This window comes from Medicago truncatula, chromosome 1 (assembly GCF_003473485.1).
Source record: "Medicago truncatula cultivar Jemalong A17 chromosome 1, MtrunA17r5.0-ANR, whole genome shotgun sequence".
NCBI lineage: Eukaryota > Viridiplantae > Streptophyta > Magnoliopsida > Fabales > Fabaceae > Medicago > Medicago truncatula.
The window spans coordinates 23,895,205-23,967,293 of record NC_053042.1 but is presented as its reverse complement, the minus strand read 5'-3'; the positions used below and the strand labels follow the sequence as shown (position 1 = coordinate 23,967,293).

Sequence of the window (72,089 nt, the reverse complement as noted above, 5' to 3'; positions counted from 1 at the left end):
ACTTGCTTGGTCACATTGGTATAAGATGCTGCTTCAACCCACTTAGTGAAGTAGTCAATTGCCACTAAGATGAAACGATGACCATTTGAAGCCTTCGGTTCAATTCTCCCAATCATGTCGATGCCCCACATTGAGAACGGCCATGGGGATGAAATAACGTTGAGAGCGTGAGGAGGCACATGAATCTTATCAGCATAGATTTGACATTTGTGGCAATCATGCTCCATGGTCATCCAGTAGTAACCTGCCCGTAACAACTTCCTTGACATAGTATGCCCTGTAGCATGGGTCCCGAAGGTACCGTCATGTACATCATGCATCAACTGCTCTGCTTCGTGTTCATCAACACATCATAACAATACCATGTCATAGTTTCTCTTGTACAAAACATCTCCATCTAATAGGAATCTACTAGCCAATCTTCTCAGGGTCTTCTTGTCTTTGTTGGAAGCACCCGACGGATACTCACGGCTTAGCAAGAACTGTTTGATGTCGTAGTACCAGGGTTTATAGTCAACCACGTTTTCACCAGCCTGATCGATCACATCCCCAATAGCGAACACATGCGAAGGTCTTTCAAGAGCATCAGCCAAGAGCATCATTCCAATGGTTTACTCGAAACATGGAGGATAGAGTAGCAAGAGCATCAGCCATTTGGTTCTCATCACGAGGAATATGGTGCAGCTCAACCTTTGTAAAATATGTCAGCAAACGTCTCGCATAATCACGATAAGGAATCAACTTAGCATGGTGGGTCTCCCATTCACCCTTTATCTGATTGATGACGAGCGCAGAATCTCCATAGATGTCGAGGTGTTTGATTCTCATGTCAATTGCTTCCTCGATCCCAAAGATACATGCTTCATACTCAGCCATATTGTTTGTACATTCGAACAGAATCTGGGCGGTAAAAGGAATGTGATGCCCCTGTGGGGATACAATGACTGCCCCAATTCCTTTACCATAAGCATTGACAGCACCATCAAAGACTAAACCCCACTTGCTATTGGGATCTGGGCCTTCATCAATCAACGGTTCTTCGCAGTCTTTTGATTTCAAATACATGATTTCTTCATCGGGGAAATCGAACTCAATTGGTTGATAATCATCAAGAGGTTGGTAAGCAAGATGATCGGCAAGAATGCTACCTTTGATTGCCTTTTGAGTTTTGAACACGATATCATATTCAGACAAAAGCATCTGCCAGCGTGCAATCTTCCCAGTAACAGCAGCTTTCTCAAAGATATACTTTATCGGGTCCATTCTGGATATCAACCACGTTGTATGATTCACCAAATAATGACGCAGGCGTTTAGCGGCCCAGGCCAAAGCACAACAAGTCTTCTCAAGCATTGTATACCGAGTTTCACAATCGGTGAACTTCTTGCTTAGATAGTAGATAGCATGTTCTTTCTTTCCAGTCTCATCTTGTTGACCAAGTACGCATCCCATGGATTCATCAAATACTGCCAAATACATAATCAAAGGCCTTCCTTCCACGGGTGGGACAAGGATAGGTGGTTCCAGCAGGTAATTCTCGATGCTATCAAAAGCTTCTTGGCATTCATTATTCCATACAATAGGCTAATTCTTTCTGAGTAGCTTGAAGATCGGCCCGCAGGTTGCGGTCATGTGAGATATGAATCGGGAGATGTAATTCAATTGTCCGAGATAACCTCTGACTTGCTTCTCGGTCTGCGGAGCTGGCATTTCTCGGATGGCCCGGACTTTATCAGGATCGACTTCAATGCCCTTTTGGCTGACAATGAAGCCTAATAACTTTCCGGATCTGACACCGAATGTACATTTGTTAGGATTCAATCGAAGCTTGTACTTTCTCAACCTTTCGAACATCTTTGTCAAATATTCAACATGTTGCTCCTCATCTGTTGACTTCACAATCATATCATCCACATATACTTCGACTTCTTTGTGAATCATGTCATGAAAGAGAGTAGTCATCCCTCTTTGGTAGGTAGCACCAGCATTTATTAGGCCGAATGGCATCACTTTGTAGCAGAAAGTACCCCATGGAGTGATAAAAGACGTCTTTTCTCTATCTTCCGGAGACATTTTGATCTGATTGTAACCGGAGAAACCATCCATGAAGGAGAACACCTTAGACTGAGCAGTATTATCAACAAGCACATCAATATGAGGTAATGGAAAGTTGTCTTTTGGACTGGCTTTGTTCAGGTCTCTGAAGTCAACACACATCCGGACTTTACCATCCTTCTTTGGCACAGGTACAATATTGGCAACCCACTCAGGGTACTCAACTGTCATGAGGAAACCCGCATCAATCTGTTTTTGAACCTCGCTCTTAATCTTGAGAGCCATATCTGGATGAGTCCTTCTCAATTTCTGCCTGACGGGAGGACATTCAGGCTTTGTGGGGATCCGATGCTCCACAATCTTAGGATCTAGACCTGGCATATCTTCATACGACCATGCAAAAATATCCGGATATTCCCGGAGGAGCTGGATGATCTTCTTTTTAACCCCTTCCTCTAGAGCAGCACCGAGCTTGATTTCTCGCTTGTTCTCCTCGGTACCTATGTTGACAAGCTCAATCTCTTCCTGGTGAGGCTGAATGGCTTTCTTTTCTTGCTCAAGTAGCCGAGTGATCTCGTATGGTATGTCGTCACCTTCCTCATCTTCGGCTTCATACACCGGGAATTCAAAATTCGGAGGGAATGCAGGGTTATTGTGCCCAACGGGTTTATTATAGTTCAATCTGCGTAAAATGGTTGGATGATTTTAGAAAGAGGTTTTTTTTATGCAGATTTTTGAAATTAATAAGAAAATACAGATGTTTTGGTTTTTTCTGGCATTACCATTATTTCCAAGGAAAAAAGCACTAAAAAAAAATAGTAGTCGTGAAAGAAACGACAATTTTTTATTAATCAACGGCAATGCCGAAACAAACGTGCCCTTACAGAAAATATCACTCTTGCTTTGGGCAGAGCGAGAGGATTGTTATTTTGAAAAAAACAAGATACTTAAGCAACAAGGTATATTACTCAGAAACATGCATGATTGAGGGAATGTCAATGGCATCCCAATCTCTCGCAATGCCTCCTGGTGTAACAAATACAGGCCTCAGGCCAAATCCAGTTGCTTCTTCTGTGATTGCGTTGACAAACCCAGCACTGTAGAATGCCCCGGTGGAAACTCCTGAAGTTGGGGAAAAGCCAAGACCTTCCTTATGCTTGTTCTCACGAAGCTGTATTAACCTGCCCCAGCCGGCAGCTTGACCCTCTTGGACGGCTCTCTGTGCATCCTTCAAAGAAGCCATTGCAGTTCCATCCCTCTTGGGCTCCGTACCTTCGACAGTTAAGCCTTGAAAAGCGGTCCCCTTTGCAGACCCTGCTTCTATGCAAGAGAAAGATGATAGCTGGCTAACCAGGTATGCTTCCTCTCCATGAATGGTAACAAGCTTTCCACTTTTTGCAAATTTCAACTTTTGGTGCAAAGTAGAGGTCACCGCTCCCGCGTCATGTATCCATGGTCTCCCCAAGAGACAGCTGTAAGAGGCATTAATATCCATGACCTGGAACGTGATTAGAAAGGTTTCGGGGCCAATAGTTATTGGCAAGTCTATCTCCCCGAGAACGCTCTTGCGGGTTCCATCAAAGGCTTTGACCAAAAAGGTGCTCCTCCTCAAAGAAGTTCCCCGGTAACTCAGCTGATCCAGCGTTGACTTGGGCATCACGTTCAAAGATGAGCCAGTGTCTACTAACACATTTGAGAGCATGTCGGACTTGCAATTCATGGAGATATGCAAGGCCAGATTATGATGCTTTCCTGCTTCAGGCAATTCATCTTCACTGAACCACAGGTTGCTGCAGGCGGTAATGTTCCCCACTATGCTACCAAAGTGATCCACCGTGACTTCATGATCCACATAAGCCTGCTCCAATACTTTCAAAAGGGTATCTCTGTGGGCAGCGGAACTAAGGAGTAGAGACAAAATGGATATCTTCGACGGAGTTTGCAGCAGCTGATCTACAATCTTATAATCACTTCTTTTGATCAACCTCAAAATCTCGTCCAGATTAGAATCCTCTATAGACCGGCCTGGTTGGCTCGCGTCTCTGTTAACGGGAGAAACATCAGTCGGGGTTGTCTTGTCAATGGGTGGCACGGTAGGCGTAGCTGCCTTCTTTTGAAACAACGGTGGACGGACTCTTCCGCTTCTTAGGGCTGCTGAAGTTCCTTCGGCGGTATTGTTCATCACAGCCAAGGACACCAGAGGCACTTCTACTCCATTTTCAATTATGGTAGCATTATATTTGTACGGGATAGCCCTATCTGAAGTATACGGTACCGGTCCGGGCAACCTTATCACCAGAGGCTCAGCATTCTCCTTCAAAGGCATACTCCTGACAGGCGGATCGTGAAAAACTGGCACAATCACGCAGACATCACTGACAGTTAAAAAATTATCATTCATCAAGCTTTGGATGTCATCTTGAACAGTAAAGCAACCCAAAGGATTACGAAGGCATCCTAGGCACTTGGCATGATCATGGCTGAACAGAGAAGCTTTGCACAACTTGATGTGTAGAGGCACCAGAGGAGTTGCGACGTTACGGACATCAAGTCTAGGAGCTTCCTCACATACTTCGATCATATTTACAGCGGCATGATTTGGAAGAGGATTGTCGAGGACATGCGGGACATTATTCTCAAAAGTCAGCTTTCCTTGATCAATGAGCTTTTTCACGATATACTTCAAAGCATAGCACCCCTCGACATCATGACCCAGGGCGCCTTGATGGAAATCACATTTGAGATCGGACCTGAACCTGGGAGGCAACGGATCAGGTGGGGGCTTGCCCTGTCTGGTTGTACAATGCCCTCTATGGAGTAAAGTCGGAAGCAACTCAGCATACAACATCGGTATCGGAGGGAAAGTAGGTCTAGCTTGTTGATGTTGTTGTTGAACCGGCAGCTGTTGTTTCATCTGTTGAGCAATTGCATTAACGGGTACCTGAGGTTGACCCGGTGGCAAGGGATACTGATGATAGAATGGCGGAAAGAAAGGATGCTGAGAGTACGGCGCATATGGGTACGACGGAGGCATTTGGGCAGCATTGATAGGAGCAACAGTAGCCATGGATTGACCGGCTCCGGCAGACACCATCCCTACTTCCGTTTCTTTCTTCTTGTGGTGTCCGTTACCATACCTCTTTGATGCATTCACAGAGGATTCAGCTTTTTCGAACACAATGATTCCTTCTCTGACGGCTTCTTCCAGACGAGTTCCCATGGTGACCATCTCCGAGAAGTTATTCGGGGCAGCAATGATCATTCTCTCAACATAATCCTTTTTCAAGGTCTTTAGGAATGTCTGGGTCATTTCTTCTTCATCAAGGGCGGGAGTAATGCGGGCAGCTGCCCCCCTCCATCTCTGTGCGTATTCACGGAAGCTTTCCTCCTTCTTTTGGGAGAGAGATCTGAGGAACTCCCTGTTCGGCTTCAATCTGGTGTTAAACCCATAGTGGCTTTTGAAAGCAGCGGCTAATTCATCAAAGGTATGGATGTCATTTTTGCTCAAACTAGTATACCACTCTGCAGCATCTTCCATCAAGCTATCTTGGAAGCAGTGAATCATGAGTGAATCATTGTCTTTGTAGTTACCCATCTTTCGGACATACTTGATGATGTGGTTCTAGGGGCAAGTTAGCCCATTGTATCGGTCGAAATCCGGGATCTTGAACTTCTTAGGGACATCCACCTTTGGTACCAAGCAGAGATCCTGAGTCTTGAAAGAGTCTGCATTCCCTCGATTAGCTTTGATTTCATGACGGAGTTCTTTAGCAAGTTCCTCCATCCTTTCTTCCATGGTTTTGATCACGGGGATGTTTCCGTGCTGTGTGTTGATGTTAACACTTTGAGGTATGGCATGCACAAGAGGCTCAGTGACAGCTGCCGTTGTTTGTGGCAAAGTAGTATTGATGGAGACAACATTTGTTGCAGGAATCGGACCATTGTTAGCAGTACCAGAAGTGCCCGCTGCAGTACTAGGAGTAAAAAACGGTGGAAGCCCATACGGGAACCCAGTTGGCATAGCGAAGCGAGCGTTAGTAGATGCAGTTGGAATCACACTTGTAGTTACAGGTATAGCTGTGGCTATAGGGATAGCTGTGGCTGATTGTTCCTGAGCGGCTAGCAGAGCTGTCATGGTATCATTGGCCTTAGCCAATTCTTCCCTCAGAGTAGCTAACTCGGTACGGAGCTGAGCATTTTCTTCTTCCATAGCTACCGAATTCTTTTTTTTTGTAAAGTCTAGTCCGATGTATTCTGTTAGGTTCGTAGACTTTCCGAGCACGAGCCACCTTTCAATCTCTGTGGCAGAAGAACCAGGAGGCAATGAGCACTTGGAAACCTTTTGTGACTTGATGAATGATGCACATGATGCATGATATGTACAAATGCAAATGCAAAAGTTTTTTTTTTGGACATCGAAGGATTTTTAGACAGATTAGGAGCTTTGTAAACAATATCTAAACAAGCAAAGCAAAACGAAGTGTTTACAAGACGAATCCCTTTGAAATACTAAGCCAAGGGAAGACTTTGAAATATAAACAAAAAAAACTCTCAAGCATAGGAAGTGGTGGGATGATCCTCAGACTCAGACTCCGAATTCGAACCGCAGTATCTAGCATAGAAGTTGCGTCGTCCTCTAGCTCTCTTGGAGTCCCGCATAAGTAACTCATCCTTTTCTTCAAGTTCCCTTCGGACCTTAACCAGTTCCTTCTTCAACATCAGGTTCTCATGAGTCTTCTGCTCATCCTTACCATCCAAAGTCGTGATTAGATTCTCAGCTTCATTGTATCGGGCTTTCCACATCTGTTTCTCACGACTCTCCATAGCTAGATGCTCCTGATACATTCCCTGAGTTGTGGGAGGTAGAGGTAACGGTATAGATGGAGCAGACGCAGACACATATCTCATAGTAGGGTATGGCATACCAATCTCTTCAGCTCGGTTTATTACCCACTGAGTATAGGCCTCATGAGCAATACCAGATCTCACACCCAAATGCTTCACACTCTTCCTACGGACCTTAGACCAAGCCCCTATGAAAGCCTCCCTTTGTCCGGTGGGGGCGTTCGAATAGTAGAAGAACTCTGGAGATGTAGCAAGATTGATGGGCTTTGCCTTCATTGGGAACCCAAACTGTCTCATAGCAAGCTCAGGATTGTAGTTGATTCCCCCACGGGTACCAAGAAGAGGTACATTGAGAAAATCTCCACAACCAGTGATAATTTCCTTAACCTGAGAGGCGGGAGTGATCCAGACCACCTCGTTAGGAGAGAGAGCCATCATCCGTTGTGAGTAGGACCAATCCTCCGAGTTGTCATGGAAGGAGCTCGGAAGGTGAGAAATAAACCACCTATATAGGAGAGGCACGCACAAAGGATATACCCACGACCTTTGAGAGTCCGGTCATGGATAGCATGATATGTGTCAGCTAGCAAGGTAGGAACCGGATTCCTAGAATGGAAGATCTCAATAGCATTCATATCCACAAAGTTGTCGAGATTCGGGAAGAGAATGAGCCCATAGATAAGCAATGCGAGAATAGCCTCGAGTGTGTCCTGACAAGTAGTTTTGAGATTAGCTTGCTCAAGTAGATACTTTGAAGTGAACCCTCGGATGTGAGACTTAGTAGTAAGATGCTTGGAGACATCAGAAGTCTTGAGATAGAGATCCTTAGCAATAACCAAAGGAGTAAGGGAAGTCCCGGGACCGGTGAAAGGCGTCTTCTCGGCTATAGGTGAATCCAATAAGTGGGAATAAGCCTCAAGAGTAGGGACCAACTGGAAATCTGGGAAAGTGAAGCAACGGAAACTCGGGTCATAGAATTGCACTAGAGTGTGCACTAGCTTCTCTTCAACATTAGTCCGGAGAATAGTAAGCAAACCACCATATCGGAGTCGGAAACCTGTTTGATTCTTAACCTTGAGTGCCAAATCTCTCAAACTAACCAAATCAACCTCCTTGAACTTGTAGGACTTAGTCTTCTTCATACCTGTAATGTTTACAAAGTTTTTAATTTGTCCAATCCTTCGATGAATGCATGAATGCATGTATGCATGATTTTTTTTTTCAATTACAGAGAAAACATGGAGGGTTGAGATTAAAGTCGAGGAGCCACGGGCGGACACGGTGCCCGGTAAACTAAGGCTTAGGATAATAGTAACCAAGGTTCTAATCAAGTTCCCAAACTGTAACCTCTCTTACGTATATCATGGTAGCACGGGACAACGTCCGTTCCATGTTTATTCGCAAGAAGGTCTAGTTTGAGTGTAGTATCGCGTGACGACTAAAACTCGAGACAACACTCGGTTTAGCCACCGCACTACGTCCTAAAAAAAGGCCAGGGATGGGTTTGGTAACTACGGTCCATAACATCGTCGAACAATTGAAAGCAAAGTGCCTAAGCATGACAACACACGCCGACAATATTACTTCCAAAATGCCTCAGCTATGTGAGATTGATCGCATAACCCAATACACGAGGCAACCCTCGGATCAAATTGTCGATTATATCTCTACCTATTCATAAGTTCACTAAGCCCGGGTATAGGACTTTTGATATTCTCACCCCACACGTCAAATGAAAATAAACAAGTATTCACATATGTAAGCAATAAAACAAAGCGTAAATATAAACTAAGGAAAACTAGGCGTGACCCGCTTAAAGAAATATCCCCAGTGAAGTCGCCATTTCTGTTATCGCGATTTTCGGGTGTCAAGTCATTAATTAGGCTTGAACCTTTCAATCTTTGATATTCTCTATTTTTTCTTGGGAAGGGCAAAATTGAGAAAAAACCCTTAGATTCTAAGTTCGGGGGTCGTTTTCACTACGGGAAGGTGTTAGGCACCCGCGGTGACTATAGTACTCTATAGGAGCCGTTTTCTTAGTTTATATCTACGCTTTATTTTTTAATGCTATTTACGAAAAAGGAAATTTATTTATGTTAAGAATGGGGGGAGAAAGTGTTTGAAGTTTTATTTTAGTGGACTTGGAGAGGTTTTGACCTCATGCCTACATACCCATTTAAGGGATCAAACTCCATGTAGTTCTCTTTCAAAAAATGTTTTTTGTGTGTTTGGTTGATTTTAGTTTTTGTTGGAAAATGGTTTTGAAGAAGAGAAAGAGGCCTTAAAGGCATAAGAGAAGAAAATGGTGAATGGTTGGTTCAATTGTTATTAAAAAAGTCTAAGTAGGAATTAGGATTCATTTGGATTTGGTTAAGAAAATAAAGGAAAAAAAAATCAATGGAGTTTTGACTCCAAGGTTTGTTTGGAAAAAATTGAGTGATGGAATTTATTATTATTTTTTGGAAAATTGGCATTTGTCTAAAAATCGCGTTTCCTAAGCATACATCTAAACGGTAAACATGCAACGTGTGTGCGTGTCGGTGCTTGTGTCGGTTTACATCATTAGAGTCCATTGTCCTTTACACTTTGCCCTAGTTTACATGCTATGGTCTTGCGAGTAATTAAAAGAAAGCTAATCTACCTAAAATTATTACAAACCCATTTGATATAGAAATGAATAAAAAAAATGATGCCTAAACTATGGGATGAATGAAATGTGAGATGAAATGGTTAGTATCATAAGGCATAAAAATGGTAAAAAGGTAAACAAAATTGAATAGAATAGCAAGAGAAAAAAAGAGTAATGAAATGAAATAAAATGGCAAAATATACCTAAAATTGGTTATGACACTTAGACATGCACATGACCTATAATCCTCTCATCATAGCAATGTTAAAGGGGTTTGATTTTGAGCTATAATGTGAGAACAAATAGGACACATTCAAGCCAAGAATTATGACACATTTTTAAAGATCTTTTGTACTTTATTTCTTGATAAAAACACACATTACTTGCAAAACAAGAAAGAAATGAAAATCTACATCCACAATCAGCAAAACATACATATGATCAGCAACACATTCACCATGAAATTACACACCAATCATCCACATCACATGCCAACATTTTATGAGAAAATATACCACAAAAATGCACAAACTTAGATCAAACACAAAATTAATCAAGAAAAATAACACACACATTTTTATCATTTTTTAAACCATTGAAAAATATCACAAAAGTATTAAAATGTATTAAGAACATATAACAATTTTTTTAGGAATTTTTAGAGAAAAAATTAAGCACACAGAGGTTCAATTAGCAAAAAAGCAGGGTGCAGATAGCAAGAAAATAGCAAAAACGAAAAAAGCAAAGCCCAAACCAAAACCAAAGGATCCGGATTCACAGGGAGCGTTGGATTGATCCAGGGAAGGAAACCCTAGATCCAACGGCCAGGAACGAAGGGGATTGGACCGGTCTTGGACCGTTCCGGTTCACTGGCTTATATAAAGGATTGAGCACCGGTTTTTTCATTTGTTCCTTGTCTTTCTCTCTCTTCTCTCATTCTAGTGAGAGAAGCTCTCACTTCTCTCTTCTTCCCTCTCGCCGGATTCTGGAAATGAAGATGATCTTCATCTTCTCCGGGGAAACTTGTTCCTCCGGCGTGGTGGCCGGCCGCCACCGGAAGTTGAACAACTTTCTCCGTTTTCAAATTTTTTTACACTTTTGGAAATCCTTTTTCGTTCTAAACACGAATCCGGCACTGGTTTTTTCATGCAAGGCTTAAATCTTTGTAGATCTACACTTTTGTTCACGGTTTTGAAAAAGATTTTTCTTGATTCTTTTTAGTGTTTTGTTGAATGAAAGCTTTGGAACTTTGCAGATCTATATCTGATTCGTGTTTGTTGATATTTTTGAGAAAGAAAGTGGAGTTTTACGTGTTTACCTGTGGTTTCAATTGGAGATTTTGAGCGAAGATCTTCGGAAACACTTGAACTTGATTCTGTTTGTTGATTTTTGGATTTGAATCCGAAAATAAATCGGTTCTTCACTGATTTGATATCTTCTTCTTCTTCACCGGTTCAATCTTCTTCGTTTTCTTTCCCTCTTCTTCTCACGGTTTTCTCTGTGATCGTGCTTGGATTTGTCGCCAAACGGTGACGGATTCGCACTTGAATTGCAGAGAAATCAGTTCGATGATGATGATTCTTCAATGAATCACTGAGAACTGTGACGAATTTGTTGAGATTCCTGATGTGCCTCCAGAGAGAGAAGTTGAGTTTTCTATTGATCTTGTTCCTGGAACGAAGCCGGTCTCGATGGCACCTTATCGTATGTCTGCTTCTGAGTTATCTGAGTTGAAGAAACAGTTGGAAGACTTGCTTGAGAAGAAGTTTGTTAGACCGAGTGTTTCACCTTGGGGAGCGCCGGTTTTGTTAGTAAAGAAGAAAGATGGTAGTATGAGGCTATGTATTGATTATCGACAGTTGAACAAGGTAACTATCAAGAATAGGTATCCATTTCCGAGAATTGATGATTTGATGGATCAGCTAGTGGGTGCACGAGTTTTCAGCAAGATTGATTTGAGGTCAGGTTATCACCAGATTAAAGTAAAGGATGAGGATATGCAGAAGACAGCTTTCAGAACGCGTTATGGTCACTATGAATATAAAGTTATGCCTTTCGGTGTGACCAATGCACCTGGAGTGTTTATGGAGTATATGAATCGCATCTTCCATGCATTTTTGGATCGGTTTGTGGTTGTGTTTATCGACGATATTTTGATTTACTCCAAGACTGAAGAAGAACATGCTGAGCATCTGAAGATTGTTTTGCAAGTGTTGAAAGAGAAGAAGCTTTATGCTAAATTGTCTAAGTGTGAATTCTGGTTGAAAGAAGTGAGTTTTCTAGGCCATGTTATTTCTGGTGATGGTATTGCAGTGGATCCGTCTAAAGTTGAAGCGGTATCACAGTGGGAGACTCCTAAGTCCGTTACAGAGATTAGAAGTTTCTTGGGTTTAGCTGGTTACTATAGAAGGTTTATTGAAGGATTTTCTAAGTTAGCTCTTCCGCTAACGCAGTTGACTTGTAAAGGTAAGACTTTTGTGTGGGACGTCCATTGTGAGAAAAGTTTCGGTGAATTGAAGAAGCGTTTGACGACTGCTCCAGTGTTAATTTTGCCGAAGTCGGATGAACCTTTTGTGGTATATTGTGATGCGTCCAATTTGGGTTTAGGAGGTGTACTTATGCAAGAAGGTAAAGTGGTAGCTTATGCTTCAAGACAGTTGAGAATCCATGAGAAGAATTATCCTACGCATGATCTCGAGTTGGCGGCCGTAGTCTTCGTATTGAAGATATGGAGACATTACTTGTATGGTTCGAGATTTGAGGTGTTTAGTGATCACAAGAGTTTGAAGTATTTGTTCGATCAGAAGGAATTGAATATGAGACAGCGAAGATGGCTCGAATTGTTGAAAGATTATGACTTTGGTTTGAATTATCATCCAGGTAAAGCTAATGTTGTTGCAGATGCCTTGAGTAGGAAGACATTGCATATGTCCGCCATGATGGTCAGAGAGTTCGAATTGCTTGAACAGTTTAGAGATTTGAGTTTGGTTTGTGAATGGTCACCTCAGAGTGTGAAACTGGGTATGCTGAAGATTGATAGTGAATTTCTGAAAAATATCAAGGAAGCACAGAAAGTTGATGTAAAGTTTGTGGACTTGGTGGTTGCTAGAGATCAGACTGAAGACAGTGATTTTAAAATCGACAATCAAGGTGTGTTGAGATTCCGAGGAAGAATTTGTATCCCAGACAATGAAGAGGTTAAGAAGATGATTCTTGAAGAGAGTCATAGAAGTAGCTTGAGTATTCATCCGGGAGCTACGAAGATGTATCATATTTAAAGAAGATTTTCTGGTGGTCTGGTTTGAAACGAGATGTGGCACAGTTTGTGTATTCCTGTTTAGTTTGTCAGAAGTCGAAAGTTGAGCATCACAAACCTGCTGGGATGATGGTACCTTTAGACGTGCCAGAATGGAAATGGGATAGTATATCCATGGATTTTGTGACGAGTTTGCCAAATACTCCCAGAGGGAACGACGCAATTTGGGTTATTGTTGATAGGTTGACGAAGTCAACTCATTTTCTACCTATTAATATTAGTTTCCCTGTTGCCCAGTTGGCAGAGATTTATATCAAGGAGATTGTGAAGTTGCATGGTGTTCCTTCGAGCATCGTGTCAGATAGAGATCCAAGATTTACTTCTAGATTTTGGAAAAGTTTGCAAGAGGCCTTGGGTTCGAAGTTGAGATTGAGTTCGGCGTATCATCCACAGACAGATGGTCAGTCGGAGAGGATAATTCAGTCGCTAGAGGATTTGTTGAGAATTTGTGTTCTTGAGCAAGGAGGAACTTGGGATAGTCATCTTCCGTTGATCGAGTTCACTTATAATAATAGTTATCATTCTAGTATTGGAATGGCACCGTTCGAGGCCTTGTATGGTCGGAGATGCAGAACTCCGTTGTGTTGGTTTGAATCAGGAGAAAGAGTGGTCTTAGGACCAGAGATTGTTCAGCAAACTACTGAGAAAGTTCAGATGATCCAAGAGAAAATGAAGGCGTCGCAGAGTCGACAAAAGAGTTATCATGATAAGCGTAGAAAAGATCTTGAGTTCCAAGAAGGAGACCACGTGTTTTTGAGAGTCACTCCTATGACTGGTGTAGGACGTGCTTTGAAGTCAAAGAAGTTGACCCCGAAGTTCATTGGTCCGTATCAGATATTGGAAAGAGTTGGAACGGTGGCTTACCGAGTGGGTTTACCGCCGCATCTTGCGAATTTGCACAACGTTTTCCATGTGCCGCAACTTCGAAAGTATGTTCCGGATCCATCTCATGTAATCCAAAGTGACGATGTGCAAGTTAGAGACAACCTTACGGTAGAGACTTTACCGGTGAGGATTGATGATCGTAAAGTGAAGACATTGAGAGGCAAGGAGATACCTCTCGTGAGAGTCGTTTGGACGGGAGCGACTGGTGAAAGCTTGACGTGGGAGCTTGAGAGTAAGATGCTGGAGTCTTATCCAGAGTTGTTTGCTTAAGGTAAATTTTCGAGGACGAAAATCTTTTAAGTGGGGGAGAGTTGTAACGCCCACTTTCGTTTAATCGTTATTTAATTGAGTTTAGGCAATTATATTATAATTATATGGTATATGCATGATTTTGTTATGTTTTGGTGATTCACGATGAATTTAGTGATTTGATTGATGACGTGATAAGTTATGAGTTTTGGAGGATTTGATTATGATATGAGATTTATTTTATTGTTAAATAGAATAAAGATTTGAAAATAATATAAAATATTTAGTTGAGGGCTGTTTTGATATTTTAGATAGTTTTGGGGGAGAAAGTGAGATAAGATAAGTTATTAGAAAGAGGTATAAATAGGAGAAGACCTAATATTTTAGAAACTCATTGTACGTGAAAACTTTTGAAAAAGGGAGAAAAGCTTAGAAGGGAGAAGAGCATAGAGAGGGCTGCGATTTCTTCATAACCAGGTAAGGGTGAGACTAATAACTCAGTATTGTTAATTGAATGTGATTCTAATGATTAGTTAACAAGAATTAGGAGTGAATTGGAGAAAACGAAAACTAGGTCAAAACCTTAGAATTGATGATCAAACGGTGATAATTGGTTTAATTGATGTAGAAAGTGTTCCTAGACCTTAGATAATGTTTAGGACGAACTTTGGAATCAAAAACAAGCTTAGAACCATGTGAAACGTCGAGTTTTTGTGAATTTAGGAAGTCTGGCCGTAGCGACATTCATCGCTCGCCACGGCGAGCTATGAATCTCGCCTCGCGAACCCTGTTTCCTCGCCTCGCGAGTTGTACAATGCAGCTCGCCATAGCGAGCGACCTTACTCGCCATAGCGAGCTAAGGCAGAGTGCATGTTAGATTTTGTGTTTCGACCTTTTTAGTTGGACCTTGAATGCCTTAGTGTGCCTGAACATACCTAGTAATGATTAGGAATGAATGTAGGGCAAGATTAGACCCAGAACAACATTAGTTTGGGAGATGAGTGGTACTCGCCATGGCGAGTAAGAACTCTCGCCTCGCGAGTACAACCAGAATGTACTTGTTTGAGTGTTTGTGTGATCTGTGTCGCACATTTTGATCAAGAGCGAACCCCCTTATGATAATAAGACCTAATGATGACGTTAAATGCAGTCTGTAAGCTGTTTAAGATATGTTGATATTGATTGAGTATGATTAAGGTATTGTATATTTATGTAAGATATGGAAGTTTAATTATGAAATAATTGATGTGCTATTGATATAATGATATCATCCTGTTATGTGACTTGATTATGCTGCTGCTGTTATTTAACTAAGTGCATTGTATATATTTATATATGATGAAATGATGACGTTTAGCTCCAAATTGTTGGATGCATGTTGATATGTTGATTACGATGTTTTGTTCATAAGAGTCCATGCATAACATCTCATTGAGCTTAGTCCTCACCGCGTTTATTAGGAGCTTTATCCTCCGCACGATTATTCGGAGCTTTGTCCTCCGCACAATTAAAGTATATTAATACTTATGATGACGATTGGTACCACATGCATATAAGGAGTCTAAGAGCATTGTCACATTGTCATGTCCATAATGCTATGTTGTTGATGACGATTGAATAAGTGAATACGTGATATTTGTTTATTGAATATGAGAATACGTGATACTTGTTATTTGAATATGCAAAGTTATCCAAGAATGATTATGATGTTAATGTTAACTATGATTCGAATTACTTTGATTAGCATTATTTTGTTATGAAATCTCACCCCTTCTGCTTGAAAATGTTGCCCTTCGTATGGGTAACTTGCAGGTGATCGTGCTTAGTGTGCAGTTTGCTTTCGTGAGTTGGCCTTGCCTTCACTGTGTCGTCTAGGTCGCTCTGATACGTAACGGGATGGGGTTATATGCTATAACATGCTTCATTCTTTTACGTGAACTGCTATGACAATTTCTGTTTTGATTAACTCTTTTGAGATATTTATTTGGGGCCTGCGTGCCAAACTGATTTATGGTTTATGAACTAATATTCCGCTGCTATGTTAAGATATTATGTGGAAGTTAAATTATTATTTAACTGTTTTTGGATTACGTTTTTATGTGATATCCCGTTTATGGTTTTTACTCTGATAAATGTTTAAGAAATTTGTATATTGGGAAAACGGGGTGTTACACGTGACTGATTTTTTTTTTTACTTGTGCATTGAATGCGCCTTTTATAGGCTGCCACTTGTATCTGAGACCCAATGGGGCACTGCCACCTGGAATTGGACTTAATTTGGCTCTGCCTTGGACTTTTGACTTTAAGGACCTTTCTGCAAAATGTAAAAAAATGAGGACTGGACTGTAAATAAGAAAAATGGACTAGAAATGTAATTTTGAAAAGTTTTGGACAAAAATGCAATTTTGGAAATCTTTTGAGGGACCAAAATGCAATTAAAAGAAAATTGAATTAAAATTGGTAATTTGAAAAAAAAAGTAAAGTGAAACCTAAAATAAAATCAACAAAAGGACTAAAACGAACCAATTACTGACATGAGGTATTTTAAAATACCTCCCTGCCGAAATTTTGACAGGAAAAGACCAAAATGCCCCTAGGGACTAAACTGACTCAAACTGACTCAGATGCAATTTTTGAAATGATTTTTAAACAAAGACTCAACAATAATTCGCACAGACAGGTTGAAAAGACTCAGAGATAAACACAGGGACTAAAATGGGTTCCACTGCAGGAAATGACCAAAATACCCTTTTGCATGTTTTTTAAAATAAAACGCCAGAAAAGTAATGCGATGTTTCTGAGAGTTCTTAAATGACTCGTAATGCAAGAAAAGACACTTTGAATGATTTTATGCAAGAAAATCGAGCTTGAACGTACTTTGAGACAGAGACAGTAAAATATGCAGATGAAAAGAGAGTAAAGATTCAGAGTAAGACAACAGCGAATTGACAAATATCAGTGTTAAAAAAGAAATTTGAACGAGTATTTTTAGGTCCAAAATCAGGGTACAACAGGTGTATATAAAAATATTTGGATTTTGGGGGGTATATATAGTAAAATTCACTGAAAAGGCCCAAACTTTGATATGATATAGAAATAGGCTGAAATCTGGTAATGTTTTTTTGCCCTTTTAGTGCGATTTTCTATATATATCCCATGCAGCACAAAATTTCTATATACACCCTCCTATAAAATAATTTGGTTTCAAAAATTTATTATCGAAGAAATTGGTGATATTTTTTGGGCCCTTTGTTCCTAATAATGTACTTCACTAATATTAAAAATATCGACAATATTTATTATCCAAGAAATTGGAATAATTTTCATAACAAAGCAAATTCTATTTTAGTTGAAAATGGGGTGCTAAAATTTCAGTCTACTTCGCATGTGCTATTTTTCTCTACTTCTACGATATATTTTTTTTGTGCATATAGAGTATTTAATTTATTTTCAGATGTTGTCTAAAAAATATTTATTTGGTAGTGAAAAGCGAAATAAAGAGCTAAAAAAAACACAACAATGACCAAAAAAAAATTTATGATGTATTTTGTAAGGGCCCTTTTTTCATATTATGCCTAAGGCCCGTAAAACTCTAGGAACGGCCCTGTGCTTGTGAAGATGATTGTGAAGAGGCAGAATTGGCGCGAGCCATAGATTTACCACTTCTCAAATGATACACAAACAGCTTGGTGTTTTTAGCAATCAAGTTACCTGGAAATAGTAACAAAATCCTAAAAAACGGATCTCTCAAGGAGATGAGTTTTGAAAAAAGGTTTTTTATGAAAAAAGTTTTGAAAATCAATAGCACAAACAGGATCCCACTGGGCGTGCCAATTTGTTTAACTGTGTTTTCGGCAAACTACAGGCTAGTTCTGATTATTCCAAGCGGGACCGAACTAGAAATCCCAGGACATGTTGTGCAAAGGTTTTGAGGAAAACAGTTTAAAAAAAGGCCACGAAATGCACTCAGGTTACTTAGAGAGCAAGACAGGTTTTAGAGTAAAAAGGGCACTGTCTCTCGACAGGTTTGAAAATACATGCAGAAAAGATAAAAGTTTAAAACTCATCGCTAGCCGTTGCGAGTACTCTTCCTCGCCTCGTGAGTAAACCCAGTAATCGCTTGCCATTGAGAATGAATCGCTCGCCATAGCAAGTTACCCAGTGAGAAAAATATGATTTTGTGAATTATCGTTTTGTGTCAAGTTTTATATGGTTTTGAGTACCTTGACATGTATAGAAATGATTAGGCAAGTTTTTGGATCAAATTTGGGCATAGGGAAGTTAAAAATAGGATTTATGAGTGAAAAATGTCAAAACTCCCAAGAGCCATCAGTTTTAGCTCGCCACGGCGAGTACCTTGTTCGCCATTGCGAGTAGCCTTTTTGTTGAACTCGCCATAGCGAGTAGAGTGGCACGCCTCGCGAGTTACTCAGTAGTAGTCAGCCTTACTTAGTGTTCTTGCGATCTTTATCGCACGTAATGTTCTGAGTTGGTCATTGGGGTAGGAATGGAAGTTGTTTTTAAATGTATAGTCTTTAAGTGAGTCTGAATTAATATGATTAATGTTGTTGGTTAAATTGAGATAGATATATTATGTGGAAATTGTATGATATAGAAATATTGTTGTTCATATCATTCAAGTTGTTATTATCAGTGTTGTTATGTTGCAAGTTGTTGATGTTGTTGTCTTTGCTGTTGTTGATTATTAATATCATTAAGTTGCAAGTATTGGTCAAAGTCGCTAAGTTGTAAGTTGTTGTTCCAAGATGTTGGAATCGTATAAGTTGTTGAAGTTGTTGGTTGATGAGTCCAAGCATACTCATTTAAGTTGAGGGCTTGATGCCCTGTGAGCCTATTCGCTCTAAATGTTGGGGGCTTGATGCCCTGTGAGCCTCTTTGCTCTATACGTTGGGGGCTTGATGCCCTGTGAGCCTATTCGCTCTAAATGTTGGGGCTTGATGCCCTGGTTGGTACCACGTGCATGATTAAGTTGTTGTAGTTGCATTGTCGAGTTGATGTCGTTGTTGTCGCATTGTCGTTGTTTTTAAGTTGTCAATTATCAATGAGTTGTTAATGAAGAACTATGTGAAGAATTAATATTATTAATTGATGTTGTCTATGTTGTTAAATTCTATTGATGAATTATATGCTTATTATTATGGAATGTGAAATCTCATCTCTTCTGTTTGAATGTTGCCTCTACGTGGGTAACGTGCAGATAACCAGGAATAGTTGTTGAAGTGAGTTGACTCTCTCATGTGTCGTCTTAGGGTCGCTCTGATACGTAACGGGATGGGGATCTTACTTGTTTTCCATGTGTCACGTAATTGCTATGATTTTATGTTGATAAACCATCCAAAATAGAGTTTAATAAGTTGTTTATGTTGAGGTGATGAGTCATTTATTGCCTATTTCTATATGCTTTTTAGTTTAGTTTTAATTAGATTTTATTTTATTTTATATTAGTATTATTTCCTTTTTAGAATATATTACTACAAATTGCATTTTATTTTATTTCAGGAATGAATATTGGATGGATTGAGTCTTGGAGCAAAAGAAAGGGACTTGGAGCTGATTGAATGCGAAAATACGAAGATTGAGAGACAAAAATATGTCTCCCCAAAGTCAGAAGCTTGGCACGGCCCGTGCTAGCATTGGCACGGCCGTGCCACCCTCGAGAGTTACTTTTGCTGCTTTTGCTTAGATTTTAAGCTACTCTATTTTTAGCCCGAATGTAATTGCTTAGATTTTAAGTCAAATGTATGCTATAAATAGAGTAGCCATCCATCACAAATATTCATCTTTACTTGGAATTCAATAAGTGACAATTGGTTTTCTAATTAAAGTTTTTTTCTTTTCCTTTATTTTCTTGTCATTTACCTTTATGCTTTCTCTCTTCTCCCCCATGTCTACGATGAACATGAGTGAGTAGACTTCTCCTTGTCTTGGGATTGTTGGATAAGTCTAAATGACATAATCCTAATCAAACCAAGCTTTAAGCCTTAATCTTATGTAACCCTAATTTCTTATCTAAATTCACCGCTTAAACATGCATCAACCATTATCAAACTGTGGAAACGAAAGTGGAGGGTTTGATAATTGTTTATCCATTATTCCAAATATCAATTCATAAAACGAAAGTGGAGCTTTGATATTCGAACAAGTGAATTTAGACAAGGATTGCAAAGGCAGCGAAATAGTCTTTGCAATCTTTGAGACATATAGTTTCGATCTTCAAGGGAACTAATAATAATCAAGTCAGCGAAATAGGCTTGGTTGTTAGAGGAACCATAATCTAATAGTAATTAAGTCAGCGAAATAGGCTTGGTTGCTAGAGGAACATAAGAGAAACTGTCTTGAGAAATTAGGTCTAACATAACATTATAAGCTTTTAGTTTGGTTTGTGATGGACTTGTTATTTAGATGAAACCAACGATCCCAAGGCTCCTTTTATTATTATTAACTTTCAAACGCTTGAAAACCCCTAACTTGCAATTCTTTTCTTCTCTAATCATTTCCAAAGGTTAATTGAATTAAACCACTCCCTGTCGGAACGATACTCTTTTCATACTACTTCGGTAAGACCGTGCACTTGCGGTTTTATCTCATCATGAGGCCGTTGTGCCATTACGTTGTTTAATTAATGTTTTCCACTGCAATGAGATTTGAATTGATGACATGTGATGTCTTGAATAAATAGTAATTCTACTATATTTATCTTTTAAAGTAGTGTGACATCCTGTTGAGTTGATTACTCTGATTATTTATGTAAAAAAATTCAAGTTGGGAAGACGGGGTGTTACAATTGGTATCAGAGCAGGTCGGTCCGTCCGGCCAAGTAGTTTAGTCGTTTGTTTTGTTTGATAGTTGAATACTGTCGTTGTGTTTTTCTATCTAATAGTTATGTTTTATCATGTGATCATGTTTGACTGACTAACTTTAATGTGATTTTTATGTATTGTTGAAGTTTCTATTTTATTATATAGTTTAAGATATTTATGCGATAACTGAATTCTTTTTCTTTTGTGCTCTGAATTTCGAGGACGAAATTCTTTTAAGGCGGGTAGAGTTGTGACGCCTTATTTTATTATTTATTTATTTTATTGAGTTTAGATGTCTTTTTTATAATTTAGTCGATTTATTTTGATGAGTAATATTTTGTTATGTTGTATGTTGGTATTTTATTAGTATAAGATATATATTATTTGGTGTAGAAATATATATGTTATCTGGCGTAGAAATATATATGTTATTTGGTGTAGAAATATATATGTTATCTGCTGTAGAAATATATTTCTTATTTGGTGTAGAAATATATATGTTATAGAAATATATTTGTATAGAAATATTATATATATATATATATATATATATATATATATATATATTAGAATAGAATATTGAGACTTGGAGGGCAAATTTGGAAATAAGACAAAATAAGTAGGTTAAGGATTTATATAAAAAGGGAGAGTTAGAATTAGAAAATAAGGATTACGTGAAACCTGTTTTTGGAGAAAAAGGGAGAAAGTGAGAAGTCAGAGAAGAGAAGAATCTTGTGAAAAGAGGAGCAATCTTGTAGAGTCCGATCAATCTAAGGTAAGGGTGGGACTAACTTTCTCTAATTCTAAGTGGTATAATTCTGAAAATTGAATTTAACAAGTTGTAGGTTGTTGTTTTGGGAATTTGGGAATTAGATTTAGAAGTTGTAGATTGGTGGATTTAAGAGTAGAAATCTGTTGAATTGATGTAGAAATAGTGTCCAGACCTTAGATTATTCATAGAAAATTGATTAGAATCAGTTTTAAGGTTAGAGTTATGGAATTAGGTGAGTTTTGTTGAAAGTTGCATTCTGCCCGTAGAACTGTCATTCATCGCTCGCCGTTGCGAGTAGTCTTCCTCGCCTCACGAGTAAACCCAGTAATCGCTCGCCATAGCGAGTTACCCAGTGAGAAAAATATGATTTTGTGAATTAACATTTTGGGTCAAGTTTTATATGGTTTTGAGTTCCTTAACATGTATAGAAATGATTAGGCAAGTTTTAGGATCAAATTTGGGCATAGGGAAGTTAAAAATGAGATTTTTGAGTGAAAAATGTCAAAACTCCCAAGAGCCATCAGTTTTAGCTAGCCACGGCGAGTACCTTGTAAGCCATAGCGAGTAGCCTTTTTGTTGAACACGCCATAGCGAGTAGAGTAGCTCGCCTAGCGAGTTACTCAATGGCAGTCAACCTTACTTAGTGTTCTTACTTGTCTGTACAAATCATTGTTGAGTCTTTGTTTAAAAAAAATCATTTCAAAAATTGCATTTGAGTCAGTTTGGGTCAGTTTAGTCCCTGGGGGCATTTTGGTCTTTTCCTGTCAAAATTTCGACAGGGAGGTATTTTAAAATACCTCATGTCAGTAATTGGTTCGTTTTAGTCCTTTTGTTGATTTTATTTTTTGTTTCACTTTACGTTTTTCCAAATTACCAATTTTAATCCAATTTTATTTTAATTTGCATTTTAGTCCAAAACTTTTTAAAATTGCATTTTTAGGTCCTTTTTTAATTGCAGTCCAGTCCTCCGTTTCTCTTATGTTTGCAGGAAAGTCCCTAAGTCCAAAAACAGGTGGCATTGCCCCATTGGTCCAGGAATACACATGGCAGGCTATAAATAACACACAGTGTCAGAAATTCCACACAGATCCATTCATTCCACGCCACATCACCAAAACAGAATCAGTTTTTTCTCTCTCTTGTCAGTTAGATCAAAACTCAGAGAATCACCAAGAACAATCTAAAACCCTAGATTTCTAGATTCATCAAAAGTCATCAAATTCATCATTTCTTTCTGTGATTCTCAGAGATTCTTTGCGAATCTTCATCATCGAATCAATTCCTTCGCAATTCCAGTGCGAATTCATCACCATTGGCGACGAATTCAAGCACGATCACGAAGGATCCGAAAGCTTGAGAAGAAGAGGAAAAGAAGCAGATTCGAACCGGCGAGGAAGAAGAAGAACCTCACCAATTTATTTTCGGTTTCAAAGCCAGAAATCAACAAACAAAAATCAAATTCAAGTGTTTCCGAAGATCTTCGTTCAAAAGATCCAACTGAAAAATCACAGGTAAACTCAAAACTTCATCATTTTCCTTTCAAAACGTCATCGAAGACGAATCGATGTAAATCCTCAAAAGTTTCAAACGATTTCTTTCAAAAATTCGAAAACCTAAAAAACATATTTTCAAAACCGTAACACAAAAATGTAGATCTACATCGATTCAAAGCTTGTATGCAATTTCTGGTGTTAGATTCGTGTTTAGAATGAAGAGACGAGTGGAAAGGCACAAAAAATTTTGAGTTCTGGAAACTAGGTCACCGGAAAGTTCTTAGTCTCGCCGGAGAAGATGAAGTTTCCGGCGGACCTTCAAGGTCTCCGCCGTCACTTCATCCTCACCGGTGGTGAGTTCTAGAGAGAGGTGAGAAGGTTAGAGAGAGAACGAGCAAGTTAGAGAGAGAAAGAAGGAAGGGAAATGAATTGGACCGGAGTCCATGTGCTTTTATAGGCGCTTAGACCGGTCCGGTTCATCTCCGGTTCGCATTCCTTCATCCTGAGCGTTGGATCTAGGGGTTCCCTCCCTGGATCAATCCAACGCTCCCTGTGAGTCCGGATCCTTTGGCTTTGGGTTGGGCCTGTTTCCTTTGGGTTTAGGTGTTTTCTTGCTATGCGCACGTCCTATTTTTGCTATGTGAACCTCCTGTTTGCTCTTATTTTCTCATAAAAATTCCTAAATTTTTTTTATGTATTTCTTGATATGTTTCTGATACTTTGGTGATGCTTTTTACATGTTAAAAAATGATAAAAATATAGGTGTTATTTTCTTGATTAATTTGTTCTTTTTGGCTTAATTTTGTGAATTTCTTGCCATATTTTTCTTCATAAATTTTGGCACATGTTATGAACAATTAGTATGCAATTTTATGTTGAATGTGATGTTGATTTTATGATTGTGCTACTGTTTTGGTATGATTTGTGTGTTTCTTGCATTTCAAGCAACTTTTCTTCTCATTATGTCTTGGTTATTCTCATCATTTCTTTACTATTTCATTTCATATTCAATTGATTGCTTTTCCCTATCACTCATGTTATATTTTTCATCTTGTTTTGCTAACATTGTTGACTCATGTTTCACTCATCTCATAGCATCCTACCACATCATTCTCATTTCTATTAGATTAGGCTTTATTTCTTGCAATTTTTTTTTATTTCCAATGGTTATGTAATATTTTAGGCTAGTTTAAATTCATCTTTTAAATTTTTGCAAGACCATAGCATGTATTTAGGACTCGATGTAAAGGACTATGGACACTATAAGTGATGTACACCGATACAAGCACCGACACATGCACACACCCCACATGGATATTCTAGATGCATGATTAGGGGATGTATGTTTAGATGTATGCTTAGGTTTTATAACACTTAGACAAAAATCATTTTTCCCAAAAAATGTGAATAACCTCACTTGAAAACCTTTTTTCCAAAATAGGAGTCAAAACTCCTCATTTTCCTTTTATTTTCTTAAGTAAAAATCTTAATGAATTTTAATCATACTTAGACTTTATTTTGTAAAATAGCTAATTCCACCTCACATTTTCCAAATCTCATGCCCTTGAAGCCTCTCATCTTCATTCTTCAAAATTCCTCTTTTTCTTTTCAAACTTGAAATCAACCAATAAAAACAAAAAAAAAACAATTTTCGAGAATGAACTACGTTTGGTTTTGATCCCTTAAAAGGGTACGTAGGCAATGAGTCAAAACTCCTCCAAGCCAAATAAAATAAAATCTCAATCATCTTCTCTCCCCCCATTCTTCACTCAAATAAAACTTCTTTTTCAATAAATAGGCAATAAAAGTAAAGCGTAAAAATAAACTTAGAGAACGGTTCTTATGGAATACCATAATCGTTCCGGGTGCCTAACACCTTCCCGTAGCGAAAACGACCCCCGAACTTAGACTCTAAGGTTCTTTTCTCAATTTTGCCCTTCCCAAGAAAAAATAGAGAATATCAAAGATTGAAAGGTTCAAGCCTAATTAATGACTTGACACCCGAAAATCGCGATAACAGAAATGGCGACTTCACTGGGGATATTTCTTTAAGCGGGTCACGCCTAGTTTTCCTTAGTTTATATTTACGCTTTGTTTTATTGCTTACATATGTGAATACTTGTTTACTTTCATTTGACGTGTGGGGTGAGAATATCAAAAGTCCTATACCCGGGCTGAGTGAACTGATGAATAGGTAGAGATATAATCGACAATTCGATCCGAGGGTTGCCTCATGTATTGGGTTATGCGATCAATCTCACATAGCTGAGGCATTTTGAAGGTGATATTGTCGGCGTGTGTTGTCATGCTTAGGCACCTTGCTTTCAATTGTTCGACGATGCTATGGACCGTAGTTACCAAACCCATCCCTGGCCTTTTTAGGACGTAGTGCGGTGGCTAAACCGAGTGTTGTCTCGAGTTTTAGTCGTCACGCGATACTACACTCAAACTAGACCTTCTTGCGAATAAACATGGAACGGACGTTATCCCGTGCTACCATGATATACGTAAGAGAGGTTGCAGTTTGGGAACATGATTAGAACCTTGGTTACTATTATCCTAAGCCCTAGTTTACCGGGCACCGTGTCCGCCCGTGGCTCCTCGACTTTAATCTCAACCCTCCATGTTTTCTCTGTAATTGAAAAAAAAAATCATGCATACATGCATTCATGCATAAATTTTTCTCATGCATTCATCGAAGGATTGGACAAATTAAAAACTTTGTAAACATTACAGGTATGAAGAAGACTAATTCCTACAAGTTCAAGGAGGTTGATTTGGTTAGTTTGAGAGAATTGGCACTCAAGGTTAAGAATCAAACAGGTTTCCAACTCCGATACGGTGGTTTGCTTACTATTCTCCGGACTAATGTTGAAGAGAAGCTAGTGCACACTCTAGTGCAATTCTATGACCCGAGTTTCCGTTGCTTCACTTTCCCGGATTTCCAGTTAGTCCCTACTCTTGAGGCTTATTCCCACTTGTTAGATTCACCTATAGCCGAGAAGACGCCTTTCACCGGTCCCGGGACTTCTCTTACTCCTTTGGTTATTGCTAAGGATCTCTATCTCAAGACTTCCGATGTCTCCAATCATCTTACTACCAAGTCTCACATCCGAGGGTTCACTTCGAAGTACCTACTTGAACAGGCTAATCTCAAAACTACTTGTCAGGACACGCTCGAGGCTATTCTTGCATTGCTTATCTATGGGCTCATTCTCTTTCCGAATCTCGACAACTTTATGAATGCTATTGAGATCTTCCATTCCAAGAATCCGGTTCCTACCTTGCTAGCTGACACATACCATGCTATCCATGACCGGACTCTCAAAGGTCGTGGGTATATCCTTTGCTGCGTGCCTCTCCTATATAGGTGGTTTATTTCTCACCTTCCGAGCTCTTTCCATGACAACTCGGAGAATTGGTCTTACTCACAGCGGATTATGGCCCTCACTCCTAATGAGGTGGTCTGGCTCACTCTCACCGCTCAGGTTAAGGAAATCAGTACCGGTTGTGGGGATTTTCTCAATGTACCTCTTCTTGGTACCCGTGGGGGAATCAACTACAATCCTGAGCTTGCTATGAGACAGTTTGGGTTCCCAATGAAGGCAAAGCCCATTAATCTTGCTAAATCTCCAGAATTCTTCTACTATTCGAATGCCCCCACCGGACAAAGGGAGGCTTTCATAGATGTTTGGTCCAAAGTCCGTAGGAAGAGTGTGAAGCATTTGGGTGTGAGATCCGGTATTGCTCATGAGGCCTATACTCAGTGGGTAATAAATCGAGCTGAAGAGATTGGTATGCCTTACCTTGCTATGAGATATGTGTCTACATCTACTCCATCTATACCTTTACCTCTACCTCCCACAACTCAGGGAATGTATCAAGAGCATCTAGCCATGGAGAGTCGTGAGAAACAGATGTGGAAAGCCCGATACAATGAAGCTGAGAATCTAATCATGACTTTGGATGGTAAGGATGAGCAGAAGACTCATGAGAACCTGATGTTGAAGAAGGAATTGGTTAAGGTCCGAAGGGAACTTGAAGAAAAAGATGAGTTGCTTATGCGGGACTCCAAGAGAGCTAGAGGACGACGCGATTTCTATGCTAGATATTGCGGTTCGGATTCGGAGCCTGAGTCTGAGGATCATCCCACCACTTCCTATGCTTGAGAGTTTTTATTTGCTTATATTTTAAAGTCTTCCCTTGGCTTAGTACTTCAAAGGGATTCACCTTGTAAAAACTTCGTTTTGCTTTGCTTGTTTAAATATTATTTACAAAGTTCCTAATTTGTCTAAAAATCCTTCGATGACCAAAAAAGAACCTTTTTTTTACATTTGCATTTGTACATATCATGCATCATATGCATCATTCATCAAGTCACAAAAGGTTTCCAAGTGCTCACTGCCTCCTGGTTCTTCTGCCACAAATTGAAAGGTGGCTCGTGCTCGGAAAGTCTACGAACCTGACAGAATACATCGGACTAGACTATACAGAAAGAAGAATTTGGTAGCTATGGAAGAGGAAAATGCTCAGCTCCGTACCGAGTTAGCTTCTCTGAGGGAAGAATTGGCTAAGGCCAATGATACCATGACTGCTCTGTTAGCCGCCCAGGAACAATCAGCCACAGCTATTCCTATAGCCGCAGCTATCCCTATAACTACAAGTGTGATCCCAACTGCATCTACTGATGCTCGCTTCGTTATGCCAACTCGGTTTCCGTATGGACTTCCACCGTTTTTCACTCCTAGTACTGCAGCAGGCACTTCTGGTACCGCTAACAATGGTCTGATTCCTGCGACAAACGCTGTCTCCATCAATACTACTTTGCCTCAGACAACGGCAACTGTCACTGAGCCTCTTGTGCACGCCATATCTCAAGGTGTTAACATCAACACACATCACGGAAACATCCCCGTGATCAAAACCATGGAAGAAAGGATGGAGGAACTTGCTAAAGAACTCCGTCATGAAATCAAAGCTAACCGAGGGAACGGGGACTCTTTTAAGACTCATGATCTCTGCTTGGTACCAAAGGTGGATGTCCCCAAGAAGTTCAAGATCCCGGATTTTGACCGATACAATGGGCTGACTTTTCCCCAGAACCACATTATCAAATATGTCCGAAAGATGGGTAACTACAAAGACAATGATTCACTCATGATTCACTGCTTCCAAGATAGCTTAATGGAAGATGCTGCAGAATGGTATACTAGCTTGAGCAAAAATGACTTTCATACCTTTGATGAATTAGCCGCTGCTTTCAAAAGCCACTATGGGTTTAATACCAGATTGAAGCCAAACAGGGAATTTCTCAGATCTCTCTCCCAAAAGAAAGATGAAAGCTTCCGTGAGTATGCGCAGAGATGGAGGGGGGCAGCTGCCCGCATTACTCCCGCTCTTGGTGAAGAAGAGATGACTCAGACATTCCTGAAGACTCTGAAAAAGGATTATGTTGAAAGAATGATCATTGCTGCTCCAAATAACTTCTCGGAGATGGTCACCATGGGGACTCGTCTGGAAGAAGCTGTCAGAGAAGGAATTATTGTATTCGAGAAAGTTGAATCTTCCGTGAATGCATCAAAGAGGTATGGTAACGGACATCATAAGAAGAAAGAAACAGAAGTAGGGATGGTATCTGCCGGAGCCGGTCAATCCATGGCTACTATTGCTCTTATTAATGCTGCCCAAATGCCTCCGTCGTACCCATATGCGCCGTACTCTCAGCATCCTTTCTTTCCACCATTCTATCATCAGTATCCTTTGCCATCGGGTCAACCTCAGGTACCCGTTAATGCAATTGCTCAACAAATGCAACAACAGCTGCCGGTTCAACAACAACAACAACATCAACAAGCTAGACCTACCTTTCCTCCGATACCAATGCTGTATGTCGAGTTACTACCGACTCTACTCCTCAGAAGGCACTGCACAACCAGACAGGGCAAACCCCCACCTGATCCGTTGCCTCCCAGGTTCCGGTCCGACCTCAAATGTGATTTCCATCAAGGTGCCCTGGGTCATGATGTCGAAGGATGCTATGCTTTGAAGTACATCGTGAAGAAGCTCATTGATCAAGGAAGGTTAACTTTTGAGAACAATGTCCCTCATGTCCTCGACAATCCTCTTCCGAATCATGCTGCTGTGAACATGATTGAGGTATATGAGGAAGCTCCCAGACTTGATGTCCGTAATGTTGCAACTCCTTTGATGCCTCTACACATCAAGCTATGCAAAGCTTCTCTGTTTAACCATGATCATGCCAATTGCCCAGAATGCCTTCGTAATCCTTTGGGTTGCTATACTGTTCAAAATGACATCCAGAGCTTGATGAATGACAATTTTTTGACTCTCAGTGATGTCTGTGTGATTGTGCCAGTTTTTCATGATCCGCCTGTCAAGAGTATGCCTTTGAAGGAGAATGCTGAGCCTCTGGTGATAAGGTTGCCCGGACCAGTACCTTATACTTCAGATAAGGCTATCCCTTATAAGTACAATGCTACCATGATTGAAAACGGAGTAGAAGTGCCTCTGGTGTCCTTGGCCATGATGAGCAACATCGCCGAAGGAACTTCAGCAGCCCTGAGAAGCGGAAGGGTCCGTCCACCGTTGTTTCAAAAGAAAGCAGCTACACCTACCACACCACCCATTGACAAAGCAACCCCGACCGATGTTTCTCCTGTTACTAGAGATGCAAGCCAACCGAGCCAGTCTATAGAGGATTCCAATCTGGACGAGATTTTGAGGTTAATCAAAAGAAGTGATTACAAGATCGTGGATCAGCTGTTACAGACTCTGTCGAAGATATCCATCTTGTCTCTACTCCTAAGTTCCGCTGCTCACAGAGATACCCTTTTAAAAGTATTGGAGCAAGCCTATGTGGATCACGAGGTCACTGTGGATCACTTTGGTAGCATAGTGGGGAATATTACCGCCTGCAGCAATCTGTGGTTCAGTGAAGATGAATTGCCTGAAGCAGGAAGGCATCATAATCTGGCCTTGCATATCTCCGTGAATTGCAAGTCCGACATGCTATCAAATGTGTTGGTAGACACTAGCTCATCTTTGAACGTGATGCCTAAGTCAACGCTGGATCAGCTGAGTTATCGGGGAACTCCCTTGAGAAGGAGCACTTTTCTGGTTAAAGCCTTCGATGGAACCCGTAAGAGTGTTCTCGGGGAGATAGACTTGCCAATAACTATTGGTCCCGAAACCTTTCTAATCACGTTCCAGGTCATGGACAGCAATGCCTCTTATAGCTGTCTCTTGGGAAGACCGTGGATACATGACGCTGGGGCGGTGACCTCTATCCTGCACCAGAAGTTAAAGTTTGCAAAGAGTGGAAAGCTCGTTACAATTTATGGAGAGGAAGCATACCTGGTTAGCCAGCTATCATCTTTCTCTTGCATAGAAGCAGGGTCTGCAGAAGGAACCGCTTTTCAGAGTTTAATTGTCGAAGGTACGGAGCCCAAAAGGGATGGAGCTGCTATGGCTTCTTTGAAGGATGCACAGAGGGCCGTCCAAGAAGGTCAGGTTGCCGGCTGGGGCAGGTTAATACAACTCCGTGAGAACAAGCATAAGGAAGGTCTTCGCTTTTCCCCAACTTCAGGAGTCTCCACAGGAACATTCTACAGTGCTGGGTTTGTCAATGCAATCACTGAAGAAGCAACTGGATTTGGCCCTAGGCCTGTATTTGTCATACCAGGAGGCATTGCGAGAGATTGGGATGCCATCGACATTCCCTCAATCATGCATGTTTCTGAGTAATATGTCTTGTTGCTTAAGTGTTTTGTTTTTCAAAATAACAATCCTCTCGCTCTGCCCGAAGCGAGAGTGATATTTTCTGTAAGGGCATGTTTGTTTCGGCATCGCCGTTATTAATAAAAATTGTCGTTTCTTTCACGACTGTTATTTTTAGTGCTTTTTTCCTTGGAAATAATGGTAATGCCAGAAAAAACCAAAATATCTGTATTTTCTTATTAATTTCAAAAATCTGCATAAAAAACCTCTTTCTAAAATCATCCAACCATTTTACGCAGATTGAACTATAATAAACCCGTTGGGCACAGTAACCCTACATTCCCTCCAAATTTTGAATTCCCGGTGTACGAAGCCGAAGATGAGGAAGGTGATGACATACCGTATGAGATCACTCGACTACTTGAGCAAGAAAAGAAAGCCATTCAGCCTCACCAGGAAGAGATTGAGCTCATCAACATAGGTACCGAGGAGAACAAGCGAGAAATCACGATCGGTGCTGCTCTAGAGGAAGGGGTTAAAAAGAAGATCATCCAGCTCCTCCGAGAATACCCGGATATTTTTGCATGGTCGTATGAAGATATGCCAGGTCTAGCTCCTAAGATTGTGGAGCATCGGATCCCCACAAAACCTGAATGTCCGCCCGTCAGGCAGAAATTGAGAAGGACTCATCCAGATATGGCTCTCAAGATTAAGAGCGAGGTTCAAAAGCAGATTGATGTGGGTTTCCTCATGACGGTTGAGTATCCTGAATGGGTTGCCAATATTGTACCTGTGCCAAAGAAGGATGGTAAAGTTCGGATGTGTGTTGACTTCAGAGACCTGAACAAAGCCAGTCCAAAAGACAACTTTCCATTACCTCATATTGATGTGCTTGTTGACAATACTGCTCAGTCCAAGGTGTTCTCCTTCATGGATGGTTTCTCCGGTTACAATCAGATCAAAATGTCCCTGAAGATAGAGAAAAGACGTCTTTTATCACTCCATGGGGTACTTTCTGCTACAAAGTGATGCCGTTTGGCCTAATAAATGCTGGTGCTACCTACCAAAGAGGGATGACTACTCTGTTTCATGACATGATTCACAAAGAAGTCGAAGTATATGTGGACGACATGATTGTAAAGTCAACAGATGAGGAACAACATGTTGAATACTTGACAAAGATGTTCGAAAGGTTGAGAAAGTACAAGCTTCGATTGAACCCTAACAAATGTACGTTCGGCGTCAGATCCGGAAAGTTATTAGGCTTCATTGTCAGCCAAAAGGGCATCGAAGTCGACCCTGATAAAGTCCGGGCCATCCGAGAAATGCCAGCTCCAAGGACCGAGAAACAAGTCAGAGGTTTCCTCGGACGATTGAATTACATCTCCCGATTCATATCTCGCATGACCGCAACCTGCGGGCCGATTTTCAAGCTACTCAGAAAGAATCAGCCTATTGTATGGAATGATGAATGCCAAGAAGCTTTTGATAGCATCAAGAATTACCTGCTGGAACCACCTATCCTTGTCCCACCCGTGGAAGGAAGGCCTTTGATTATGTATTTGGCAGTATTTGATGAATCCATGGGATGCGTACTTGGTCAACAAGATGAGACTGGAAAGAAAGAACATGCTATCTACTATCTAAGCAAGAAGTTCACCGATTTTGAAACTCGGTATACAATGCTTGAAAAAACTTGTTGTGCTCTGGCCTGAGCCGCTAAACGCCTGCGTCATTATTTGGTGAATCATACAACTTGGTTGATATCCAGAATGGACCCGATAAAGTATATATTTGAGAAAGCTGCTGTTACTGGGAAGATTGCACGCTGGCAGATGCTCTTGTCTGAATATGATATTGTGTTCAAAACTCAAAAGGCAATCAAAGGTAGCATTCTTGCCGATCATCTTGCCTACCAACCTCTTGATGATTATCAACCAATTGAGTTCGATTTCCCCGATGAAGAGATCATGTATTTGAAATCAAAAGACTGCGAAGAACCGTTGATTGGTGAAGGTCCAGATCCCAATAGCAAGTGGGGTTTAGTCTTTGATGGTGCTGTCAATGCTTATGGTAAAGGAATCGGGGCAGTCATTGTATGCCCGCAGGGGCATCACATTCCTTTTACCGCCCGGATTCTGTTCGAATGTACAAACAATATGGCTGAATATGAAGCATGTATCTTTGGGATCGAGGAAGCAATTGATATGAGAATCAAACACCTCGACATCTACGGAGATTCTGCACTCGTCATCAACCAGATAAAGGGTGAATGGGAGACCCACCATGCCAAGTTGATTCCTTATCGTGATTATGCGAGACGTTTGCTGACATATTTTACAAAGGTTGAGCTGCACCATATCCCTCGTGGTGAGAACCAAATGGCTGATGCTCTTGCTACTCTATCCTCCATGTTTCGAGTAAACCATTGGAATGATGTGCCAATAATCAAAGTGCAACGCCTTGAAAGACCTTCGCATGTGTTCGCTATTGGGGATGTGATCGATCAGGCTGGTGAAAATGTGGTTGACAACGAACCCTGGTACCACGACATCAAACAGTTCTTGCTAAGCCGTAAGTATCCGCCGGGTGCTTCCAACAAAGACAAGAAGACCCTGAGAAGATTGGCCAGTAAATTCTTGCTAGATGGAAACATTTTGTACAAGAGAAACTACGACATGGTATTGTTAAGATGTGTTGATGAACGCGAAGCAGAGCAGTTAATGCATGATGTACATGACGGTACCTTCGGGACCCATGCTACAGGGCATACTATGTCAAGGAAGCTAATACGAGCAGGTTACTACTGGATGACCATGGAGCATGATTGCTACCAGCACACCAGAAAGTGCCACAAATGTCAAATCTATGCTGATAAGATTCATGTGCCTCCGCACGCTCTCAATGTTATTTCATCCCCATGGCCGTTCTCAATGTGGGGCATCGACATGATTGGAAGAATTGAACCGAAGGCTTCAAATGGTCATCGTTTCATCTTAGTGGCAATTGACTACTTCACCAAGTGGGTTGAAGCAGCATCTTATACCAATGTGACCAAGAAAGTGGTAGCCAAGTTCATCAGGAACAACATCATCTGTCGATATGGTGTTCCCAGCAAGATCATTACCGACAATGGTACCAACCTGAACAACAATGTGGTGCAAGCTCTTTGTGAAAAATTCAAAATTGAGCATCATAACTCTTCTCCCTATAGACCTCAGATGAATGGTGCTGTTGAGGCCGCCAACAAGAATATCAAGAGGATTGTCCAGAAAATGGTAACCACTTACAAGGACTGACATGAGATGTTACCCTATGCTCTGCATGGCTACCGTACTACAGTGCGCAGTTCAACCGGGGCAACCCCTTTCTCTCTTGTATATGGTATGGAAGCAGTTCTTCCTTTGGAAGTGGAGATCCCATCTCTCCGTGTGATCATGGAAGCAAAGTTATCCGAGGCCGAATGGTGCCAAAGCCGGTATGATCAGTTGAATTTGGTTGAGAAAAAACGTATGGATGCCATGGCTCGTGGACAGTCATATCAAGCAAGAATGAAAACTGCCTTTGACAAGAAAGTCCATCCTCGAGAATTCAAGGAAGGTGAACTTGTACTGAAAAGGAGGATAAGCCAGCAACCCAACCCAAGGGGCAAGTGGACGCCTAACTATAAAGGTCCTTATGTTGTCAAGAAGGCCTTCTCCGGTGGTGCTTTAATTCTTACACACATGGATGGTGTAGAACTTCCAGATCCTGTGAATGCTGATATAGTCAAGAAATACTTTGTCTAGAAATATGAAAAGAACAGCGCGGTAGGTCGAAAACCCGAAAGGGCGGCCTAGGCAAAAATGCGCTTCCCGGTGGATCGAAAACCCGAAAGGGCGGTCCAGGCAAAAATAAGGGACAAAAAAAAATATATGAAAAAGCTCGCTGAGATTGTACGCAACTCAGGCAAGAATGAGCGTCTCGATGAGCCGAAAACCCGGAAGGGCGGTTCATGCAAAAATGAGATTGAAACAAAAGGCAATTAACTATATCTGGCCAACCACCGTTCCCTTGGGGCATCTGCAGCTGTTAATGACCATCTTCATCAAAAGCTCCTATGCTTGCGAATTCAAAGTTTCTAAGAAATGCAATGATTGCTGTGTTCAATGCACCACCAACCAATAAAATTACCATTTTCCAAGCTTTGTAAATCTGTGGAGTCACGCCTTCGGCTAACCACCACTCTTATACATCAATTTGAGCCTGTGCTTTTGTTTGAAACTCTATTTTCTTTTTACTTTCAAAGTTATGTACAAAAACATTTTCCTTCTATTTTTAATAATGACAAATGCTTGAAACAAACATCTTGAAAATTGAAAAAGTTTTTGAAAGCAAACCTGAGCAACAGGGTACATTCAAACGAAACATGCATGAGCGAGTGTATGTTGGTGTCTATTTCAATATATGTTACAAGCAGATTCTTCTCCAGGATAGTCTGTGGTCAATGGCAAGAATGAAAAAACAGAATGAAAATGCATGAAAATGAATAGGCTCGCTAAGTTGAAAACCCGGAAGGGCGGCTTAGGCAAAAATGAGCACCCCACTGGATTGACAACCCGAAAGGGCAGTTCAGGCAAAAATGGGGCAATGAAAAGAATTTATTTCCCCGGTGGATCGAAAACCCGAAAGTGTCTTGTCTGTCTCTGCGAAACTGTGTCTACAAACTACCAACAATCATGCATTACAAGCATTCATACATGCATAATCATGCATATTACGTGCCCATGTATTTGATGAAATTGTTATATCATCCATGCATATTGCATTTCCAATGTCAACATCAGTCTCAATTCAATACTCATGTCAGGTTCTCTGACAAAACCTTGTGAGCCAATAATATTGGTCAATTTCTACCTTTCAAATCAAATCGACGTCAAGTCAATCTCAATCTATATTTTGTCAAAAAAAAAAAAAACAATCCCCAGTGAATCTGTTTCTGTTCGGTCAAGTGGCTAGCTCAATCCAAGAGCAGCTTGCACCTGTCTGTTTGTTTATGTTTCCGGTGGAGTAACCAGTTCGCATCTAAGAACAACTCGCACCTGTCTGTCTGCCTTTATTCCCGGACGAGTGCCTAGCTCAATCCAAGAGCAGCTTGTACCTGTCTATCTGTTTCTGTTTGGTCAAGTAACCAGTTCGCATCCAAGAACAACTTGCACCCGTTTACTTTTCAATGTTATCGGTCGAGTTACCGGTTCGAATCCAAGAACAGCTCGTACCTGTCTATGTGTCTATGATTTTGGTCAAGTGGCTAGTTCAAGTCCAAGAACAACTTGTACCTGTCTATCTATTTCTGTTCGGTCAAGTGGCTAGCTCAATCCAAGAGCAGCTTGCACCTGTCTGTTTGTTTATGTTTCCAGTAGAGTAACCAGTTCGCATCCAAGAACAAGCTCACACCTGTCTATTTGCCTTTGCTTTCAGTCGAGTGACCAGTTCGAATCAAAAACAACTCGTACCTGTCTACCTCTTCCATGTCCCCGGTCGAGTGACCAGTTCGAATCCAAGAACAACTCGCACCTGTTTGTTTGCTTTTATTCCCGGTCAAGTGCCCAGCTCAATCCAAGAGCAGCTTGTACCCGTCAATTTGTTCCTAATCCCCTACCTATTCTGTTATCTGTTATCTTGCCAATGTCTACCAATCCCGCAATGGATACGACATCTTTTGTTAGTTCCAACTCTCGTTTGTCTCGCATTCATAATCCAAATGTTGCATGGCATTTATGATATTTGAAAATGTGCTAGCGTATTTTTACGTCCAAACACAGTGCAAATGCTAATATTCAAGCCAAAGACTCCGTCTCTTGACCCTCCGGACAAAGAAACTTAAATAGGGGCAGCTGTTATACCCTGATTTTGGACCTAAAAATACTCGTCCAAATTTCTTTTCTAACACTGATATTTGTCAATTCTCTGTTATTTTACTCTGAACCTTTACTCTCTTTTCAAGCGTATTTTACTGCCTCTGTCTGTCTTTTCTTGCATTACAAGTCATCTAAAAAACTCTCAGAAACATCGCATTACTTTTCTTGCGTTTTATTTCAAAAAATCATACAAAAGGGTATTTTGGTCATTTCCTGCAGTGGAACCCATTTCAGTCCCTGTGTTTGCCTCTGAGTCTTTTCAACTTGTTTGTACAAATCATTGTTGAGTCTTTGTTTAAAAAAAATCATTTCAAAAATTGCATCTGAGTCAGTTTGGGTCAGTTTAGTCCCTGGGGGCATTTTGGTGTTTTCATGTCAAAATTTCGACAGGGAGGTATTTTAAAATACCTCATGTCAGTAATTGGTTCGTTTTAGTCCTTTTGTTGATTTTATTTTTTGTTTCACTTTACGTTTTTCCAAATTACCAATTTTAATCCAATTTTATTTTAATTTGCATTTTAGTCCAAAACTTTTTAAAATTGCATTTTTAGGTCCTTTTTTAATTGCAGTCCAGTCCTCCGTTTCTCTTATGTTTGCAGGAAAGTCCCTAAGTCCAAAAACAGGTGGCATTGCCCCATTGGTCCAGGAATACACATGGCAGGCAATAAATAACACACAGTGTCAGAAATTCCACACAGATCCATTCATTCCATGCCACATCACCAAAACAGAATCAGTTTTTTCTCTCTCTTGTCAGTTAGATCAAAACTCAGAGAATCACCAAGAACAATCTAAAACCCTAGATTTCTAGATTCATCAAAAGTCATCAAATTCATCATTTCTTTCTGTGATTCTCAGAGATTCTTTGCGAATCTTCATCATCGAATCAATTCCTTCGCAATTCCAGTGCGAATTCATCACCATTGGCGACGAATTCAAGCACGATCACGAAGGATCCGAAAGCTTGAGAAGAAGAGGAAAAGAAGCAGATTCGAACCGGCGAGGAAGAAGAAGAACCTCACCGATTTATTTTCGGTTTCAAAGCCAGAAATCAACAAACAAAAATCAAATTCAAGTGTTTCCGAAGATCTTCGTTCAAAAGATCCAACTGAAAAATCACAGGTAAACTTAAAACTTCATCATTTTCCTTTCAAAACGTCAGCGAAGATGAATCGATGTAAATCCTCAAAAGTTTCAAACGATTTCTTTCAAAAATTCGAAAACCTAAAAAACATATTTTCAAAACCGTAACACAAAAATGTAGATCTACATCGATTCAAAGCTTGTATGCAATTTCTGGTGTTAGATTCGTGTTTAGAATGACGAGACGAGTGGAAAGGCACAAAATTTTTTGAGTTCTGGAAACTAGGTCACCGGAAAGTTCTTAGTCTCGCCGGAGAAGATGAAGTTTCCGGCGGACCTTCAAGGTCTCCGCCGTCACTTCATCCTCACCGGTGGTGAGTTCTAGAGAGAGGTGAGAAGGTTAGAGAGAGAACGAGCAAGTTAGAGAGAGAAAGAAGGAAGGGAAATGAATTGGACCGGAGTCCATGTGCTTTTATAGGCGCTTAGACCGGTCCGGTTCATCTCCGGTTCGCATTCCTTCATCCTAAGCGTTGGATCTAGGGTTTCCCTCCCTGGATCAATCCAACGCTCCCTGTGAGTCCGGATCCTTTGGCTTTGGGTTGGGCCTGTTTCCTTTGGGTTTAGGTGTTTTCTTGCTATGCGCACGTCCTGTTTTTGCTATGTGAACCTCCTGTTTGCTCTTATTTTCTCATAAAAATTCCTAAAAAAATTTTATGTATTTCTTGATATGTTTCTGATATTTTGGTGATGCTTTTTACATGTTAAAAAATGATAAAAATATAGGTGTTATTTTCTTGATTAATTTGTTCTTTTTGGCTTAATTTTGTGAATTTCTTGCCATATTTTTCTTCATAAATTTTGGCACATGTTATGAACAATTAGTATGCAATTTTATGCTGAATGTGATGTTGATTTTATGATTGTGCTACTGTTTTGGTATGATTTGTGTGTTTCTTGCATTTCAAGCAACTTTTCTTCTCATTATGTCTTGGTTATTCTCATCATTTCTTTACTATTTCATTTCAAATTCAATTGATTGCTTTTCCCTATCACTCATGTTATATTTTTTATCTTGTTTTGCTAACATTGTTGACTCATGTTTCACTCATCTCATAGCATCCTACCACATCATTCTCATTTCTATTAGATTAGGCTTTATTTCTTGCAATTTTTTTTTATTTCCAATGGTTATGTAATATTTTAGGCTAGTTTAAATTCATCTTTTAAATTTTTGCAAGACCATAGCATGTATTTAGGACTCGATGTAAAGGACTATGGACACTATAAGTGATGTACACCGACACAAGCACCGACACATGCACACACCCCACATGGATATTCTAGATGCATGATTAGGGGATGTATGTTTAGATGTATGCTTAGGTTTTATAACACTTAGACAAAAATCATTTTTCCCAAAAAATGTGAATAACCTCACTTGAAAACCTTTTTTCCAAAATAGGAGTCAAAACTCCTCATTTTCCTTTTATTTTCTTAAGTAAAAATCTTAATGAATTTTAATCATACTTAGACTTTATTTTGCAAAATAGCTAATTCCACCTCACATTTTCCAAATCTCATGCCCTTGAAGCCTCTCATCTTCATTCTTCAAAATTCCTCTTTTTCTTTTCAAACTTGAAATCAACCAATAAAAACAAAAAAAAAAAAATTCGAGAATGAACTACGTTTGGTTTTGATCCCTTAAAAGGGTACGTAGGCAATGAGTCAAAACTCCTCCAAGCTAAATAAAATAAAATCTCAATCATCTTCTCTCCCCCCATTCTTCACTCAAATAAAACTTCTTTTTCAATAAATAGGCAATAAAAGTAAAGCGTAAAAATAAACTTAGAGAACGGTTCTTATGGAATACCATAATCGTTCCGGGTACCTAACACCTTCCCGTAGCGAAACCGACCCCCGAACTTAGACTCTAAGGGTCTTTGTCTCAATTTTGCCCTTCCCAAGAAAAAATAGAGAATATCAAAGATTGAAAGGTTCAAGCCTAATTAATGACTTGACACCCGAAAATCGTGATAACAAAACCAACGATCCCAAGGCTCCTTTTATTATTATTAACTTTCAAACGCTTGAAAACCCCCAACTTGCAATTCTTTTCTTCTCTAATCATTTCCAAAGGTTAATTGAATTAAACTACTCCCTGTCGGAACGATACTCTTTTCATACTACTTCTTTAAGACCGTGCACTTGTGGTTTTATCTCATCAAGTTTTTGGCGCCGCTGCCAGGGAGTAACCTAATTTGATTAACTCTTTCTTTGTGATTAGAACTCCCTCTTCTCCCTCTTTTCTTCTACTTCTTTCTTTGTATTACCACTAACTTCTTGGGTTCTCAATTTCTTATGCGAAGAAGTAAAAGTCTCAGAGAATTTATTCCTGAGATCGAAAGATATTTGCATAAGAAAAAGAGAGAGGCACAAAATAATACTGCTATGGCTGAACGCACTCTCAAAGAGTATGCTATTCCTTCAACGGAAGAGCCACAAGCTATTATCGTGTACCCAACGGTTGAGGGTAACAACTTCGAGATCAAGCCTGCACTACTCAATTTGGTGCAACAAAAATCAGTTTTCTGGATCACCCACTGAGGATCCAAATCTCCATATTTCTTCCTTCCTTAGACTCAGTGGCACTATAAAAGAGAACCAAGAAGCCGTAAGACTTCATCTCTTTCCCTTTTCCTTAAGGGATAGAGCTAGCGCTTGGTTCCATTCCCTAAAAGTCGGTTCCATCACTTCATGGGATCAAATGAGGCGAGCATTCCTTTCCCGATTCTTTCCCCCTTCTAAAACCGCCAAACTAAGGGACCAAATCACGCGGTTCAACCAAAAAGATGGGGAGTCTCTCTATGATGCGTGAGAGTGTTTCAAGGAAATGCTTAGACTTTGTCCCCACCATGGTATGGAAAAGTGGCTCATAGTCCACACTTTTTATAATGGCCTAACATATACCACTAAGATGTCTGTTGATGCAGCTGCAGGTGGAGCACTAATGAACAAAAATTATACGGAGGCTTACGCATTGATTGAAGACATGGCTCAGAATCACTACCAATGGACCAACGAAAGAGCCATCACCGCCTCTACACCCTCCAAAATGGAGGCAGGTATATACGAGGTCTCTCTGATTATGATCACCTTGCTGCTAAGGTCGATGCATTAACTCAAAAATTTGAAAAACTTAATGTTAATGCTGTCACACCTTCTCCTACATCTCCTCCTTGTGAAATATGTGGTATATTTGGTCATATTGGTGTTGATTGTCAGTTAGGCAGTGCTACTAATAGTATTGAGCAATTAAACTATGCTCAATACAATCAAGGAACGAGGCCAAATCAAAACTTTTATAAAAACCCTCAAGGCTCCTATGGGCAAGTAGCACCACCTGGCTATACAAACAACCAGAGGGTGGCTCAGAAGTCTAGTTTGGAAATTCTGTTGGAAAATTGCATGATGAATCAAAATAAACAACTTCAAGAACTGAAAAACCAAACGGGATTTCTGAACGACTCTCTCTCCAAACTCACTACCAAGGTTGATTCTATCGCCACACACACTAAAATGCTTGAGACCCAAATCTCCCAAGTGGCCCAACAAGTAGCCACCTCTTCCCAAACATTGGGAGTATTTCCCGGTCAACCCGAAACAAACCCCAAAGCTCATGTCAATGCCATTTCTTGTGGGGGTAGTAAGCTAGAAGAAACAATTTCTAAAGCCAAAAGAATTAAGGGAGAGAGTGTTAGGCTTTTTGGTAAGAAAGGTGTGATAGAAAGTGAGAAACCGCTGGATAAGAACAAAGCCCTTAACCCATCAAGGCCTACTAAGCTTAATTTGGAGGCTCAATTCGATAAATTCGTCAACACACTTAAGAAAATCTGCATTAAGATTCCCCTTGCGGAAGCTTTGTCTCGAATGCCTCTATATGCCAAGTTTATAAAAGAAATTTTTTCAAAGAAAAAGGCTATAGATCACAAAGAGACAATAGCTTTAACTAGGGAAAGTAGTGAAATCATCAAGAAGCAACCCCAAAAGCTTAGAGATCCAGGTAGTTTTGCCATCCCTTGTGTGATAGGGAAAGAAACCGTAGACAAAGCCTTGTGCGACTTAGGAGTCAGTGTTAGTTTGTTGCCTCTATCCCTCTTTAAAAAGATGGGAATAGGAGAGTTGAAACCTACCGAGATGACATTAAAGTTAGCTGATCGTTCTGTTATCCCCATAGTTGGATATGTTGAAGACATCCCCGTTAAGATAGAAGGGATATACATCCCAACTGACTTTGTGGTTGTTGACATCGAGGAAGACCATGATTGCCCTATGATTCTAGGAAGACCCTTCCTCGCCACTACGGGTGCTATAGTTGATGTTAAGAGTGGTAGGATAGTTTTTCAAGTGAGTGATGACATGGTAGGATTTGAGTTCGAAAATGTTAAGGAAGGTCCCGCCCTTTATTATTGCAATATGGTCAAAGAACATGATGTGAAAGAAAGCTTTTTAGCGTCATCTAATGAACACTCTAATGGACACTATCTTTGTTAATGAACAATACAATATCTTTGACCCTTTCTAATGGACACTTTCTTTAACGTCAAGCTAATGACTATAAAGAAGCGCTTCGTGGGAGGCAACCCACGCATTTAACTGCTTTTGTTTTGTTTTGTTGTTTTGTTTTTAATTATTTTGTAGGTAATTGTCCGAGTATGATTCAAGAAAAAGGAAAATTTTGAAGCCAATCTATCCAGAACCTTGGCACGGCCGTGCCAGATCTTGCCAAAGTCAAACCCCCCCACATTCCAGGAAGTTGGCACGGCCCGTGCTAAGGTTGGCACGGCCGTGCCCGACCATCAGGTTTGCATATACACATCTTTTGGCCTTCTTCTTCCTTCACTCTCAACCACAAACATCTCTCCACCTTCAAACTTCTCTCTAAAACCTCCATAACCACAAAACCTTAAACCTCCATTTCTACCCCAAAAAACCTCACCAATTCACAAAATTTCTCCACCCAATCAACCACAAACACCATTCCACTCATAAACCCCCATTTAGAAACAACTTTCACCCATCCAAACCAACATCACCCAAATTCGTAACCCTCATTAACCTAACCCAAAAACTAGAAATTCTTCACCAACCCCCATAACCCAACCCCTAAAACTCACTTAAACCTTCACCACACCACTAAACCAACCTTTTCCACCAAAACAACCCAAAGACAAACAATCACCGCCACCACAACAAATCAAAAGCAAGGTCAAGGCAATGGCTTCAAAGAGAAGTGGAAAAGAAGTTGCAAGCTCATCAGAGGGCCCTCCCCCAAAGAAGAAAACACAAGCCAAGAATCATGGCATCACCTTCAGGGACAACAAGCAAAGACATAGGTACAAAATTCTAATCTCTAAACCTTTACATCCTTGCAGGTACCCTAATAACCATGAGATGTCTCTTCAACACTTCTGTGATGAGATGGGCTTCGCAAACGCGGGGTTCATCCACGACTCTTGGAATCAAGATTTAAAACCGGTTGACTATCAACCCGCTGCCTTTTGGGAGCGAATTACCGGTCTTGACCAGTTTAACACACGTGTTAACAAAGCTAGCAACATTCACAACCTTGCACTTAGGTACCTTCAAAGGGTTATGGCTTGTACTATTTGGGGAAGGAGTGAATTAGGGAACACTAGGAGTGATGAACTCTTCATGCTTTGGGCTATGTTGCACAACCACCCCGTTAACACTTGTTTTTACTTGCTTGACTACCTTTCCCATATAGGAAATAGGTCCGATTGTAGGGGAGAAATAGTAGTTGGTGGTATCATAACATACATAACTAGGCAACTAGGAGTGAGTGACGACCAAGGGATAAACAAGATTGAGGGAAACAATAGGCTAAACATAGACACCCTTATCTCTATGAATTTCATAAAACCTCAAATCCCCTTTGTTTATACACTCAAACTCAACGTGCCCACTTTGATATTACTGCCTAACCCATCTCGGACTAACACCGAGGTGGAAGAAAATTTGTTGTATGTTAATGATGACCCACAGGTGCATATAGAACAGAACAATGAAGACATGGAAGGTGCACACTTGCACCAAGAAGAGGAAGGTGCACAATTGCACCATGATGAGGAGCACCATGACCATGATGAAGGTGAAACAAATGAAAATGCAAGATGGGCATGGATGCATACCAAGGTTGAGAGGATAAGCACCGAGCAACAAAGGGAAGATATTGAATTAATGGGACTAAGGAATGATGTCCAATGGGGCAACCGCATATCCGAAGAAAATAACCAAATGCTTCGGAACATGATGCACCACTTTCACCTCCAAGGTCCTCCCTATGGACCTCAATGATAAAAATGTCAGCTTTCCTCTTCCTCTCTTCCCTTCTTTCTCCTCCTCCTTCTTCTTCTTCCTCTCCTTCTCTTTTATTTTTCTATCTTGAATCATTGAGGACAATGCTTCTCCTAAGTGTGGGGGGAGCATAATAATGTGTCTTTAGTCGTAGTGTTTCCAAATTCCCTTGAACTTTATTCTTTTTGTTTTGTTTTATTGTAAAAGGCATGAATAAGCAGCTTGTTTTTATTTTTTTAATATGACATAAATTTTTTGTTGTCTCTTCAATGGTCGTTTCTTGTACATGAAAGTGATTTCTTGTGTTGTAAGTGTCCTTGCTATACCCACATCAAGTTTTATTGTGAAAATTCTCCAATGAGAAAAGCACCTAGTTGCAATCCTTGAGTAAGTGTATGAATAGGTATTTTAAGGAACACGCTCTAACTTTAATGGTAACCTGGACCCTTAAAAATCTTCAGAGTAAAAGTAGTATAAGTTTGTGTGGGAATAATTCTAATGTGCTATAATGTGTAAACCAAAATGGGGCAGAAGAATATCACCAGCACGTGGAGGAAAGGATACCCTCTCTCTGACTTCCTAAATGTGGTGATGACTTCTCAAACGAATTGTGCTTAAATTAAACCCTCTAAAAAAGAGGAACTTCCAAAGTGAAGATGAATAAAGTTGTAGCACTACTTAGGGTGATCATAGAAACTTAGAGGAAAGGATACCCCCTCACGGACTTCCAATGTGAAATGATAGCCCCTAGGCATCTACAAGCCCCCAAGTGTATAATTTATCAAATCTATCTAAACTCTCCCATCTCTCTTATACGAAATGAAGAAAGGATTTTTCTCAGTCACTTTAGTGTTAAGGTTAGAACCTGTTCCTCATAATATCTATCTTATACAGGAGCAAGAAAAGGGTTGGACTACACACACACACACTCACCTAAGACTTGTTGTTGGGTTGAATAAGTTCACAAGGAATACTTGAAGTTGTGATTAGTGTACATTGAAATGAAACCTCGAGGGAGACATAAGCTTTTATTTGAATTGTCATATATTAATCCTTTTCTTTTGTTGCTGCCATGTCTATGCCTTTTGCTTGAGGACAAGCAAAGATTCAAGTGTGGGGGAGTTTGATGAGTCATTTATTGCCTATTTCTATATGCTTTTTAGTTTAGTTTTAATTAGATTTTATTTTATTTTATATTAGTATTATTTCTTTTTTAGAATAGTTTACTACAAATTGCATTTTATTTTATTTCAGGAATGAATATTGGATGGATTGAGTCTTGGAGCAAAAGAAAGGGACTTGGAGCTGATTGAATGCGAAAATACGAAGATTGAGAGAAAAAAATATGTCTACCCAAAGTCAGAAGCTTGGTACGGCCCGTGCTAGCATTGGCACGGCCGTGCCACCCTCCAGAGTTACTTTTGCTGCTTTTGCTTAGATTTTAAGCTACTCTATTTTTAGCCCGAATGTAATTGCTTAGATTTTAAGTCAAATGTGTGCTATAAATAGAGTAGCCATCCATCAATAATATTCATCTTTACTTGGACTTCAATAAGTGACAATTGCTTTTCTAATTAAAGTTATTTTCTTTTCCTTTATTTTCTTGTCATTTACCTTTATGCTTTCTCTCTTCTCCCCCATGTCTACGATGAACATGAGTGAGTAGACTTCTCCTTCTCTTGGGATTGTTGGATAAGTCTAAATTACATAATCCTAATCAAGCCAAGCTCTAAGCCTTAATCTTATGTAACCCTAATTTCTTATCTAAATTCACCGCTTAAACATGGATCAACCATTATCAAACTGTGGAAACGAAGGTGGAGGGTTTGATAATTGTTTATCCATTATTCCAAATATCAATTCATAAAACGAAAGTGGAGCTTTGATATTCGAACAAGTGAATTTAGACAAGGATTGCAAAGGCAGCGAAATAGTCTTTGCAATCTTTGAGACATATACTTTCGATCTTCAAGGGAACTAATAATAATCAAGTCAGCGAAATAGGCTTGGTTGTTAGAGGAACCATAATCTAATAGTAATCAAGTCAGCGAAATAGGCTTGGTTGCTAGAGGAACATAAGAGAAACTGTGTTGAGAAATTAGGTCTAACATAACATTATAAGCTTTTAGTTTGGTTTGTGAAGGACTTGTTATTTAGATGAAACCAACGATCCCAAGGCTCCTTTTATTATTATTAACTTTCAAACGCTTGAAAACCCCTAACTTGCAATTCTTTTCCTCTCTAATCATTTCCAAAGGTTAATTGAATTAAACTACTCCCTATCGGAACGATACTCTTTTCATACTACTTCGGTAAGATCGTGCACTTGCGGTTTTATCTCATCATGAGGCCGTTGTGCCATTACGTTGTTTAATTAATGTTTTCCACTGCAATGAGATTTGAATTGATGACATGTGATGTCTTGAATAAATAGTAATTCTACTATATTTATCTTTTAAAGTAGTGTGACATCCTGTTGAGTTGATTACTCTGATTATTTATGTAAAAAATTTCAAGTTGGGAAAACGGGGTGTTACAATTGGTATCAGAGCAGGTCGGTCCGTCCGGCCAAGTTGTTTAGACGTTTGTTTTGTTTGATAGTTGAATATTGTCGTTGTGTTTTTCTATCTAATAGTTATGTTTTATCATGTGATCATGTTTGACTGACTAACTTTAATGTGATTTTTATGTATTGTTGAAGTTTCTATTTTATTATATAGTTTAAGATATTTATGCGATAACTGAATTCATTTTCTTTTGTGCTCTGAATTTCGAGGACGAAATTCTTTTAAGGCGGGTAGAGTTGTGACGCCTTATTTTATTATTTATTTATTTTATTGAGTTTAGATGTCTTTTTTATAATTTAGTCGATTTATTTTGATGAGTAATATTTTGTTATGTTGTATGTTGGTATTTTATTAGTATAATATATATATTATTTGGTGTAGAAATATATATGTTATCTGGCGTAGAAATATATATGTTATTTGGTGTAGAAATATATATGTTATCTGCTGTAGAAATATATTTCTTATTTGGTGTAGAAATATATATGTTATAGAAATATATTTGTATAGAAATATTATATATATATATATATATATATATATATATATATATATATATATATTAGAATAGAATATTGAGACTTGGAGGGCAAATTTGGAAATAAGACAAAATAAGTAGGTTAAGGATTTATATAAAAAGGGAGAGTTAGAATTAGAAAATAAGGATTACGTGAAACCTGTTTTTGGAGAAAAAGGGAGAAAGTGAGAAGTCAGAGAAGAGAAGAATCTTGTGAAAAGAGGAGCAGTCTTGTAGAGTCCGATCAATCTAAGGTAAGGGTGGGACTAACTTTCTCTAATTCTAAGTGGTATAATTCTGAAAATTGAATTTAACAAGTTGTAGGTTGTTGTTTTGGGAATTTGGGAATTAGATTTAGAAGTTGTAGATTGGTGGATTTAAGAGTAGAAATCTGTTGAATTGATGTAGAAATAGTGTCCAGACCTTAGATTATTCATAGAAAATTGATTAGAATCAGTTTTAAGGTTAGAGTTATGGAATTAGGTGAGTTTTGTTGAAAATTGCATTCTGCCCGTAGAACTGTCATTCATCGCTCGCCGTTGCGAGTAGTCTTCCTCGCCTCACGAGTAAACCCAGTAATCGCTCGCCATTGCGAGTGAATCGCTCACCATTGCGAGTGAATCGCTCGCCATAGCGAGTTACCCAGTGAGAAAAATATGATTTTGTGAATTAATGTTTTGGGTCAAGTTTTATATGGTTTTGAGTTCCTTAACATGTATAGAAATGATCAGGCAAGTTTTAGGATCAAATTTGGGCATAGGGAAGTTAAAAATGAGATTTTTGAGTGAAAAATGTCAAAACTCCCAAGAGCCATCAGTTTTAGCTAGCCACGGCGAGTACCTTGTAAGCCATAGCGAGTAGCCTTTTTGTTGAACTCGCCATAGCGAGTAGAGTAGCTCGCCTAGCGAGTTACTCAATCGCAGTCAGCCTTACTTAGTGTTCTTGCGATCTTTGTCGCACGTGATGTTCTGAGTTGGTCTTTGGGGTAGGAATGGAAGTTCTTTATAAATGTATAGTCTTTCAGTGAGTCTGAATTAATAAGATTATAGTTGTTGGTTAATTTGAAATACATATATTATGTGGAAATTGTATGATATAGAAATATTGTTGTTCATATCATTCAAGTTGTTATTATCAGTGTTGTTATGTTGCAAGTTATTGATGTTGTTGTCTTTGCTGTTGTTAATTATTAATATCATTAAGTTGCAAGTATTGGTCAAAGTCGCTAAGTTGTAAGTTGTTGTTCCAAGATGTTGGAATCGTATAAGTTGTTGAAGTTGTCTAAGTTGTTGGTTGCTGAGTCCATGCATACTCATTTAAGCTGAGGGCTTGATGCCCTGTGAGCCTATTCGCTCTAAATGTTGGGGGCTTGATGCCCTGTGAGCCTATTTGCTCTATACGTTGGGGGCTTGATGCCCTGTGAGCCTATTCGCTCTAAATGTTGGGGCTTAATGCCCTGGTTGGTACCACATGCATGATTAAGTTGTTGTAGTTGCATTGTCGAATTGATGTCGTTGTTGTCGCATTGTCGTTGTTGTTAAGTTGTCAATTATCAAAGAGTTGTTAATGAAGAACAATGTGAAGAATTAATATTATTAATTGATGTTGTCTATGTTGTTAAATTCTATTGATGAATTATATGCTTATTATTATTGAATGTGAAATCTCATCTCTTCTGTTTGAATGTTGCCTCTACGTGGGTAACGTGCAGATAACCAGGAATAGTTGTTGAAGTGAGTTAACTCTCTCACGCGTCGCCTTAGGGTCGCTCTGATACGTAACGGGATGGGGATCTTAGTTGTTTTCCATGTGTTACGTAATTGCTATGATTTTATGTTGATGAACCATCTATAATGGAGTTTAAGAAGTTGTTTATGTTGAGGTCGTTGTGCCATTACGTTGTTTAATTGATGTTTTCCGCTGCAATGAGATTTGAATTGATGACATGTGATGTCTTGAATAAATAGTAATTCTACTATATTTATCTTTTAAAGTAGTGTGACATCATGTTTAGTTGATTACTCCGATTTTTATGCAAAAAATTTCAAGTTAGGAAAACGGGGTGTTACACTATGCGCCGGTTGTTTGAATGTTGTTGAATTTTTATAAATGATTTTCGACCCGTTTACCCACTAGGAAGCTCTTATTTATACATAAAGAAAATAACTGCAAAAAAGCCTAATCCCATGATCAACACTTCCTTCATCTTGGACAACTGCTTGTCCCCACGTTTCCAATTGAGGAAACCGTCTTTGGCTTGGATTTGAATCTTTCCCGCTTCAATTGCCTTTGTTTGACTTTGATAGCATCACGCCTCTAGCTTGGTCATGTCGAACTTTGAACCCTTCACGCTAGGCTTGTGTCTCGTCAAAACCCTCAATTTGGAATATGGCAGTCTTCGATTCCTACTAAAAGTCAACTAAATGTTGACCATATTAAATGAGCCTATCGAAATTACAGGCTAACACTGACACAATCACCATTGTACACCACCTTATAGAAATTGTACCGGTATTCACCTTTTGATCATGTACAATCAAGTTCCACGTACTACGTGGTGTGTAAATTAGCACTAGAATCTCAATTGCATAATCATTTTAGATGGATGACACTGCAATTTAACATTAAGTTACCTGAATCTAACGATTTCATTTCAAAATGCTTACTTAAATAAATAGATTTTCCTATCCAATGTAGTCCTCAAAATGAACCAACTAAGCAAACTAAAGATGTAAATTAGGGATATAAACAATAAACCACATGTTTTTGCTGTGTTCCCTTTTTTGTATACAAATCATTGCTCCATCTTTATTTGAAGAAACCTTTTTTAAGACAATTGTTAAAATTAACCTATGCAAGCTACGGTAATCTATATTACATGAACTTTTTCTTGAATAATGACAACCTATGTATACGCAACCAGTACTGCACTTGCACACATAAACTAAGTCTATAGATGGGGTAGACAAACAATCACAAATTTGACTCACGCAAGATCATCATAGGAGTTGAATTCAGAACAAAAAACGTGTAATAGATAACAGAATAAAGAAAAAAAAATCATACGAGTTGAATTGACATCTATTAATTGTTCAAAATAAATTAATTACCACAAGATAAGCGAAGCTCTTTGATGTTAGTTGATGGGATCGGATCATATGGAATGACTTCACTAATTTTTTTTTTGTTTGTCAAGTTATAGATGCGAAATTTCTACTGCCATTTAATGGTGATTAATCTTCATCAAAAAACTTATTGGACACATAACGTGAGTTTACCGCGCTCGCAATCGAGTTTTCTCTATAATCCAAAGGAAGAGACTAAACCTCTATCCGCATGTTTAAGGGTTCCAAATCCTTTCAGTTGCTTATGGTTCCGTTCACTTCTGTTTTTCTTTTTAAAAACACTTGGAACATTATTTTGTACAAGTAGCGCTAGTTTAGATATTAAAATGCATCAAACAGTCTTTTTGAGCTCCTGAAACCACGTTTAAATATTTGTTTTGAATTTTTTTAAACAATAAAGTATAGGCTTAAACTCACTTTTTACCTCCTAAGTTTGTAAAAGTTGCAATTTTAGCCCCCTATTAAAAAAATGGCAAAAGCTACCCCCCATGTTTTCCCCCTTTTGCAAAACGTCGATTTTGACCGAGTCAACTATATGTGGCATGCCACCTGGGTATTTTTTTTATTTTTTATTTTTTTTAATCCATAAATTCCACATGTATAATTAAAGAAATAAAAAAAATTAAAAATTAAAATTAAGAAGAGAGGGCACGTGAGTGAATGAACATAACACCATTGTTGTTTCTTTTGTCCATAATGCTGGAAAGAATGCATTTTGTAAAAAAAATTCTCCCAATTCTTTCTTCCTCTTCCTTCTTTCCTAACCAAGACTTGCAAATTATTAAAATTATCAACACTGAGAAGCAATCCATGGAAAAAGGTAGCAGTTCATCATCGGCAACTGTCATAAGAAGCGTAGCTTCTGGAAAACAATAGATTTAAATTCCGGCGCGGTGGTGATGTTTTCCGGTGCGGTGGTCGTCGGAGAAATGTCATCCAAACATGATTTTTTGTGGGTTTTGTAGGGAATACGAAGGAGAGTACTTTTATTGTGGCAATTTGTCGAAAAACGTTTTGTGGTGGTCTAGATCTAACAATGAAGGTGGTGGTTTGAAAACTCAAAATATCTCCAATCCAAAAATAAATTTATGAAGAGATAGAGAAGGAAGGGTGAATAAATATTATGTATTTTGTTTGACAAAGGATGGTTGGAAGCACCACGTTGGGTGGCCAGAAAAAGGGAAGAGGGAGGCGGCAATTAGGAAAGAAGGAAGAGGAAGAAAGAATTGGGAGGAAAAGAAAGAAGAGAGAGCATAGAGACTCTCTCACTCACGTGCCTCTCCATTTTTTTCTTTTTTGATTTTTTTTAATTCAAAAGATACACGCGTGGCAATTTTAATATATTTTAATTAAAAATTTACACATGTGGCATGCCACACATGGTTGATTCGGTCAAAATCGACGTTTTGCAAAAGGGGGAAAACATGGGGATAGCTTTTGCCATTTTTTTTAATAGGGGGCCAAAATTGCAACTTTTGCAAACTTAGGGGGTAAAAAGTGAGTTTAAGCCTAAAGTATAAAGTAAAATTCTGTTTTGAACGGATTCAGTTCACTTTAAAATCAAGAAAATAGTAAATCGCGATTTCAAGAGCCATAATAAGAAGAAAAAAAAATTGGTGGTGGCCGGGGTTTGAACCCCGGACCTTGCATATATTATGCATTTGTCAATACCAACTGAGTTAAGCTCACGAGACAATTATATGTATTTTAGTCTGTTCATTGTTTTACTTCAAAAAAACTATTTTAAAAAAAGATTTGGGTTCAATATGTAATTTGTCTTCTTAAATATACCAACATTTGATTTTAGTCTCTTTAAAATATTACTTAAGCTTTTGGTCCCTCCAAAAAATTCATCCATATTCTCAATGTAGAGCATAAACTAATTTAATAGATGAATAATTTTAAAGGGACCAAAAACTTAAGGAATATTTTAAGTGGACTAAAATCAAATGTTGGTATATTTATGGGGACTATTTACTTATTTAATCCAAAAGATTTTAAGTGTTATTTTTAAGGAAAATGCTAGATATCAAGAATAATTTTATCAAGAAAGATACATAACACCCACCACCCCATGATTTCTGGTCAGGCTGAGATTTTATTGACTAACATTAATTTCAGGACAATTTTTTGATAAAATCTAACGGTGATTATTCTGTCATGTCATTCTTGAATCTTTCTTAATAAAATCTTTCTTTATATACAGCATTGCTCTTGAACCCAAAACGGAAGCATAAGACGAACGAATCGTAGACTTTCTCTTCATATATCCGTCTGTTTCGCAGGTGTTCATGCATCTCTATTTAAGACAGTACATATAGCCTTTTTTTCGTTTCAGAAAGTACGTATAGCTTACCAAGCCGTGAAGATGAAATTCAAAACTAACTACAATCATAATTAAAATGCAAAGTTATAAATGTACATTTATAACAAAAATTATTTGTGACAGAAAGAGTACTGAATATGCACAAATAATGAAGTTGAAACTAGCTAGAAAGATATAATAATGGTCCACAATTATAAAGATGAGCTTCCATGATTCTAGCTAGGAAAATATTATTGCGTAACTGTAAGCATTTAACATTTTTCTGAACGAATATGCAGCAGTACTATATACCTTATATGTCAAATATCATACATAGTCAACACCCTCTCTATATAATATAGCTAGCCCGACTCATAATCTGAAACTATTAGATTAACGTTATCACGTAATCGAGAAATTATTTATTTTTGAATGATGGAGTACATTGAATATATAGCTACTTCAATAATGTGTTTAGCTACTGCAACCATAATTGAGTGGGATTTTGGGGTCTCTTTCTTCATTTCATGTGTAACATTTCTCTGGTGGAGTTGGGTTTTTATTAGTTTTGGTGAAATTTTTAATTTGGTCACTTTTATTGTGCATTATTCTTTGTATATTCTTTCTCATTTTCCCTTATATATGTATAATTTTGAAATTTTCAATCTCTACAACAACTATTGAGAAAGTTTTTCAACAATTTAAAATGATCAACACAAGACTAAAATAAAACAGACGAAGAGTACATAACTGAATTATTTGAACCGAATATATTTGACTCCTTGAAACGTCGTCGAGTTCAACTTTACTAAATATCTAATATTAGTTTTTACTTTCTCATCTGTCCGGAGAGGATGGATGAGAGGCAACAGTGACGGAATGTGTTCCGGTACGGTGGCAATGAGTCTTCGCAGTTGGACGAAAAGTGCCTGCAGGCACGTTAGCACTCCAACGATCAAGTCAGTAATGGAACTGAGAAACAGTTTGTAGAAAGTGTTGTGTAAAGTGAATTGTACCTTGAGGGTGAAGTTAAGTCACCCATACATAGACACGCCTGAGAAATAACTGTCTCTGGGTTTTGCGTGTGTGATTAGGGAACGATTAGAGGACACGTGTATGGTGATTGTCGCGCGGAGGCGTGCTTTAGTGTTGCATGGTGCACTAATATTGACGTATTTCTTAAGGCATCGAGCCTTAAGGCGGTGGTCGTTTAGTCCACGTGTTAGTATCAGATTGGCCTTCTTGCCGGTCCAGAACAGTTGCCCCCCAAGTCGTTGATGTCTTTAAGGCATAATGGCTTTTAGTTGTAAGTGGCGTTCTATCGGGCACTCACTAGTGTTGGAGCTTTCAAAGGCCTTTACTCAAGAAGGGTAATTTAGCCATTCTCTACTTAAAGATGATGGTGCTTATGGCCAGTTAGTGGGAGTAGTTGGTGTTTAATGCCTCAAACCGGAACGTTCTTGACGTGATAACTATTCAGTTTTCTTTTCCACATGTCAACTTCGTGGCCGACACGCGCATCGGGAATCGCGTTTTACGCACCTTCCACTTGAGTATTCTTCGTGGTTGTAACGCCCTCTTTGATTATTTAATTATTTTGTTGAGTTTAGCGTTTATTAAGATGATTTATATGATTTATTTGATTGATGTGATTTAAATGATTATGTGATGTGTGTTATATTATTTGAGAGGTCTTATTTTATTATTTAATAGAATAAGATTTGAAAATAAAACAAATATTGAGATGAGGGGTTGTTTTGAGAATTTAGAGAGTTTTGTGAGAAAAAGAGGAAATAAGATAAAATAGATGGGAAGAGATAAATCGGAGAAAATAGGTTTAGAATTATTTTCACGTACGTTCACTTTTGGAGAAAAGGGAGAAAAGTCAAGAAAAGAGAAGAGAACCAAGAGAGGCTGCCGATTTCGATTGTTAAGGTAAGGGTGAGACTAACATTCAATTTTCTTAAGTCTATAATTCTGATGATTAGATTTAACAAGTTGTAGGATTAGTTTTTGAGAATTGGAAATTAGGGTTAAAAGTGATAATTGAGGATTAGATGATGGAAATTTGTAGAATTGATGTAGAAAGTGTATACATACCTTAGATAATCCATAGGATGATGTTTAGAATCAGTTTTAAGCTTTGAACCATGTGATTAGGTGGATTTTTCGTAAAAATCTGCATTCTGCCCGAGAATGAATTCATCGCTCGCCCTCGCGAGGGATGATCCTCGCCTCGTGAGTGATGAACTTCATCGCTCGTCTCGCGAGCAATTTTCATTCGCCTCGCGAGTTGTGTAACGCCCACTTTCGTTTAATTGTTTAATTAATTGAGTTTAGGCGATTATATTATATTTATATAATATATGCATGATTTTGATATGTTTTGATGATTTAAGTTGATTTGGATAATTTGATGTGTTTTGATAAGATAATGAGGCTTATTTTATTGTTAAATAAAATAAGATTTGATAAGAAAATAGAAATATGAAAAATATTTAGTTTGGGGCTCTTTTGATATTTTAGATAGTTTTGGGGGAGAAAGTGAGATAAGATAAGTAATTAGGAAGAGATATAAATAGGAAAGACCTAATTGTCCGTGAAAACTTTTGGAAAAGGGAGAAAAAGCTTAGAAGGGAGGAGATCAAAGAGAGAGCTGCGATTTCTTCATAACCAGGTAAGGGTGAGACTAATAACTCAGTAATGGTAATTGATGATAATTCTGATGATTAGTTAGCAAGAATTAGGATTGAATTGGAGAAAACGAAAACTAGGTCAAATCCCTAGAATTGATGATCAAACGGTAGGAATTGATTAAATTGATGTAGAAAGTGTTCCTAGACCTTAGATAATGTTTAGGACGAACTTTGGAATCAGTATTAGGCTTAGAACCATGAGAATCGTCGAATTTTTGTGGAAATAGCAGGTCTGGCCGTAGCGAAATTCATCGCTCGCCACGGCGAGTTATGAGTTTCGCCTCGCGAGTGATGAACATTCATCGCTCGCCTCACGAACCCTTTTCCCTCGCCTCGCGAGTTGTGCAATGCAGCTCGCCACGGCGAGCAACCTTACTCGCCATAGCGAGCTAAGGCAGAGAGCATGTAGGATTTTGCAATTTCGACTTTTTAGTTGGACCTTGAGTGCCATTGAACCTAGAACACCATTAGTTTGGAAATTGACTGGTACTCGCCATGGCGAGTAGGAACTCTCGCCTCGCGAGCACTTCCAGATTGGAGTGTCTTGAGTGTTTGTGCGATCTGTGTCGCACGTTTTGATCAAGAGTGAATCCCTAATTGGTAATGAGACCTAATGACGATGTTTAATGCAATCTGTAAAGCGGTTTAAGTTATGTCGATATTAATTGAGCATGATTAATGTACTATGCATTATGTAAGATATGAATTAAATATTATGATGCCATTGAATTGTAATTGATATAATGATATCATCCTGTTGTTGTGTGACTTGACTATGCTGCTGCTGTTATTTAACTAAGTGCATAATGTCTATATATGATGAATAAGATGACGTTTAGCTCCAAATTATTGGATGCATATTGATATGATGACTACGGTGATTTGTTGATAAGAGTCCATGCATTAGCATTCATTGAGCTTAGTCCTCACCACGACTATTACGAGCTTTGTCCTCCGCACGATTTATTAGGAGCTTTGTCCTCCGCACGTTTAAAGTATATTAATACTTATGATGACGATTGGTACCACATGCATATAAGGAGTCTAAGAGCATTGTCGCATTGTCGTGTCTATGATGCTATGTTGTTGATGATGATTGAATATGTGATAACTGTTTATCAAATATGCAAAGTTGTTTAAGATTGATTATGATGTTAATGTTAATTTATGATTCAAATTACATTGATTAACATTATTTTGTTATGAAATCTCACCCCTTCTGCTTGAAAATGTTGCCCTTCGTATGGGTAACTTGCAGGTGATCGTGCTTAGTGTGCAGTTTGCTGTTGTGAGTGGCCTTGCCTCACTGTGTCGTCTAGGTCGCTCTGATACGTAACGGGATGGGGTTTTGATATGCATGCTTCATTCTATTACGTGAAACATTTATGTTATTTTTATAAGATTGTTTAACTTTTGAAATACTTTGATGGGGCCTGCGTGCCAAAGCGTTTTATGGATTATGAAATAATTTCCGTTGCAATGTTTAAGATATTTGGTTAAATTGTTATTTAACTGTTTTGGATTATGTTAAATGTGATGTCCCGTTTGTTTATGCTGTTTACTCTGATAAATGTTTATGAAATTTTTATGTTGGGAAAACGGGGTGTTACAATTGGTATCAGAGTAGGTCGGTCTGTCCGGTCAATTAGAAGAGTCTTGTCGAGTCTTAGTAATATTTGTATTACTATCTTATGTTGTTGTTGCTACTTGTTGTAGAATATCATAAATGGCTGGAAGGAACGATGCTGCGTTAGCTGCTGCTCTACAAGTTGTTGCCCAAGCTGTGGGACAACAACCTAACGCAAGTGCTGGTGCGAATGCTGAGACGAGGATGTTGGAGACTTTCATGAAGAAGAACCCTCCAACTTTCAAAGGAAGATATGACCCTGATGGAGCCCAGACGTGGCTTAAAGAGATTGAGAGGATCTTCCGTGTTATGCAGTGCACTGAAGATCTGAAAGTGCGGTTTGTAACACCCTACTTCTATTAAAGCAATTAAACATGCGAATAATACATTTATTCAAGAAATAGAGGCTACGCCACATTCAAAATTCAAAACCCAATAAACATGTATATAAACCTCAACAGTCGCAGCGGAATATAAACCAGAGTAAATTCAAATATACATGTTAAGAATAAATAAATTACATCAACATAGATGCATCTCAAAAATCCCAACAAACGGGTAATCTCCAAACATAACAAAACCAAAGTAAAAGATAATCTAGACTGACACAACTAAGCCTAGATCAGAGCCGACTAAACATCTAAACACCGATATCGGAGAAAGCTCCAGATATCCACCAAGCACAAGAACTCACCAAGCATCTAATCCTGCACAACGTCTACCGATCCATACAGATAGGCAGGCGGTCCATAACAGATCCACTGGGGGTAAGTATTACATTATTATAATCCAAATAACAGTTAACATGAATATTTCAATTTAAACATCATGCACTTGATCAATAATAATTACACATTAATACTTACATCACACCCCGATATCTCACATCAATATTCGTCAATCATATGAACAATTATCAATTTACAATTATTCATTCACAATCACCAATCACGTTTATCATGAATAATCATTAATCACATTTCATGAACAATCACCAATTACTTGTATCATAAATAAATATCAATTCACAGTCATTCATACACGATCACCAATCATATACATCATGAACAATCACCGATCATATACATCATGAACAATCACCAATCATATACATCATGAACAATCACCGATCATATACATCATGAACAATCACCAATCAAAAGTCATGAACAATCATTATCATAATTCATGAACAATTATCAATTCACAAATATTCATTCACAATCGTCAATCACAAACATCATCAATAATCATTCATCTCAATTCATCACCAATCACATATTTCACATAAGACTCATGCTATGATATGCACTTATGGACACATAAATGCATGTGGTACCAAATCTCAACAAGGTCTTCACCTCCGATGGACAAGTCAACATCGCATGTAAGGCTCACCTCTGCCTTACAATAATCTCGAAGTAAAAGAGTCATCCCTTTAACAGCAAGAACTCGATAATGCGACAACAATTCACAATCTCAACTCAATATATAGGACGACACCCAATTATATTGATTATCTCCACAACATTGCATTATCAAGAAAACATGCCCACACAAATAAATCATAGTATTCACCATCACACATCAACATGATTATCAATAATCAACAATGTCATTCAACATCAACTATATCATATATTTTCACCATTCCAAACAATTCTCATATCCCAAGTAAGAGAACATACAACATCTCATGACAAATATCATATCCGACATATAACCATTCAACATCAACTATCACATGTAGTTTCACCATTCAAGCATTCCTTACATTCTAAGTAAGATAGCATACACATCTCATGATAAACATCATATTCAATACAATCATTCATTCATACAACTTCACTTAGTCATACAAGAATAATCTCAATAACTCACAAGACAATTTGCTTAAGAAACATTTCCAACAAAAATCTAAATCATGTGGCAAACGGCCAACATTGACAATTTTTAAAGCTAGGCAACTTATTTAAGTTTGAAATCCTACAATTCAATCTTAATCAATCATGTAGTCAAGGACTCAAGCCACTTACAAACTATTAGAAATTAGTTCAAAGGATAGCTTAAGTTCGTATGAGAAAAACCAAGACAAAACGACATTTAGCTCAAAACCCGTTTTCACCGATTCAACTCCGCCCGAAATATTTCTTAAACCATCATCACATTCACATTCCCAAATACATAAATGCATACTCAATTATTCACTCTAAGTACTTCATTAAACATAATATCAAGTTTGGAAAAGTTCCACGGCTCATAGAGAAAGTTATGATAAGTTTTCACAAAAATCCACATGACCCATGTGTAGTAATTTAATCATATCTCAAGTTCTAAAAATCCACGATTCTTCGCTTAAGCGAACTGCTTACAGTAGTTGTTCGCTTACAGCTCGCTTCCGGTTCGCTTAAGCGAACAGTCATCATTTCTGCATAATTTTTCACGGGTTTGAACCATTTTTCACCCCAAAACCCAAATTTTGATCCCTCAATGCCCAAATGTGTTTCCAGAACATGTTTATAGGTCAATATGACTAAAAAGACTTACAAAGACACAATCAAACTTGAAAACACTTGACATTTGAGCTAACTCTTCATTTTCACCAAAACACCAACACAATTCAAATTCTCATCATCAATCCATGAATATGCATACCCAAGCAATTATTCATCAATCATAATATCAAATAACATCATTTGAACAAGAATCACAACTTAAATTAACAACAACTTAGGAGAAATTCACCACTTTAGCAGAATCTTCATAACTTATCATTTTTGCATATATGAACATGTAATTTCACCAACAATTATAAAACTAACATCAATTCATGCATACAAACATAACATCACAGCAAGAGCACGAATTTAGCATGAATTGTTCATCAACCCATTTTCATACAACATGAGAAAATGTAAAATTACACATGATTATGATAATAACTAACCCCCTTACCTTTGAAGTTGATTATCCTTAATCCTAGCTTCAATTCAGCTCCTAGGTCACCCACTTGATTCCTAAAGCTTCCCTTCAACCCTCTTGTTGTTCTCTTCTCCTCTTCTCTCTCTACCTCTCCTTCTCTCTATGAAAATTGTTTTGTGAAAATGAATACAATTCTAAGACAACCCTAGTGTTATCCCCCTTAATGGGCTTAACTCAAAATGCTAATGGGCCTAACCCATTCTAACACAATTCAAAAGTTTCTATACACTCGACGGTAATTACTAACGACGGTAAAATATAACCAACGGTTACTAACGGTAAAAACTAATTACTACACTAGTAACTTAGTAAAATAAGGGTTCTCAGTGATTAATAAAATAATTCTTACCAAATTACCATTCTACCCTTATTCGCCAAATGACCAAAATACCCTTCTAATACGGTAATCCCCTTAAATGCACCCGATGACAATAAAATACACACAATCACAAATAATCACATAATAAAAGTAATTAAATAAAACTAGCTAAAAATCGGGCTGTTACACGGTTTGGTACTCATCAGCTAGCTAAGGAAGCTGATGACTGGTGGGTTAGCCTTCTACCTACCCTTGGGCAAGAAGGAGCTGTTTTGACTTGGGCTGTGTTCCGGAGAGAGTTCCTGAGAAGATACTTTCTGGAAGATGTTCGCGGGAAGAAGGAGATCGAATTCCTTGAGCTGAAGCAAGGAAACATGTCTGTGATAGAGTATGCTGCCAAGTTCATGGAGTTGGCAAAGTTCTACCCACACTATACTGCTGAGAATGCTGAGTTCTCGAAATGCATCAAGTTCGAGAATGGTTTGAGGCCCGACATCAAGAGGGCGATCGGATACCAACAACTCCGAGTTTTCCCTGATTTGGTGAACAGCTGTAGGATCTACGAAGAGGATACCAGAGCTCATTACAAGGTTGTTAATGAGAGGAAGACTAAGGGCTAGCAGAGTCGCCCTAAGCCTTATAGTGCCCCTGCTGATAAGGGCAAGCAGAGAATGGTCGATGATAGGCGGCCTAAGAAGAAGGATGCTCCTTCGGAGATTGTTTGTTTCAACTGTGGCGGGAAAGGCCACAAGAGTAATGTTTGTCCTGAAGAGATTAAGAAATGTGTCCGGTGTGGCAAGAGGGGTCATATCGTAGCTGATTGCAAGCGTAAGGACATTGTGTGTTTTAACTGCAATGAAGAGGGTCACATTAGTTCACAGTGTACTCAGCCTAAGAGGGCGCCGACTACTGGTAGGGTTTTTGCTTTGACTAGTACTCAGACAGAGGATGAGGATCGTTTGATTAGAGGTACTTGCTATATTAATAATACTCATTTAGTTGCTATTATTGATACCGGTGCTACTCATTGCTTTATTGCTTTCGATTGTGTTTCTGCTTTGAGTCTTGATTTGTCTGATATGAATGGAGAGATGGTCGTTGAAACTCCAGCTAAGGGTTCGGTGACTACTTCTCTCGTATGTTTGCGTTGTCCTTTGTCTATGTTTGGTCGTGATTTTGAAATAGATTTAGTTTGTCTACCTTTGAGCGGTAGGGATGTGATTCTGGGTATGAATTGGTTGGAGTACAACCATGTTCATATTAATTGTTTTAGCAAGTCAGTGTATTTCTCTTCCGCCGAAGAGGAAAGTGGTGCAGAGTTCTTATCTACTAAGCAGCTGAAGCAAATGGAACGTGATGACATTTTGATGTTTTCTTTAATGGCTTCTTTATCTATTGAGAATCAAGCAGTGATTGATAAGCTACAAGTGGTATGCGATTTTCCTGAAGTTTTTCCAGATGAAATTCCTGATGTGCCTCCAGAGAGGGAAGTTCAGTTTTCTATTGATCTTGTTCCTGGAACGAAGCCGGTGTCGATGGCACCTTATCGTATGTCTGCTTCCGAATTATCTGAGTTGAAGAAACAGTTGGAAGATTTGCTTGAGAAGAAATTTGTTAGACCAAGTGTTTCACCTTGGGGAGCGCCGGTTTTACTAGTAAAGAAGAAAGATAGTAGTATGAGGTTATGTATTGATTATCAATAGTTGACTTGTAAAGGTAAAGCTTTTGTGTGGGATGTTCATTGTGAGAACAGTTTCAGTGAATTGAAGAAGCGTTTGACGACTGCTCCAGTTTTAATTTTGCCTAAGTCCGATGAACCTTTTGTGGTGTATTGTGATGCATCCAAGTTGGGTTTAGGAGGTGTACTTATGCAAGAAGGTAAAGTGGTGGCTTATGCTTCAAGACAGTTGAGAATTCATGAGAAGAATTACCCGACGCATGATCTAGAGTTGGCGGCTGTGGTCTTTGTATTGAAGATATGGAGACATTACTTGTATGGTTCAAGATTTGAGGTGTTTAGTGATCACAAGAGTTTGAAGTATTTGTTCGATCAGAAGGAATTGAATATGAGGCAGCGCAGATGGCTTGAATTGTTGAAGGATTATGACTTTGGTTTGAATTATCATCCAGGTAAAGCTAATGTTGTTGCAGATGCCTTATGTAGGAAAACATTGCATATGTCCGCTTTGATGATTAGAGAGTTCAAGTTACTTGAACAGTTCAGAGATATGAGTTTGGTTTGCGAATGGTTACCTCAGAGTGTGAAACTGGGTATGCTGAAGATTGATAGTGAATTTTTGAAAAGTATCAAGGAAGCTCAAAGAGTTGATGTAAAGTTTGTGGACTTGTTGGTTGCTAGAGATCAGACTGAAGATAGTGATTTTAAAATCGATGATCAAGGTGTGTTGAGATTTCGAGGAAGAATTTGTATTCCAGACAATGAAGAGATTAAGAAGATGATTCTTGAAGAGAGTTATAGAAGTAGCTTGAGTATCCATCCGGGAGCTACGAAGATGTATCATGATTTAAAGAAGATTTTCTGGTGGTCTGGTTTGAAACGAGATGTGGCAAAGTTTGTGTATTCCTGCTTAGTTTGTCAGAAGTCAAAGATTGAGCATCAGAAATATGCTGGTATGATGGTATCTTTAGATGTGCCAGAATGGAAATGGGATAGTATATCCATGGATTTTGTGACGAGTTTGCCGAATACTCCGAGAGGGAACGACGCAATTTGCGTAATCGTTGATCGTTTAATGAAGTCGGCTCACTTTCTACCGATCAATCTTAGTTTTCCTGTTGCCCAGTTGGCAGAGATTTATATCAAGGAGATTGTGAGGTTACATGGTGTTCCTTCGAGCATTGTATCAGATAGAGATCCAAGATTTACTTCTAGATTTTGGAAAAGTTTGCAAGAGGCTTTGGGTTCGAAGTTGAGATTGAGTTCGGCTTATCATCCACAGACAGATGGACAGTCGGAGAGGACAACTCAGTCGCTAGAGGATTTGTTGAAAGTTTGTGTGCTTGAGCAAGGAGGAACTTGGGATAGTCATCTTCCGTTGATCGAGTTCACATACAATAATAGTTATCATTCTAGTATTGGAATGGCACCTTTTGAGGCTTTGTATGGCCGGAGATACAGAACTCCGTTGTGTTGGTTTGAGTCAGGTGAAAGAGTGGTCTTAGGACCAGAGATTGTTCAGCAGACTACTGAGAAAGTTAAGATGATTCAAGAGAAAATGAAAGCGTCGCAGAGTCGACAAAAGAGTTATCATGATAAGTGCAGAAAGGATCTTGAGTTTCAGGAAGGAGACCACGTGTTTTTGAGAGTCACTCCTATGACTGGTGTAGGACGTGCATTGAAGTCAAAGAAGTTTACCCCGAAGTTTATTGGTCCTGTGCTCGTGATTTTCGGATATCAAACCATTAATTGATTTGAATCGTCAATCTTTGAACTCTCGATTTTTATTCGTGGGAAGGGAAAAAATGAGTAAAAACCCTTATCGAGACTTTGGATTCGGGGGTTGGTTATGCGAAGGGAAGGTGCTAGCACCCTAAGCATCTACGGTATTCCGTAGGAACCTCTTACCTAATTTATCTTGTGCTAAATTGATTTGCTTATTTGAAAATTATTATCTAAAAATCTAAGTGAAAGAATGGAGGAAGAAGAAGTATGTTTTTGGTTATTTTTATTTGATTTGGAAGGATAAAAATCCTATGCCTACATACCCTTAAAGAAAAGGGATCAAAACCAATGTAGTTCACCTCAAAAATTTCTTTGGTGGGTTAGGTTGATTTTAAGATTTTTGAAAATGGGTTTTAAGAAAAGAAAGAGGCCTCAAGGCATGAGAGAAAAAATAAGGTGAGGTTGTTCACATTTTAATTACAAGAAAATCAAGTCTAATATGAATATTAATTCAATTAAGCATTTGATTAAGAAAATAAAAAGGAAAGACACTTGGGTTACAAACCAAGGTTTATTAAGAAAATATTTTTGGAGTTTTGCATGTTTTTGTTGTTTTTGAATAATAAATGAAAATTAAACTAACGGAGCAATAAAAATAAAAGCGCGTGGATTTTTGTAGTGACGTTGGATCACCACAAAATCCCTAATCTAATTTGTTTGCATTTTTTGGATATATCTAAGGCGGTAAGGAAATAAAAGGACACACACACCCACACACTTTTCTCATTTATATTTACATTGGACCTAAATACATTCTAATTGCTGGAAAATAAATAACAATAATTAAAGTGCTAAATAGAAATAAAATCAAATGTAAAAATGCTAAAAAGAAATAAAAATGCAAGAAAATAAAAGAAATGGACTACCGAAAGGATAAAATTCCGAAGGGACTTATTCCGAAGGGACAGAAAAAAAAGGGAGAAGAAAAGAATAGCTCGTTAACACAAGCTAAATAGGGAGAAGAGAGAAAAGTTCTTTGACAACTCAAGAGAACTTTTTGGTGTGTGTAATTGTGTGGTATGAGGGCTCTATTTATAGGTGAGGAGGTTGATGAAAAAAGGAAAAATGGTTTAATGGAAATGATGGACAATTATGGTGAATTTTGGAAAAGGAATGTTAAAGTTGACACTTGACTTGAAATTTTTTTTAGACCTTGTACATTTTATTTTGGACCTATTGACACTTTGTTTTTTTCTTTTTACACTAATTAATTAAAAAGAAATAAAATAAAAATAAAATAAATCTAATACGAAATAAAATAAAACAAATTAAACTAAATCATGTAAAGAAAAATAAAATTAAAAGATGGAAAATAAAAATTATTAAATATAAAAAAAGTAACTAATCTTAAAATTAAAATTAATAAAAGATGGAAAGAAAATAAAAAGAGAAAAGAGGGTCCGACTCGGAATCAAAAATGAGGTACTTCAAAGTAACCTCCTTGCCAAAATTTCGTCTGAAACGACGAAAATTCCCGACTTTAAAAATACGAATAAAATGGGTAAGAATAGAGAAAAGTGGTCAAAATTTGGGGTATGACAGGTCCGTATCAAATATCAGAAAGAGTTGGAACGGTGGCTTATCGAGTGGGTTTACCACCGCATCTTTCGAATTTGCACGACGTTTTCCATGTGTCGCAACTTCGGAAGTATGTTCCGGATCCATCTCATGTGATCCAGAGTGACGATGTGCAAGTTAGAGACAACCTTACGGTAGAAACTTTACCGGTGAGGATTGATGATCGTAAAGTGAAGACGTTGAGAGGCAAAGAGATACCTCTCGTGAGAGTCGTTTGGTCGGGAGCGACTGGTGAAAGCTTGACGTGGGAGCTTGAGAGTAAGATGCTGGAGTCTTATCCAGAATTGTTTCCTTAAGGTAAATTTTCGAGGACGAAAATCTTTTAAAAATCCACGATTCTTCGCTTAATTGTTTGCTTGAGAGTAAGATGCTGGAGTCTTATCCAGAATTGTTTGCTTGAGGTAAATTTTCGAGGACGAAAATCTTTTAAAAATCCACGATTCTTCGCTTAATTGTTTGCTTAATCGATTGTAAATTTTCGAGGACGAACCTTTTGTGGTGTATTGTGATGCGTCCAAGTTGGGTTTAGGAGGTGTACTTATGCAAGAAGGTAAAGTGGTGGCTTATGCTTCAAGACAGTTGAGAATTCATGAGAAGAATTACCCGATGCATGATCTAGAGTTGGCAGCTGTGGTCTTTGTATTGAAGATATGGAGACATTACTTGTATGGTTCAAGATTTGAGGTGTTTAGTGATCACAAGAGTTTGAAGTATTTGTTCGATCAGAAGGAATTGAATATGAGGCAGCGCAGATGGCTCGAATTGTTGAAGGATTATGACTTTGGTTTGAATTATCATCCAGGTAAAGCTAATGTTGTTGCAGATGCCTTGTGTAGGAAAACATTGCATATGTCCGCTTTGATGATTAGAGAGTTCAAGTTACTTGAACAGTTCAGAGATATGAGTTTGGTTTGCGAATGGTTACCTCAGAGTGTGAAACTGGGTATGCTGAAGATTGATAGTGAATTTTTGAAAAGTATCAAGGAAGCTCAAAGAGTTGATCTAAAGTTTGTGGACTTGTTGGTTGCTAGAGATCAGACTGAAGACAGTGATTTTAAAATCGATGATCAAGGTGTGTTGAGATTTCGAGGAAGAATTTGTATTCCAGACAATGAAGAGATTAAGAAGATGATTCTTGAAGAGAGTCATAGAAGTAGCTTGAGTATCCATCCGGGAGCTACGAAGATGTATCATGATTTAAAGAAGATTTTCTGGTGGTCTGGTTTGAAACGAGATGTGGCAAAGTTTGTGTATTCCTGCTTAGTTTGTCAGAAGTCAAAGATTGAGCATCAGAAATATGCTGGTATGATGGTATCTTTAAATGTGCCAGAATGGAAATGGGATAGTATATCCATGGATTTTGTGACGAGTTTGCCGAATACTCCGAGAGGGAACGACGCAATTTGCGTAATCGTTGATCGATTAATGAAGTCGGCTCACTTTCTACCGATCAATCTTAGTTTTCCTGTTGCCCAGTTGGCAGAGATTTATATCAAGGAGATTGTGAGGTTACATGGTGTTCCTTCGAGCATTGTATCAGATAGAGATACAAGATTTACTTCTAGATTTTGGAAAAGTTTGCAAGAGGCTTTGGGTTCGAAGTTGAGATTGAGTTCGGCTTATCATCCACAGACAGATGGACAGTCGGAGAGGACAACTCAGTCGCTAGAGGATTTGTTGAAAGTTTGTGTGCTTGAGCAAGGAGGAACTTGGGATAGTCATCTTCCGTTGATCGAGTTCACATACAATAATAGTTATCATTCTAGTATTGGAATGGCACCTTTTGAGGCTTTGTATGGCCGGAGATACAGAACTCGGTTGTGTTGGTTTGAGTCAGGTGAAAGAGTGGTCTTAGGACCAGAGATTGTTCAGCAGACTACTGAGAAAGTTAAGATGATTCAAGAGAAAATGAAAGCGTCGCAGAGTCGACAAAAGAGTTATCATGATAAGTGCAGAAAGGATCTTGAGTTTCAGGAAGGAGACCACGTGTTTTTGAGAGTCACTCCTATGGCTGGTGTAGGACGTGCATTGAAGTCAAAGAAGTTTACCCCGAAGTTTATTGGTCCGTATCAAATATCAGAAAGAGTTGGAACGGTGGCTTATCGAGTGGGTTTACCACCGCATCTTTCGAATTTGCACGACGTTTTCCATGTGTCGCAACTTCGGAAGTATGTTCCGGATCCATCTCATATGATCCAGAGTGACGATGTGCAAGTTAGAGACAACCTTACGGTAGAAACTTTACCGGTGAGGATTGATGATCGTAAAGTGAAGACGTTGAGAGGCAAAGAGATACCTCTCGTGAGAGTCGTTTGGTCGGGAGCGACTGGTGAAAGCTTGACGTGGGAGCTTGAGAGTAAGATGCTGGAGTCTTATCCAGAATTGTTTGCTTGAGGTAAATTTTCGAGGACGAAAATCTTTTAAAAATCCACGATTCTTCGCTTAATTGTTTGCTTAATCGATTGTAAATTTTCGAGGACGAACCTTTTGTGGTGTATTGTGATGCGTCCATGTTGGGTTTAGGAGGTGTACTTATGCAAGAAGGTAAAGTGGTGGCTTATGCTTCAAGACAGTTGAGAATTCATGAGAAGAATTACCCGACGCATGATCTAGAGTTGGCGGCTGTGGTCTTTGTATTGAAGATATGGAGACATTACTTGTATGGTTCAAGATTTGAGGTGTTTAGTGATCACAAGAGTTTGAAGTATTTGTTCGATCAGAAGGAATTGAATATGAGGCAGCGCAGATGGCTTGAATTGTTGAAGGATTATGACTTTGGTTTGAATTATCATCCAGGTAAAGCTAATGTTGTTGCAGATGCCTTGTGTAGGAAAACATTGCATATGTCCGCTTTGATGATTAGAGAGTTCAAGTTACTTGAACAGTTCAGAGATATGAGTTTGGTTTGCGAATGGTTACCTCAGAGTGTGAAACTGGGTATGCTGAAGATTGATAGTGAATTTTTGAAAAGTATCAAGGAAGCTCAAAGAGTTGATGTAAAGTTTGTGGACTTGTTGGTTGCTAGAGATCAGACTGAAGACAGTGATTTTAAAATCGATGATCAAGGTGTGTTGAGATTTCGAGAAAGAATTTGTATTCCAGACAATGAAGAGATTAAGAAGATGATTCTTGAAGAGAGTCATAGAAGTAGCTTGAGTATCCATCCGGGAGCTGCGAAGATGTATCATGATTTAAAGAAGATTTTCTGGTGGTCTGGTTTGAAACGAGATGTGGCAAAGTTTGTGTATTCCTACTTAGTTTGTCAGAAGTCAAAGATTGAGCATCAGAAATATGCTGGTATGATGGTATCTTTAGATGTGCCAGAATGGAAATGGGATAGTATATCCATGGATTTTGTGACGAGTTTGCCGAATACTCCGAGAGGGAACGACGCAATTTGCGTAATCGTTGATCGATTAATGAAGTCGGCTCACTTTCTACCGATCAATCTTAGTTTTCCTGTTGCCCAGTTGGCAGAGATTTATATCAAGGAGATTGTGAGGTTACATGGTGTTCCTTCGAGCATTGTATCAGATAGAGATCCAAGATTTACTTCTAGATTTTGGAAAAGTTTGCAAGAGGCTTTGGGTTCGAAGTTGAGATTGAGTTCGGCTTATCATCCACAGACAGATGGACAGTCGGAGAGGACAACTCAGTCGCTAGAGGATTTGTTGAAAGTTTGTGTGCTTGAGCAAGGAGGAACTTGGGATAGTCATCTTCCGTTGATCGAGTTCACATACAATAATAGTTATCATTCTAGTATTGGAATGGCACCTTTTGAGGCTTTGTATGGCCGGAGATACAGAACTCCGTTGTGTTGGTTTGAGTCAGGTGAAAGAGTGGTCTTAGGACCAGAGATTGTTCAGCAGACTACTGAGAAAGTTAAGATGATTCAAGAGAAAATGAAAGCGTCGCAGAGTCGACAAAAAAGAGTTATCATGATAAGTGCAGAAAGGATCTTGAGTTTCAAGAAGGAGACCACGTGTTTTTGAGAGTCACTCCTATGACTGGTGTAGGACGTGCATTGAAGTCAAAGAAGTTTACCCCAAAGTTTATTGGTCCGTATCAAATATCAGAAAGAGTTGGAACGGTGGCTTATCGAGTGGGTTTACCACCGCATCTTTCGAATTTGCACGACGTTTTCCATGTGTCGCAACTTCGGAAGTATGTTCCGGATCCATCTCATGTGATCCAGAGTGACGATGTGCAAGTTAGAGACAACCTTACGGTAGAAACTTTACCGGTGAGGATTGATGATCGGAAAGTGAAGACGTTGAGAAGCAAAGAGATACCTCTCGTGAGAGTCGTTTGGTCGGGAGCGACTGGTCAAAGCTTGACGTGGGAGCTTGAGAGTAAGATGCTGGAGTCTTATCCAGAATTGTTTGCTTGAGGTAAATTTTCGAGGACGAAAATCTTTTAAAAATCCAGGATTCTTCGCTTAATTGTTTGCTTGAGAGTAAGATGCTGGAGTCTTATCCAGAATTGTTTGCTTGAGGTAAATTTTCGAGAACGAAAATCTTTTAAAAATCCACGATTCTTCGCTTAATTGTTTGCTTAATCGATTGTAAATTTTCGAGGACGAACCTTTTGTGGTGTATTGTGATGCGTCCAAGTTGGGTTTAGGAGGTGTACTTATGCAAGAAGGTAAAGTGGTGGCTTATGCTTCAAGACAGTTGAGAATTCATGAGAAGAATTACCCGACGCATGATCTAGAGTTGGCGGCTGTGGTCTTTGTATTGAAGATATGGAGACATTACTTGTATGGTTCAAGATTTGAGGTGTTTAGTGATCACAAGAGTTTGAAGTATTTGTTCGATCAGAAGGAATTGAATATGAGGCAGCGCAGATGGCTTGAATTGTTGAAGGATTATGACTTTGTTTGAATTATCATCCAGGTAAAGCTAATGTTGTTGCAGATGCCTTGTGTAGGAAAACATTGCATATGTCCGCTTTGATGATTAGAGAGTTCAAGTTACTTGAACAGTTCAGAGATATGAGTTTGGTTTGCGAATGGTTACCTCAGAGTGTGAAACTGGGTATGCTGAAGATTGATAGTGAATTTTTGAAAAGTATCAAGGAAGCTCAAAGAGTTGATGTAAAGTTTGTGGACTTGTTGGTTGCTAGAGATCAGACTGAAGACAGTGATTTTAAAATCGATGATCAAGGTGTGTTGAGATTTCGAGGAAGAATTTGTATTCCAGACAATGAAGAGATTAAGAAGATGATTCTTGAAGAGAGTCATAGAAGTAGCTTGAGTATCCATCCGGGAGCTACGAAGATGTATCATGATTTAAAGAAGATTTTCTGGTGGCCTGGTTTGAAACGAGATGTGGCAAAGTTTGTGTATTCCTGCTTAGTTTGTCAGAAGTCAAAGATTGAGCATCAGAAATATGCTGGTATGATGGTATCTTTAGATGTGCCAGAATGGAAATGGGATAGTATATCCATGGATTTTGTGACGAGTTTGCCGAATACTCTGAGAGGGAACGACGCAATTTGCGTAATCGTTGATCGATTAATGAAGTCGGCTCACTTTCTACCGATCAATCTTAGTTTTCCTGTTGCCCAGTTGGCAGAGATTTATATCAAGGAGATTGTGAGGTTACATGGTGTTCCTTCGAGCATTGTATCAGATAGAGATCCAAGATTTACTTCTAGATTTTGGAAAAGTTTGCAAGAGGCTTTGGGTTCGAAGTTGAGATTGAGTTCGGCTTATCATCCACAGACAGATGGACAGTCGGAGAGGACAACTCAGTCGCTAGAGGATTTGTTGAAAGTTTGTGTGCTTGAGCAAGGAGGAACTTGGGATAGTCATCTTCCGTTGATCGAGTTCACATACAATAATAGTTATCATTCTAGTATTGGAATGGCACCTTTTGAGGCTTTGTATGGCCGGAGATACAGAACTTCGTTGTGTTGGTTTGAGTCAGGTGAAAGAGTGGTCTTAGGACCAGAGATTGTTCAGCAGACTACTGAGAAAGTTAAGATGATTCAAGAGAAAATGAAAGCGTCGCAGAGTCGACAAAAGAGTTATCATGATAAGTGCAGAAAGGATCTTGAGTTTCAGGAAGGAGACCACGTGTTTTTGAGAGTCACTCCTATGACTGGTGTAGGACGTGCATTGAAGTCAAAGAAGTTTACCCCGAAGTTTATTGGTCCGTATCAAATATCAGAAAGAGTTGGAACGGTGGCTTATCCAGTGGGTTTACCACCGCATCTTTCGAATTTGCACGACGTTTTCCATGTGTCGCAACTTCGGAAGTATGTTCCGGATCCATCTCATGTGATCCAGAGTGACGATGTGCAAGTTAGAGACAACCTTACGGTAGAAACTTTACCGGTGAGGATTGATGATCGTAAAGTGAAGACGTTGAGAGGCAAAGAGATACCTCTCGTGAGAGTCGTTTGGTCGGGAGCGACTGGTGAAAGCTTGACGTGGGAGCTTGAGAGTAAGATGCTGGAGTCTTATCCAGAATTGTTTGCTTGAGGTAAATTTTCGAGGACGAAAATCTTTTAAAAATCCACGATTCTTCGCTTAATTGTTTGCTTAATCGATTGTAAATTTTCGAGGACGAACCTTTTGTGGTGTATTGTGATGCGTCCAAGTTGGGTTTAGGAGGTGTACTTATGCAAGAAGGTAAAGTGGTGGCTTATGCTTCAAGACAGTTGAGAATTCATGAGAAGAATTACCCGACGCATGATCTAGAGTTGGCGGCTGTGGTCTTTGTATTGAAGATATGGAGACATTAC

At 38.9% G+C, this 72,089-nt stretch overlaps 1 protein-coding gene and 1 non-coding gene across 2 annotated transcripts; one reads left to right on the top strand and one right to left on the bottom strand.

The window, feature by feature from the left end:
• Positions 1 to 28,567: 28,567 nt before the first annotated feature.
• Positions 28,568 to 65,623, top strand: LOC120578169 (uncharacterized; the record flags this gene model as incomplete). The annotated part of the gene is made up of 4 exons (XM_039830480.1): positions 28,568 to 28,655; positions 30,480 to 30,595; positions 63,604 to 63,688; positions 65,304 to 65,623. Coding segments are annotated over exons 1-4 (609 nt in total), but the record flags the coding sequence as incomplete, so codon positions are not given.
• LOC120577980 (small nucleolar RNA R71) lies at positions 40,598 to 40,704 on the bottom strand. The gene has a single exon (XR_005643956.1). It is a non-coding gene; the product is annotated as a small nucleolar RNA R71 (small nucleolar RNA).
• Positions 65,624 to 72,089: the final 6,466 nt, after the last annotated feature.